At 47.4% G+C, this 59,945-nt stretch overlaps 2 protein-coding genes across 5 annotated transcripts; both read left to right on the top strand.

Moving 5' to 3' along the window:
* Positions 1–14,918: 14,918 nt before the first annotated feature.
* On the top strand, positions 14,919–21,232 carry SIRPB2 (signal regulatory protein beta 2). Of its 2 annotated transcripts, XM_037044282.1 has the most exons (5): positions 14,919–15,120; positions 17,271–17,636; positions 18,685–19,026; positions 19,591–19,656; positions 20,874–21,232. In XM_037044282.1, the coding sequence occupies exons 1-5, from the start codon at positions 15,051–15,053 to the stop codon at positions 21,011–21,013; spliced, it is 984 nt and encodes a 327-aa protein (XP_036900177.1). In that variant the 5' UTR covers positions 14,919–15,050; the 3' UTR covers positions 21,014–21,232. The 2 variants fall into 2 exon arrangements, with proteins under 2 accessions (XP_036900177.1, XP_036900176.1); XM_037044281.1 differs by lacking the exons at positions 19,591–19,656; positions 20,874–21,232 and adding an exon at positions 19,484–19,546 and having other exon boundaries at positions 14,956–15,120.
* A 13,657-nt stretch (positions 21,233–34,889) lies between these two features.
* On the top strand, positions 34,890–59,733 carry NSFL1C (NSFL1 cofactor). Of its 3 annotated transcripts, XM_037044278.1 has the most exons (10): positions 34,890–35,044; positions 37,286–37,383; positions 45,274–45,348; positions 47,018–47,023; positions 47,617–47,782; positions 48,399–48,491; positions 49,495–49,604; positions 49,972–50,109; positions 56,069–56,233; positions 58,000–59,733. In XM_037044278.1, the coding sequence occupies exons 1-10, from the start codon at positions 34,940–34,942 to the stop codon at positions 58,160–58,162; spliced, it is 1,119 nt and encodes a 372-aa protein (XP_036900173.1). In that variant the 5' UTR covers positions 34,890–34,939; the 3' UTR covers positions 58,163–59,733. The 3 variants fall into 3 exon arrangements, with proteins under 3 accessions (XP_036900173.1, XP_036900175.1, XP_036900174.1); XM_037044280.1 differs by lacking the exon at positions 47,018–47,023; XM_037044279.1 differs by lacking the exon at positions 47,018–47,023 and having other exon boundaries at positions 45,274–45,349; positions 47,612–47,782.
* Positions 59,734–59,945: the final 212 nt, after the last annotated feature.

Here is a 59,945-nt window from a genome sequence, read left to right as displayed (position 1 = left end):
CATGCCCACCATTTCTAATATTAATTAAGATTGTGTTGAAATATTCTAAAAAGTCAAAGCTCTTGGAAAAGAGAAGGCAATTAAATGCATATCAACAAACAGAAGTCACTAATCTTCATATAAACAAATAAAAACAGTCAGAAGATAGAATGGTAAAGATGAGCACATATAAAAGAGTAAATTAAAATTAAATTAAATACTTAGGGCAACTTCTACCAAATAGTGATAAGGACTGGATTTACTATTTCATTAAAAATCTGGGCAAACTACATGAAACAATGGTTGACAAGACATTGGACATCAGGCAGGAAGGAGAGTGAGCTCTGAAAGATGAGAAGAAAAAGAGGTGAGACTCAAGGTCGCCTCTACCTTACTCTCCAGAAAGCTTCCCAGCTACCATGCAGGAAGAGATAGTTCAGATAGAGTCTAGAGATCACACTGAGTTGATAACAAGGAGCTTGAAGTCCAATAAGGGCGAGTGGCTAGAGTTTCCAGAGTCAAGCATCGGAGGGAGAAGGTTCACAGAGAGAGGATTCCAAAAATCTAGAGAATTCCCCTGAGTACTGAAAGTGTGTGTACATGAGGACATATATGTACGTGAGGACATGCATGTACATGACTGTATGTACCTGAACTCAGGGGGAAGAAATCCCTGGAGCTCACAAGGCCAAGAATAGTGCTTGTTCCCACCAACCTGAACGAAAACCTCATAGCTCATGAGCATCTGACAGAGTACACAGGGAAAAGAATGAGCCCTGGACCAGTGATGCTGTGGTGCCTCAGGATGCTGAAATGCAACATATGAAAACATCCTCCTGTACCATGAAGGCCCATGGTACAGGAGATGAGGTTTCTCCCTCCAAGTTAAGGGTATAGTCTTGGTGCCTAAGTCTGGGGTAGAGCTGAGCCTGCCTGGAGGTTGAGTGATACAAGGAGGAAGCCAGGTTCATCCTGATATCTTGCTGTCACCCAGGGCCCAATGCATCCAACTCCGTCTTGGGGATCCTCCTTCTCCTGCTTGCCTGGAAGCTGATTCCCCTGACTGCACTTGCACTTCCCATCATCTATGTTCTCAGGAGACACCTCTCTTCCGGGTATTCAGGACCCCCAGACAGGGGCTGCACTCCCAGCACTGACGGTGGCAGGGCACTGTGAAGAGAAGTACCTGGTGCTCCCTTTTCACCTCTACCTTAAAGGCATGCGGAGACCAGAGGGTCCTGGAGAGTGGCAGCCTAACCCTCCAAGCCCTTCTGTCCTTTGAAGCTCCAGTCTGAGGAGGCACAAAGATGCAGACTGCCCTGCTCTGGGCAGGGGGGCATTTAAGGAAAAAAGAGTCAGTGAGGACAGAACACTCTTGAGGTCGGCTCTGAGGAGCGGTCTGAAAATAACCAGGGCTTCATCCCAGCTCCCTGCCTTCTCTGCAGGTCACAGGCACTGCAAGTTCTCCCCAGGGACATAGGACCCTCAGCCCCCTCTTTAGTGATTCAGGAGAACTGATCCATGAGGGGCACTTGCCGTGATGCCTGTAGCTGCTACCCCAGCTTCTCCTGCCTCGCCAGCCTTCTGCGACACGTTCAGGGCTGGTTGTCCCCTCCTGTTTCCTGGAGCCCCCAGAGGAGGTAAACTCCTGGATGAAAAGTTTAGGAGTGAAAAGGTGGGTTCTCATGCCCTCCCCAGGAAGGAAGCTTCTGTGGACCTCTGACCCGGAACCAGAAACACAGCGGATACAGGACAGACTCCCACCCGGAAGAAACTCCTGCAACTCTGAAAGGACCCTTCCCGGCTCCTGGGGAACTCCATTGTGGATGCCCAACTCTGCCACAAAACCTTTACAGCCCCATCATTACCATGAAATTGAAGAAAACCCCTCAAGAGGCAACCTCATTAGTAATCAGCCAAAGCCAAACAAAACCACACTGAGATGCCATTTTGTGCCTACTCAAATAGCAAAACTGAAAAAAAACAATGGCTCTTTCTCACACTATTGGTGAGCATATAAACTGGCACAACTCCTGTGGAAAATTGTAAGTTGAACATTCACGTACCCAATAACCCAGCATTTCCACTCTTAGGTTTTTTCCACTCTTAGGTTTCTATGTTCTATGCAAGTACATAGAAACTTGCACACGTACACCAGGAGATAGGTACAAACCTACATGATAGCAGTTTAAAATTAATAAAGCCCAAGCACAATCTAAATGTGCATCTACAGGATGATGGGCAAATAATTCAGTCTAGTCATAGAATGGAATGCTACACAGCAGCAAAAAACTTAATTAACTATAGCTATAGACAATAACATGAATAAATGATAAATCAGAGCAAAAAATTTAGGGGGAGTGAACCCTCAAAGATTTCATACAGCATTATATTCTTTTTATAAAGGTGTAAACAACTAACAGATGATTTTTAGGAATATATGTAAACATGATAAAACCATGTTTAAGAAAAATAGAAGAATGAGCCCTGGCTGGTGTGGCTCAGTGGATTGAGCGCGGGCCTGCAAACCAGAGGATTGCGGTTCGATTCCCGGTCAGGGTGCATGCCTGGGTTGCGGGCTGGTCCCCGGCAGGGGATTCACAGGAGGTGGACATACATTGATATTTCTCTCCTTCCCTTCCTCTCTAAAGATAAATAAATAAAATATTAAAAAATAATAATTAAAAAAAGAAAAATAGAAGAATGAACCCAAGATTCAAAATAGTAGTTCCCATGGTGAGGGAAGGCAGAGGTATGAGAAGAATAGGTATCTAAGGTAGATGGACATAATATCAGGATTCTAGCTTCTGCACTGGGTGGTGGTTTCATGAATGATTATATAATTGTGTACAAAAAATAAAATAATAACATAAGATTGATAGACACGTGAGTGGGCAGGTAAGTAAATGAATGAATGATTGGAAGGGAAAAAGGAGGAAGAGAGAATGAGTGGAAGGATGGATGTGGATGGATGGATGGATGAATCCATAGATGAATAAGTAGATTAACAAAAAAGGTCATGTATGAATCAATGATATGGCTGTCATGAAACAAGATTTCTGGTAGGTGCCATTCTATCTACTTAAGATCCAAAGGAAAAATTTTTTTTTAAAAATACTGCCTTCAAAGCCCCAAGTCCTCTTCCTATTAGACACCCAATAATTTCACATAAGAAGGAAAACATAATTGGTGGTGCCACCAGGGCTCTGACACTTCATGTGTAGCGCAGCATCTCATTTCATCCTCATACCAGTCTCAGGAGGTAGGCACCATTCCCCCGTTGTGTAGGTGAGAGGCCTAAAGGAACCTGTTCAGTGCTACTTAAACAACAAGAGGTAGAACGAGAATCTCGGATTCAAAGCCAACTCCGCTCAGTGTTTTCCAAGGAGTCACACTGCCCACGATTCTAGAGACAGATGGTGAGATCTTGACCTGTCCTCATTCTGTTGCTTTCTTATCTCATAGGCTTGCTGTTCTACACTAAAGCCCACACGATGCCTCCGAGTGGGGAGGAGAAGGGAGGTACATACATACTTTCCAGGTTTGAAAGCTGGGCCTAGAGTATATCTAGGGATAGTCCTGAACCCCAAAATGGCCCTGATGGGGATCTAGGGAAGGTAGTATAGTCCAAGTTCCAGAGAAAGTCTCTCTTATAAAAGGATAAATATGTCCAGGGGAAATAGGCCTCCTACTCTATTTCTTTCACTGTGGCCTTGAATCTGTTTGAGAATGTCACAGAGATGAAGTGGCTGAACCCAACTTCCATCACCCCTCAGACATGAATCTCCTCTTCAACATTTTCTACTCACAGTAGAGCAGTTTCATCTTCAACAGCGCATCCCCAGCCTCCACTATTGAGAGCCGGGGTGGGGGGATGCCTTGGCCAATTCCCCCTCACCTCCCACTGGCAGAAGAGCCAGGACTAGGAGGAAGCAAGCCAAATGCCTATAGGAGCAAAATTTAGAGACACTCTCCATCAGGGTTCAGCAAAGACAGCATCTGCACTGATATGACCTCCTGTCATCTCACATTTCGTGTTCTACATGCCTGAAGTCTCCAAATCGACTGAACCCCATCTCCCCCCATTCATCTTCATGGTTGCTCAGACCCTCATTAGCACTTACCCAAATCACTCCAACAGCCTCCTCACAAGTCTCGCTCTGGAGCCTCCAATCCATCCACTACACAGACATCAGAATGGTCTTTTAAAAACATTTGGCCAAAGACTTTACATAGTCCCTCATTCCCTAAATCATACTTCAAGAAGGTGATAGGAAATGTCCCAGGTGTCCCATAGCTTGAAACCAGAGGAAAAATGGAGCAGCAGAAGGAATCACAGCTTGGACACGGACATTTCTCATTCCTTTGAGTAAATAGCTCATGTTCCAATGAAGCCCAGTCCAGAGCTTCCACACAAGTAACTGCTCATCCCAAAGAAATTTATGCCTTCATCTATTCCACAAATATTACTGAGCTCATCCCATGTGACAGGAGGTACTGTGTTAGACACACTGAAACACTCATGAACAATGACACAGATGGTCTCTACCCTTGTGGAGTTTACAGTGGGATGAATACAGATTTAAAAAGCAAGGAGAGAGGGACGGAGGGAAGGAATGAGGGAGGGGGAGAGGAGGAAGGGAGAAATGAGAATATAATGAGTGATCTAAAGAAAATAAAATAGTACATAAAATAATGCAGATTTCAACTACAGAGATATCCCCAGGAATCAAGCATTAGTAACTACTATCTATAACAAATAGTAAAGAAAACCTTTTAGAAAAGGGAATATCTGAGCTGGTATCTGAAATTTGTAAGGGCCTGGAAAATACACTCTTGTTATAGGAGCACCCAGTGCCGAGACCTAAGGTATGAAGGGATTTGGAATGTTCAAGGCACAGGGCCAGTGACGCTGGAATTTGAGAGTAATGGGGCATGAAATGATGCCGAGGAGACGGGCAGGAGCCAAACGGCACAGGGCGATTGACCGTGGTAAGGAGTCTGCATTTTATTCTAAGAAGAATGGAAAGACATTATAGCGTTTTAACCCACAGAGTAAATTGCAAGGTCTGATTTACATTCGTATAAATCACCATGAATCCTGTAGGATAACTAAAAATTAGAGGAAAGCAAGTAATCAGAAAATGCTGATGTGAGGTAACTGTAGCCAACTAGGGGGTAATGAAGCTGGCTTGAGCTACAGCGGAGCCAATGGAAATGGAGAGGAACTGACTGAGAGAATGAGGAGTGCTTCAAGATAGGAACGATGGGACCTGTTTGGGGAGTAGATGTGAAAGGTCATGGACAGAGATAAAGTAGGACTGGCTTCCTGGGTAGCTTAAGTGATGAATGAGAAGGGGAAGAAAGGTGGGGAATAGGTCTGGTGATGGGAACTACGGGTACAGTGTTGAACGTGTTATATACGTGTTTGTTCCTCATCCGAGCGCAGATGTTGAGTAGGCAGATGAACGGATATGTCTGGAGTTCAGGAGAGAGATCAGAGCTGGAGAAATCTTGTATTTTTAGAGTCACTGGGTCTGTAAAGCTGGTTGCCAGGGCAGCTAATCAGCAGGGCTGAAATAGTCATATTTTCCCTTTTTATCCTTCTTGCCTCCCAAAAGCCCTTGGATACAATGCAGTCTCCAGGCTCTGGTACAAGTAGGGTGCTTACACAGATAGACATGGATCGGGAGGGAAAGCAGAGAGACCGAATGTTTCAATTTATCATGATGGCACGATCGCATAGATATTTTTCTTTTGCACTTTCATATGACATCTGCAGAGTTTGGGATTGCACCCCCCTTGTACCCTGTCACCCTGGGCTAACCTGAGGATGGTCAGTAGTCTCTCTGGACACTGGGGAAAGGACAGCAAAGGGAGTGACATGTAAGGAAAACACTGACGAGTGGGCAGTGAAACCTCTGAGAGATGCTGAGACGTTAGCATCCTGGTCAGTCTGAGCTGGAAAAGCTCTCGAGACCACCTGGTCCGACCCCTGCTGCCCGGCCCCAGTTTACAGATGGGAAGGCTGTGCCTTGGAGAAATTAGGAGACATAATCAAGATAATACAATGCAACTCTCAAGCCGCTGTTCCAGGTGGGCAAAAAGCATTACATTTTAAAGTATTTCCATGATTGAACGTAATTTCTATTGTTAGCATTCTTTCCACGGACTTAACCTTGATCAATTCAAAATCTCTTTAGTCACCCTCTCCATCCCCAGTGATGTCTAAGGTGCCTTTGTGACATTGGTCCATGAAGCCAGCTACTAAAATGTCCTTTATCCTGTGCTGCCCTTAGCTATAGACCCACACAGGTGCCTCTAGAATTAACTTCTACTCCCAGGGCTTCCCTACATTCCCTCGCTTCAGCTCTCCCTGCAATCCTCTTCAGCACATTAGAAAATCTGGCTACTCTGGGGCCCCAGGACACTCTGCAAGGTGGTCTCAGGTCTTGTCCACTTAAGCAGGGGCATGTATCCAGCTCTGATCTTCTGTTGCCAGGCAAGACAGGGCAGAAACTTCCCAAGCCACATCACCAGGTAGGAAGGCACAAGTCCTGCACCTCCAATCCCTCCAAATCAGACCTGACCTTTGGAGACCAGGTCATAGGACCCTTCTCGGGGCTGCACAACATCGGTTCCCTCGCATTCCCCTTCTATCTCCCACCAATCAGACAACTTTCTTTAGTCACAGAAGGTAACCCGATGTGCATGTGGTGAGGGGGGCAATGCAGAGGGAGGGACTCCAGGACTCCCCCCACCATGGGAGACTGTGTTTTTCCAAACATTTGCATCTTTCATCTGAATCTCAGATTTTACAAATCAAAGGTGCATTTATTCTCTATTTCTATAGTGGCTTCTCCCTTGAGACCAATGCATAACATTTATCCACTGCCTAATTCGGTCACAATAGAAAACACAACACGGAGGGGAATGCATGCATAAAAACTGGACTGCAGGGCTCTGCCGTGAAACCAGCAGGCATGTTTTATAACTATGTATCAGAAGTCTGTGCATTCTAAAACCCAATGCCATCTCACCTCTATGAATGTATTCAAAACCACTGAATTGTACAATGCACATGAGTGAATTTTATGCCAGGTTAATTATGTCGATAAATCTATTTTAAAAAGAGGAAGAAGTTACAACAATGTAGGGATACTGTATAAAGTCATTTAGGTGCTTTTTCTTTAATAACACCAATTTGAATTTGGAGGGCACTAATGTATCCGACCACCAATCTCTATGTGCCTCATTTCTACAAATTTTCAACACTCCCCCGTTATAGTATATGAGAAGAGAGAAAATAATGAGTTACATTATAAGTATACATTATAATGTTCATTATATACATTATAATATATGAGAAGAGAGAAAATAATGACTGTCATTTGGAACCCTCATTTCTTCCCAGATTCCCTAATGGAATTGATCTTGGGGCAAAGTGGGGAAGCAAAAAAGTCATGTGTAAGGCAAGTTCAGATAGTGGGCTACATTATCTGGTTCTCAGAAACTTAAGCTCTGAATGTCCTGCCGAAATTTTCTATGATGCTTTAGTAACAATTAATATTAGACTTATCCACACAGAAGATTCCTTACCAAGTGCACTGCCTGCGCAGAGGAAGTCCGCTAGTGGAACTTTTTCCCCAAGAAACGTCCAGTCGACTTCCCTTCACATCTGATTGGTCAGAATTTTTCAACAGGTGCCCCAGCCTCAACCAATTACTCGCACAATCACAGCCAGCAGGTGGGGCTGTCGTAACTTACATGGACCAATGAACACCCATCTCCTGGGCTGGGGAAGTGAATTGGTGCCACTGACACTCATTGCTGGACAGAATCGAGGAGCGTGAGTGGGATACCACAGTGGAGAACACACAAACAAGTGTACATACACACGCATTTCGAACAAGGGCACCTTCCACAAAGTGGGTGATGAATTCAGCAAGCTGTGGACGACTGCAGCCTGCTGGGATGCCATACCCCGGAGACATCCGGAACTGGGAGGCGGATTCCAGTACATGCCAGGGAAGATACATCTGTGAAAACTAGAGCCATCACACAGTCCAAGGGTGGGTGGAGAGCCACGCATCTCTATTAATCTCTGTTATCAATCTCTCCAGCCTTGGTGGGACCCACTGCTCAAACTGAATATAATCGGAGTTAGAAAAAAATTTCGGTGACCGACTTATTAATTACAAAGGGAAAAAGGAATAACTTTACATTGGAAACGCTTGACAGATACCACCTAAATCAGGCAATCAACGTGAACGTCACCAATAGTGAGACAAACCGAAACGGCAGCGCTTCCTGATTGGATGCTGAGAGAACAGCACAGCATCCCTCCGGATATTCCCGCCCAGGACGAAACACCCAGCTTTAATCCCCAGCAAGTGTCAGAAAAAATCCCAATGACAGCTATTCTACAAAATAACGGGTCTGTGCTTTTCAAAAGTATCAGGGTCGTAAAGCAAAGGAAAGAATTGTTCCATATTCAAAGAAACTAAAGGGATAGGACGACTAAATGAAACACGATCCTTTTCTATAAACAACATTGTGGGGACAACTGGCGAACCTTGTGAAGGTCTGAAGACAAGGTGGCAGTGATGTGTCAGTGTTACCTTCCTGATCTGGATGGCATTGTGGCAGGGCAGGAGAATGTCCTTATGTGTAGAAAACACAAATATTTGGAGATGATGAGACACCATGTCAACAATGTATTCACAAATGTTTCTCAAAAAAACATTTTGTCCTCTACTAGCACTTTTCTTTAAAATTTGAATTATTTCAAAAAATTAATGATGATATTCTAGTGTCAGAAAGAAATTTTTATTATATTTTTCCATCACGATTTGCCCACCTTATGCCCCCCCTTCCCCACCCTCACAATCACCACACGGTTGTCCACGCCCGTGAGTTCTTTCTTCTTTTTTTATGCTTGATCCCTCCACCCTCAACACCCCGCCCAGAGCTGTCAGCCTGCTGCCCATGAGCCTGTGTCTATTTTGCTTGTTGGTTCAGTTTGTTCGTTTGATTCCATATATCACTTAGCATAGGGTTCTCCAGGTCCATCCATGCTGCCACCAATGGTAAAACTTTCTCCTTTTTTTACAGCCAAGTAGTATCCTATTGTATAAACGTCCCACAGTTGTTTTATCCACTCATCTACTGATGGATACTTTGGTCTGCTTCCATATCTTGGCGACTGCAAATAACACTGCAAAAAACATAACGATGCTTATGTTCTTTCGAATTACTATTTCAGGATTCTTTGGATAAATTCTCAGAAGTGGAATTGCTGGGCCATAAGGCAGTCCCATTTTTAATTTTTTGAGGTATCTCCATACTGCTTTCCACAGTGGCTGCACCCATCTGCATGCCCACCAACAGTGCAGAAGTTTTTCCCTTTCTCCACATCCTCAACAGCAAGAAATTCTTATATGTTTCAAAAAGAGTAACCCACTACTGAGAGCTTACCGTATGCCAGACTCTGTTCTGAGGACTTGATTTGTATGAACTTGCTTATCTTCACATGGCTGGATGAGGTAGAGCCTATAATTATGCTCGCTTCACAAATGAAGGAACTGAGGCACAGAAAGGTTCAGTAACTTCCCTGAGGTCATCTGGTAAGTGGCTGGCTGAGATCTGGACCTAGGCAGTCTATTCCAGCTCCCTTGCTCTTAACTACATACTGTCCTTTGATGACCATGTCCAGCCTAGTGACCTTAGGTACCATTGAGAGCCCGAGGGCTTCTAAATGTGTTTCTCCTAACTTCTCTCCCTTAAATATTATACCTAACTACCTTCTCAGTAGCTCTACTTGAATTCCCAATAACATTTCAAAATCCAACTTGCCTTTTATCTCCCCAAAACCTGCACCACTCACAGACTTCCCCATTCCAGTTGATGGGGACTCCATTACTCCAGGTAATTCAGCTAAAAATCTAGGAGGCATCCTGACTCCTCCTCTCTCTCACCTCATATCCTTTCTATCAAGAAATCATGTTTACTCAGCCCTAAAACGTACCCAGAGTCTGACCACTTGTCTCTATCTCCACTGCCTAGATTCACCGACTCACCATCGTCGTTCCTGGATTGCAGCCATTAGCTCCTCACTGGTCTCCACGCATCTGCCCTCGCCTCTCTCATCCATTCCCAAAACAGCCAGCAGAGGACCCTCCTGAAACAAGAGTCAGATCCAGGCCCTCTCTGCTCCAAACCTTGCAATAGCTACTCACGTCACTGCTACTCACGTCACTGAGTGTATAACCCTAGTCCTCACCCTAAGTCCTTCCATGGCTCCTTTCTACCACTTCCCCTCATCCCCTTTTCTCACCTTATGTTTTTCCAGGGGACGTACCGTTTCCTAACACACTGCACGATTTTCTTTTTGCTTCATTATTTATTATGCATTGCCTGTCCTGCTCCCATCCCCCTGCAATGTAAGCACCAAAAGGGCAGTGAGTTTTGTCTGTTTACGTCACTGACGTAGCCTAAGCACCAAAACCAGTGTCTGGTACTTAGAGGGTCCTTAGTATGTGTTGAATGACCATATTATACAATGTCTGGTGTTGAAAAGATGGAGGAAAGAATAGAGGGAAGGATGAATGGATGGCAGGAGGCATAAGGGGAGGGAAAGAAGGGGGTATTTTAAGGTTCGTGGCTGCAGAAAAAATTCCCTGCTCCTGCCATGGAGGAGGGAAAACACCTTCTCCCATGATCTGCAGCTAAAAGTTTCTGGGAACCACGATGTTTAGAAAAAGCATTCCTTTGGGAAGGCAGCAGTGCACCCTGGACAGCAAGGAGGTGTTTCGAGGTAACTCTGGACGCAGATCCGGGGCTCATGGGTGTCTGACGTCTCTCTGGCTGCTGAAAGACACGATCTCTGATGTGGGACGCCGTCAGGTGCCATCACCAGGTCCCAGGGAGGGAGGAAAAAGCATCCCTTTGCTTTACCTCCTCTCAGGGGTAGGGCTGATACCCTTTTTGCCTCCCTTCCGGCCCCAGGCACTCTCCCGCCCCTGCTCCTGCCTTCTTCAGGTAGGTCTTCTGGTCACCAGAGCACGAGGCCAGGGCACCATGGTTCGCCATACCCAGCCCACCCACACTAATGCCCCCGTCACCTCGACTAGCAATGCCACTCACAAGCCCCCCTCCCTGTATAAGATGAGGGCAGAACAGGAGTACCGGAAGTCAGACCCCAGAGGCCCCTCCATTGCAGGCTGCAAAAAGAGGGAGACAAAGAGTGTCCACACACGATCTCTTCCGACTGCTGTCCAGCTGAAGTTCACCCAACCCTCTGCAACAGACACCTTTTGTGTTCCTGTTCTTAAAACCAGTTTGCCAGATGTACTTGACCGGGTAGGGTTCAAGGAGAAAGCTGCTTCCTTCTTCACACTGCCTTTCAGATGAGCTCTACCACCTCATCCCTCCAAATGGGTGATAATGTACCTATCATTCGGGTAGTCAAAATTGCAATCTCTCCATCAGTAGCTTCCTCTCTTCCAGCTGGGACCAGGCTCACATCGAAAAGCCTGCATGAGGCTGAATGATGGGTGGGCTTCTTGGCCATTTCCCACCTTGTTCTTCCATTCATTCTTCCTCTCTCCGCTGTCTCTGGCTACCCCAAGATCAAGAAAGAAGAAAGAGGTGAGGAGATCCCCATCTATTTTCCTTCCCTTCTTCCCCCTTCAGTAACACAGCGCTGATTGGTGGATGGGGAGTTCAAATACCATTCTCTCAAGCATGACTTTTGTGCATTCCTCAGTGCTGTCCCCAGGGAACTCCAGGCTGCAGTTCCAAGCAGCCCACCAGCCCTCACCCCACACTTGTCTGGGTGACACAGTGAAAATTCCAGGGAATACAGGCAAGCTTGCTGAGGGCACTCTTAAACGCTCCGGTCAGCCTGAGGTGGGTTAAACTCCTCTTCCCTCCCCCAAGCATGTCCACTATCCATGTTCTAAAGAAATCCCACTCTACTGTCTTAAAGGATTGGTACCCAGCTCCCTTTGTGTACTTCCAGGCTATCAGCCACCGGGCTATCAGCACAAAAGTGTCTTTGGCCATCCCTTCTGCACATCTGTTTAGACAAATGATCCAGCTCCTCAGCTTGCGGAGATACCCACACCCTTGTTCTCACTTTGGAGCCTCAGCGAGATCGAAGCCTCCTTTAGAATCCTGTTTCAAAGCCTTGCATGGAGTATTGATGAAGTGCCAGACATGTTGTTATTTCATTTAATCCTCAAAAGCAGTGGATCGATATTATTATTCTATTTTAGAGAAGGGGAAATAAGCCCCAGAGAGTCATAACTTGCCCACATTCATGCCACCTCCTAAGACCAAGGCCAGAAGCGTTCTTTTGCCCCACTCAGCAGCCTTCCCATCACACTGTCCATAACACCTCTCCCTCCCCACGCTCCTTTCCCTCCCCCCACCCCCCCTCCTTCCCCTCCCCCCCTCCCACCACACAGAGTTTAGGTTCTGCCTAGACATTCTGAGGCTCTAACTCCCAAGTTCACTGCTACCTCTTGGAGCATCAAGAATCTGAAAGACTCACAGGAACCAACCACTAGCGGTCACAGCTGCTTGTGATTTTGGGTCATTTACAGAAGAGAGTGTGGGGGCCATTGCAAAACCTCACATTCGCCACCTCCTGATGCCCACATATTGGCCCTGCTTCATTTCTAGAAAAGCAACCAGGCCTCCCCTTCTCCTTCCCCTTCTCCTTCCCCTTCTCCTTCCCCTTCCCCTTCCAAAGCACAAGCACGCCTCCTCAGTAGAGCCGAATCCAGAACGGTACTGAAAGTCCTGGGAAACGTGGATCCAGACTGAGAGCCCTCCGATAAAGAGAAGGGCAGACAGAGGAGTGGAGATCAATGCCGAGTGCAAAAACCCCATTGTTGCTGTGCTTTTCGATGGTGTTTATCTGACTGCTGATGAGATCGAATGCTTTCCCTCGGCTTGTTTACTGTGTTTTCCGTAATCCAGTTTCACTTCCCTCCGAGGCAGCTCCGCCCCTTAACAAAGCTGGTGCCTGAGATTCTTGCCTTGAGGAGGGGGCTTGGGAGGTCCCAGTGAGAACAAAGAAGACCATCTGTTCCGGAGAAGGCTAGGGTTAAGAAAGTCCTGACAGATGGGCAAAAGGGGAACGCCTCCCCTTGTGACTTGGTGGAAGGCAACAAGAAAAGGGGAGTGGCTTGGCAGGAGGTGATACTCTAGGATCCTGCCACCCCCCTGACCCTGGGGCACAAACTCTGGGGTGAATTGAGGATCCGTGTGTTTACAGATTTTAGAGCGGAAGGGACCGTGGCCTGGCTTCCTAGGGTATCCGGGAGGCCACAGGCCTCCCAAAGGGGCCATGACCCACCTGGCTTCTGAGCGGCAGGCCAGAACTAGTGGAGGAAATGAACATCTCCAGAAACCGTGTGGCCTGACCCCACACGGGTTGACCCCGAGGAAGGTAATGTCTGGGAGCCTTATAAAGGACCTTGAAACTGGTGAATTCTGAGCCCTGTGGATGCCCAGGGTAGATAAGTGACCAAAATGTTCACAGTTCTTTACCCCCTCCCTGCACCCCCGCCCATTGCCACATGCTTGTGCAGCTCCTCCTATTGAGGGGTGAAGTCTATTTTCCAACCCTTAAATCTGGTCTGGCCTTACGACATGCTTTGGCCAAAGAATGTGGCAGAAGTGACATTGTACATTGTGACAACTTCTGCTCTCTCTCAGAACTGCTCCTCTCGTGGGAACAAGCCCAGAGTAGCCCCTGAAGAATGCGAGACCACACGGAGGAGACCTAAGGTGGCTCAGGTGACAGTCAGTCCACTGCAGTAGCAGAGCTACCTAGACAGCCTGCTGCTGAGGTCAAGTGCATGAGCAATCAGCAGATGTGAACAGGCCCATGGAGTGGATCCTGGGTGAAACAATCAACCCACGGAATCATGAACTAAATAAATGGTTATTGTTTTTAAGCCACCACATTTTGGGGTGCCGGTTACACAGCAACAGCTGATCAATGTCATGCCTGACCTGATAAAACAAATTAAATTCATTTTTAGTGAACCATGAAAAGAAAAGAAATAGCTGCAATGAGCAGGTGATTCAGAAGTTCCCCTGGGAGGATGACATCAATGTCTGAGGGTCTCATGAAACTTGGTAGGCCTGTCTTCGGTCTAAAGTGGCTCCTATATGTGGGTCTCCTCCACAGGAGGACAGCGAAGGGAGCCGCGGGATTTAGCAGTGGTGCCAATGCAAGGGGTCCCGAAGTGCCAGACAGGATGGGCCACGCCTCAGCAGGCCCGGTGCAAAGTTTGCAGCGACCAGAACTTCCTCATGACAGTACTCAGACCCAAGGCTGAGTTTCCTCTGCGCCCAGGACCATCTGGAGTAGGAGGCAGGGAGGGGATCGCTGAAAGCATGAGTTGCTGTTTTTTTCCTGGGGAAGACGGAGTTCACCCCAAGGAGAACGATGACAGCATCTGGGTGCAGTGCTTACTCCACCCATGCAGGCAACCATGTTTTTATTCTGTTTTACAGCGCAGGAAACTGAAGGACAAAGTGCTCAGATGATTGGAATGACCAGGTGAAGCCAAGATTTGGACCCAGTGTGGCTAAAGAGGCCACCAGAATCTGGAAGAGTCTGGGCTTGCTTTAATGGACTCGGAAACAAAAAGGCTCAAAGACATCACATGGGTTTGACAGGTCACGCAGCCAGGAAGAGGCAATCCCCACCTTTGACCCAAAGCCTGACTGATTTGAGCATACGCTATGATAGCTGTACTGACCTCCCTCCCAAGTGCTAAGGACAGTCTGTGGCAATGGATCCTTGAAGTTCAACCAGTGATTACAGGAACCACTGCCCAGACACAAAAGCCGGAAGCCCCTCCACCCGGCTCTTTCCTCTTGCATCAGCAGCCTTATCTTGCTGTAGTCAACACACTTCCCCAAGCAGCCTTCACCAGGAGAAGTAGACACAGCCTTGCCCACAGGACCCACTTCAGACTCCAATACGCATCAGAGAGCAAGGAGGCAACCAGTCCCAGGGACCGGAGGAGGCACCGAGTGCCCGCATCATGCCCACCCCTCTCCACAGGGCCCACTTGCCTCTCTCCCAGCTGCTGGTGTTGCAACTTGTCCTCTCGGGTGAGTGGGATCTGGGACAGGACAGAATATACCTCTGGCTGCCCCCAGAGAGGGGTGCCTGGTGGGGCTCGAACCTGCCAAGACAGTAGGAGGGGGGTGTTGAGAACTTCCCTGACCCCAGCAAAGCATGTACCCCATGTCTCAAGAAGCAGAACTTCCTAGGCAGCTCAGATCCAGTTAAGCTCCCAGGCTTTGGGCTCACGCCAGATGGTTTCTGTCTTGGACACTTGTGTGTCCGTGACCAATGCCACAGCTTGTCTGCAAAACAAGACCACTTATGAGAGCTTTCTCTAGAGGCACCGGGAGTATTAAACATGAAAATTGTGAGGAACAGCTTGGGGCTGTTGATGTAATCTGCAGGGCCCACTGCAAAATGAAAATGCAAGTCCTTTCTTCAAAAAGTGTTAAGAATTTTAAAGCAACAGCAAACCATTAACTCAAGCCTGGAGCCCTGCTAAGCACGGTGCCCCCTGTGACTATCCACATTGAATGTCCATGAGCCAGCCCCGGCCCACCCCAAGACAAAGAGAGGCTCGGGTTTCCTCTCTGTAAAACAAGGCTACTCATAGGACCCCCCTCATGACTTTGTTAGGAGGTTTCAAAGAGATAATACCTATAATGACAGTTGACCCTTGAACAAAGCAAGGGTTAGAAGTTCTGGCTCCCCATGCAATTAAAAACCACATTCTCCAAAAACTTAAGTAATCATAGTTTCCTAATGACCAGAAACCTTAGAAACTCAATTAACACAAATGTTGTGTTATATGTATGATAAACTGTATATTTACAGTAAAGTAAACTAAAGAGAAGAAAATGTTATTAAGAAAACTGTAAGGAAAATACATTTGTGGTGCTCTATGTATTTATTGAAAAAAAATCTACCTATAGGTGGACCCATGCTGTTCAAACCTATGTTGTTTCGGGGGGAAACTTGTGCCTGGCACAATGTAAAGATTTAATACTGTTGGCTGTTATCACACAGACCAGCGTGTTTAGCTCCAGAGTCCTGGGTAACTCAGGCTCTGAGCCCAGAACACTGTGGTCCACTAGACAGGAGGCTTGGCTCTCAGCAGGCTCATTCCATCTCCTGCTTGGTAGGGCCCCTTGCCCCCAGGCCCTATTGGGATCTAGATTCTGTTCATCACACCTTGGGTCCTTCAGGATGGTCACCCCAGGAGGTACCCTGGTGGAACCCAGGTGTGAGGCCAGGCCTGGATGCTCCCTGGTTCTCTGGCTCTGACTTGAGTCACTACTTCACTTTTCTGGGCTGGGTTCCTCGAATAAGGAGAGCTAATGTGTTTCGTATTTATTTAGCTTGTGCTGAGCCCTCCACTTTCAACCCAGTATTGAAAGAGGGATATTGAAATCTCAGGCTACCACTGTGGATTTGTCTAGTTCTCCCTGCAGTTCTATTGGGGTTTGCTTTAGATACTTTGAGGGTTGGTGCTGAGGTGCATAAACGTGTGGGACTTACACGTCTTCTTGATTCACTTACTCCTTCCTCATGGTTGTGAAGGGACAGTCTTCATAATGCTCGAGGTCTATTTTTATCTGATCTTAATGAGCTACTCCAGCTTTCTTTTGATTTGTGCTAGCCTGCTTTATGTTTTTCCATCATTGTTCTTTTAACCTATTTGAGCCTTTCACATTTCAAGTGCATTTCTTCTAAGCAACAGATAGTTGGGTCTTACTTTTTTATTCAATTTGATAGTCTCTAACTTTTACGTAGGCTATTTAGACCATTTACATTTAAATGTCTATTTATATGTAAATGGACATATATGGTGATCCATAAACAGTGGTCCTGGGAAAGTTACCTAACCTTCGTGTGCACTCAGTGTCTTTTGTTCTAAAAGGGGATAATGCTGCCCACCTCTCAGGAGTGGGGGGAGGAATAAATGCAACAACACACGCATTGCCTGACACATCGTGAGCACTCAAGGGCCGCCTGCCATGTCTAATTTCTCCATTGAAGGGCTCTGTTCTCTCCAGGCAGCTGCCTCATCTCTTTCCCCTCCATCTCCAGCAACACCCCCGGAGTGTTCTGAGCAGCTGTTCTCGGCCAGCTAGTGACTAATTTCTGCTAAGCCTGCCTCTTAGGTCTCCAAGTCCTTCCTGCACAGCTCAAGGCCTTTCTTCCTCTATTGTAGGAACCTCTGAGCAGAGCAACGAAAATGAGTGGCGGGTGCTGCAACCCGAGGGTCCCATGCTGGTGGCAGAAGGTGAGACACTCCTACTGAGGTGCACCGTGACCGGCTCCTGCACTGACGCCGTGGTAAAATGGGTCAAGGTGAGCACTCAGACCCAGCAGGAAATTTACAACTTCAAACGTGGCTTCTTCCCTGGGGTGACACCCATGATCCAACAGACTTTGGAACCACTTCATTGTGACTATTCCATCTATATCCATAATGTCACCAGGAAGCAGGCAGGAACCTACCACTGCGTGAGGTCTGATGGCTCACGTGAGCACTCGGAAATGCAGCTGGATGAGGGCACGTCGGTGCTGGTGAAGGGTGAGTATTAGACTCTGCTCTGATCTGTTTCCCGACTTCCGTCACTTTTATCCACAATCACTCTGTACACACAAAACTCTCAGCGGCACGTAACAATGACTGTATCTCACACATTTACAGCTGGGGTGGTTCCACTCCACATGTCTCATTCCAGGGCCCAGATTGGCCAAAGCACATTTTTCTCACAGAGATGTCAGAAGAACAAGAAGGCAAATCCCAACACCCCTAACACATTTCGAGCTTCTACTGGCATAATGTCTGCCAAGAGCCCATTGGTTAGTGCAAGTCACATGACTCAGCTCGAATTCAATGGACCAGAAAGTGTACCCTGCCATCATGAGGCCATGACAGCAGAGGGCAGTGGAGAACTGAGGCTGATCCTTTAATTTACCTCACCCCCTAAAGAGTCAATCATGTTATCTATAAGTTCATCAGTGATGACCTGGACACCCAAATCTTCAGTGTGCCATTCAATAGAAGTGTGGTCTTAAATCAGTCACTTCAGTTCTATGTACTTCAAGTGCTTAACTTGAAAAATAGGCAGTGCAATTCCTGCTTCAAGAGTCCTTCAGGGGGATGAAACAGAACAGATGTTTGTGAAACCCTCCGTGAACTGCTGACACGGAGAGTATCCGTGCGTGGGGTGTGGTTGCGGGTATTTCATTTTAACCCGATGCAAGCGTTTTAGGAAGACTTCTCTGACTCCTTTCAAACTGTGGCTGCCGGTTTCTCTTGGTCTTGCAGTCCTGTAGGTTTCCCAACTCGGGGGGATTCTCTGGACCATCTCCACCACCAGACAGACCTTCTTCAGGGCAGGACATTTGTGTGTCTTTCTGAGCTTCTTTTCCCCCAGTGCTAGCGTCAGCACAAATCCAGTACTGAGAACTTCTCTACTGAGTGAACGAACTACTGAGTAATGAAGGAACATAGGAGGCACCAGATGAGTGAAGAAGTCAGGGAAGGGGAAGGGAGAGATGACAGGAGGGAGGAAATGAGTGGACAATGGAAGAAGAGAGAGAATAAAACAAGGACTTCTCTTTGGCTTCAGGAGCTGGAGACGAACAACCAAGCCTCTGGATCATCCAGCCCCAGGAGTCGGTGTTGGCGACCACTGGAGACACGGTCTTCCTGAACTGCACAGTGGTTGGAAGTGGCCCTTCCGGCCCCATCAGGTGGTTTCGGGGGACTGGTTTGAGCCGGGAAGCCATTTACAACTTCCAGGGCATCTCCCAGCCCAACGTGACTGCAGTCCAGGCCTCCGACAGTGATTTCAGCATTCTTCTGCAAGGTGTCTCCATGGACTATGCAGGCACCTACTATTGTGTGAAGTTTCAAAGGAAATTCAACAGGCAATACCTGTCCGGACAGGGAACCAGGCTGAGAGTGAACGGTGAGACATGTGGCCTAGGAGGTGTTAAGGGGAAGCGGGAGGTTATCCACAAGAAACTTTTCACCACGTCCCAAACAATCCAGCTCTTTTCAGCTGTCGTGCCTCTACACAAGCCGTGCTCTCTGCCTGGAATGTTTTCTTATTTTCTATTTGAACTCCTACTCATCCTTCAAAGCCCAGCATAAATAGCCCCTACTCTGAAACCTCCTTTTTACCAGAAAGAGTTCATTTCTCCCCATTCTGGGTCCCAGAGATCCTCCTATAGTTAGTGATTCAGGAAACATCCAGCACACGCCTGCTGACTGCTCCACACGACACACAGTGCTATGGGTACTGCAATAAAACAGACATTGTTTCTGCCCCAGACATGCTCAAGCATGAAGGTCTAACTAGTCCTTCATGGTTAGGTTTGACTTCATGTAACATGATGGTTACAAGAATTCAAATCCCATCCCAGGTAGAAACTGGCAGACTCATCTGGGTGACCCAGCTCCCAGTACAGGGCTCAGAAAATAGTGGGGCAGAAAGAAAAATGGAATTCAAGAGCACCTGTCTCCCTCGCAGCAAAGCCCACTTCTCCCCAAGAGACAGAAGTCATCGATCAACCTGCAGCAAGGAGACTTCTGCCAGGTGAGTATTCCTGCCTCCAATAAAGTTAGCCAGTCCCCCACAGGCAAGGGGCGGAGGGTGGGGGGAGACGGCTCAGCCATGGGCAGGGAGTGGTCCCTTCCAGGGCCCATCTGCCACCCAATAAGTTCCTAGGGCTTCATCTCAACTACAGAACCACGAACCCAGAGAATGTTGTTAAAGCTCAATTGGAGAAACAGACAGTGCTGTTCAGTGCTCGGTCTTGCTTGGGAGGTAGTGGGCCCCCCATGATTCCTTGTAAGATCACACTGTAAATCTGTGCGTAACAATGCTGAAACGCGTGGCCCTGTAGCTTCCCGGATGAGCCCCTTTCTATCTGTGAGACTGTAGGAAGGTGGCCTCACTCCTTCACTATCTGGTGTCCTGCTCTGTGAACTGTGGGGAGGGGAGGGCTAGAGATAACGGATCAGAGAGCCTACGGGGCAGGGTTACCCGTGTATCCAATGAGTCACACGTGCTGAGTGCCCAGAACTGTGCCTGTCACCATCCCTGTTAGCACTCGGAAGTTCTTGGCAACTGGAGGGAACTGGAAAGAGAGGTGGCCGGGCTGTCCTCCCTGACGCTCAGCCCCGTTCCTGCCGTTCCCAGGAGCCCATCCCTTCTTTGACGCAAGTGGCCCAGAGCAAATCACTTCCCCACTCTTGGCCTGTATCCAAATTGCACTGCTATCCCACCTTACAAGATTAGTTTGAGGATTATATTATGCAACTAGGAAGTGCTTAGCTGGGGGCCAGGGGCAGAGGAGCTGAGCGGCCAACGCCTGAAAGCAGTTTTCCGACCTAGCAGGCCCCTGGATGATGCCGTATCTGTCATTTCGTTACAATGTTGATGAAACGCCGTAGGAACTTCGCTCTTGTTTGTGTCAATTAGGCTATGGTAAAACCGGTTTCATTACACGTATTAGATGTTTTGCTTCAAGTCAAAGAACCTATTGGTGACGTTAAGTGAGGACTTCCTGTGTTGTCAAAGGTCAGGGATGCTATGGATATGATTAAAGGTACAGGTAGGACATTGAGCAAAGCCTTCCTGGGCCTGGAACAAAGGGAGGGAGGACTTGCATCTCCTCTTGTGGGATAGAAGGAACGTGGCCCCAGAGGTTAGAGGTCAGCTGAGCCCACCACACCCCCAGGGAGCACTGAGGTGTGGGCTGTTGAGGGCTCACCTGGGCCCCTTCCTGAACTCTCCTTTGTGTCCCCCAGGCCTCCTGTCTTTGCTCACAGTTGTGGTCCTGGGACTGAAGGCCGTGACCTTGGCTGCACTCCTGCTGGCCCTGGCTGCCTGCTGGAAAAGAAGCCCTGGGCAAGAAAACTTCAAAACCCCACGCCCGGCAAAGCTGTGATCATCTTAGTGTGGGAGCATGGGAAATGGGTGAGGGGTCAGCTCCAGAGTGGTCCTCTGAATCAGAGAGGGGCCAGGGCTCCCCATTTCTCTGCCTCTAATCCCGGCCTTCAGATGTCCCCCAGGACTCAGGACAAACTCCAGAAGCCCCACACCTGGTTTCAGTTCACCTGGTGAAATACCCTGCTAGACGCAGGGCTGCCCTCTGATGTGCCCTTCCGTTTCTCCTCAGCCTGTCCAGGACCTCCTTGTCCTTCAAGGCCTTGTCTAGGTCTCCCCTCAAGGCCCTTGCTCCTGCTGCAGTCCCTTCTGAAGGGCCCTCCCCTTCCTTCCCAACTCCACATTTTCACAGCCTTCAAGATCTGACTCAGACTTCCCAGAAGGTATCCCTGAGCGTGTCTGAGCTCACCCAGCCACACTGCCTGTGCCCTCCATTGACATCCATCTCTCACCTTCCCTGCCTTTTGTAATTCCCCACAGTGTCTGGCTTGGGTGCTTGTAATAGCTAGAATACAGGTTTGCCAATTTAACAAAATTCATAAATAACAGTGGTTGAAACCAAAACAAAGTTGGTTTCTTCAGGAATGTCCAAGCATAAACAGACGAGGCAAAACAGCTTCTCCCTGGTATCAAGACCAAGAATTCTTTGATTGTGTCCCTACCAGGTCCACATCCCAGGCGGCAAGACCAGGGAAAAGGCAATGAAGGGGAGCATAGCACGCTCTTTTAAGGACACAGCTAGGAATTTGCCCACATTGCCTCTAATTGGCTGGTATGTGTCACATGGTCATACTTTGCTACAAGGAAGGCTGGGAAATGTAGTCTTTATTCTGGCAGTAATGTCCCTAGATGAAAATGTTTACTAGAGAAACAAAGGTGACTATCAGCAGATACTGGAACCGGTAATTTCCACCTCAGTACCTCACTGGCATAGACGCAGCCTCCCCCTTGCTCTGTGCGACACCTGAATTCAATTCGAAGTTGAAACAGTACTTTTGTGTCACCTTGCAACAGGGCGGTGTGATGAGTGCAGTCATTCTCAAGAAGAGGGGATTTTGTCACCCAGGGGCACTTGGCAATGTCTAGAGACATTGTGGTTGTCATGAATTGGGGGTGCCGTCACCATCCAGCGGTTAGAGCTGAGGGATGCTGCTGGGTATATTAGTACGATGCCCAGGGCGGCCCCCACAGCAGAGCTGTCCGGGCCGAAGTCCTGAAGCCCCCACCCCGCCCTGTGTGCCCTTAGTGACTAATCAGTCACTTCACCCTTTGAAACTCCGCGGATTACACATAGACTGCTCTGCGCTGTATAAGAACCGACTTAATTCAGCATTTGCTGGGAACTTACTGCGCATCGTGTTCACTGTGCCGCTCAGGACATGGGAGCCCCCTTCCCTTTTCTCTTTCCACGTGAACATTTACTGGCACCTACTATGTGGGGAAGTGGGTTAATCTAGAAGTTTTTCATCATAACAACAGAAAAGCGGGTTGAGCAAGCCTAAGACAATGAGGACACTAATGTAGTCTGAGAATCATCGAATTACCAGGCACCAGAAAGCACAGACATGGTAGGCTAAATAATATCACACACACACACCCCAAAGACATCTATGTCCTAATTCCTGTCTGCGAATGTTACCTTATACGGGAAAAAAAGGACTTTGCACCTTTTCATGGCACTTTATACACATACATATATCAGTCCCAACCTTGCTGTTTGGGCTCAACATTGGAGATGTGATTAAGGAGCTTGAGATGCACCTGGCTGGTTGTGGTCAGTGGATTGAGTACCAACCTGCAAACCAAAAGGTCGCAGGTTCGATTCCCAGTCAGGGCACATGCCTGGGTTGCAGGCCAAGTGCCCAGTTGCCGGGTGTGTGAGAGGTAACCACACATTGTAGTTTCTCTCCCTCTCTTTCTCCCTCCCTTTCCCTCTCTCTAAAGGTAAATAAATAAAGTCTTTTAAAAAATAATTTTAGAAAAGGATCTTGAGACGCAGCAGTTATCCTGGATTACCCAGGTAGCCCTTAAATGCAATCACAGTGTCCTGATGAGGCAGAGTCACAGGGAGACCTGACACAGAAGAAAAGAAGGAAGCAATGTGACCTCAGAGGCAGAGACAGCAGCCACAAGTTAGAGGTCTCCGGCAGCCCACGGAAACTGGGAGAAGTAAGGAACAGATCCCCCAGCGCCTCCGGAGGGACCACGGCCCACCGACACCTAGATTCCAGCCCCGCGGTACTGATTTCAGATTTGGGGTCTCCAGACCTATGACTGAATAAATGTCTGTTGTTTTAAACCACTAGGTTTATGAATGTTTATTACAGCAGCCACGGGAAACTGACAGTGGGAAGCTTGGAGGTGGGCCCCCCAGAAAAGGCGGAGATGGTTCTCTGCTTAGCTTTGAAAACCTCCTGACCTCGCGGCGCCCTGCATGACTGGGTCTCCACCACTCGCCCCATCTCTTCTTCCCGCACCGGACTCCACTCCGGCAGCTGCCCGGGCCTTGGCCACACCCTGTCTCCTAACTCATCCAAATCTCTGCTTAACGGCTCCCCCTAGAGGCCTCGCCGGACCACTACATCCACCATGGCGCCTCCACCCGCTAGCTCATTTCCCTCGTGCAGATTAAGTGTTCTTCACAGCACTTACTGCCACCTGAAATAAGTGTGTGCGTGTGTTTCTTGAAGACCATTAGTTGTCCTCACTAGATGTGAGCTCGCCAAGGGCAGGAACCTAGCTTCTCACCATTGTAGCTCCTTTCGTTCAATCGTGAGAGGTGGTCGAAGGCTGACAGTGTGACCGTCCCCTCACTAATCAGTGTGCTGAGAATAAAATGGAAAAGTCAGCTCTCTCAGAGCTCCCGTCCTAGCGGGAGAAGACAAAGAGCAAATAAATGTAGATAAGCAGTATTCATGTGCATAGAGAAGTAAGATGTCACATGGATAAATAAGTAAAATGTCACATGGTAGTGGGGACAAGGGAATAATAAGGCAGAGTAGGGGGCGAGCGATGGCATAGAAGGTGCCAGAGTTAGCCAGAGGCAAGGCTGTTTTATTTAGGATGGTCAGAAGAGGCCTCAATAATAAAGTGACATTTGTCTGAGACCCAAAGGGCGTGAGGGAGAGAATCTTGCAGATATGGGGTGGAAGAGATTACTAAGCACAAGGAGCAGCAAGTGCAAAGGCCCTGAGGCCAGGGCATGCCTCTCAGAGCACAGGAACTGCAAGCACCAAGCAGAATATCCGGCACTTGTGAGCCCCTGGAAACGTCTGAGGGGGTACACAGGGTAGAGGTGAAGTTCATCCTCTTGGGAATCTGACTGCACAGGCTCAAATACCAACTCTACTCATCGCTGGGGATGAGTTTGTTTCTCCGAGTGTATCTTGGTTTTCTTATGCACAAACTATTAATAACACTAGCGCGGCCCTTCTGAAGCAGTTCTGAGGCTAATGGCCCCGGTGCGTGTAAAGCACCAACTGTGCCTGGCGCGTGGGAAGCACTAAGTAACTGCTGCTAGGTGTTGACTGAACAAACTGCAGTTGCCATCCCCCAGGTGACAGGGAGTGTGACAGCCCATATTGCCTGCCCCTCATCTTGTGACTGCAGCCACCAAGAGAGCCCTGACTCTTGCCAGATTTAGTTTTGAAATATTGGGGAAAACACTCATGTGACTTATAGAGACATGTCAGAGAAGGGGTGTTCCCAAAAGACACGAAGAGGGTGCTGGCAAATAAAACAAATGTGCATGATTCAGCACCCTTGGGGGGCACTTGGGGAAAGCTGTTGACAGACTGAAAGAGGAGGGAATGAACTGAAGTCAAGGCTCCTCAGCCCTGCCACTCCCTGCTTGAGGCCTGGAGCCCTGCACAGGCATGACAGCTGGCCAAGATGGGGTGGCGGGGTGGGGCACGGGGGCATGGGGTGTGCACGGCTGCCGCGGCTCCCACCAGGGGCTAACGGGCTTGGGCCTTTGGATCCAAACTGTGGGAGATCAGTGTCTGCGCTCCAGACCTCCACGGCTGGAGTGTGTTTCTCTCCCTCTTCTTCTGCCTTCTCCCTTCCTGCTGCTCTTTCTCTCCTTCCTTCCCCTCTATGGTTCTCGCCCCTCTCTTTCCCCTCAAGGATCCCCACTTCCTCCTGCAGATAAGGTGTAGAGCTGGAGGAAGCTGAGGGACAGGCACCACTCCACAGAGGCCCCTGTATCCTGACTCCCAGGAGGTGAGGGCTCTGAAAGGTCAGTGTTGGGGTAAAGTGGGAGGGGGGTGCCAGGGCTTCCCAACTTTACTCCACTGCCACCCACAAGACACAACACCTGGGTTCACACTCAGAGTGCAGCTGAGTGGCCCTGGGCTAGGCTGAGGGTGGAGGAGGGCCAGGCCTGGTCAAGCGTGGAGTGTCTATAAACTCTATCTTAGTGGTGCTTTATACACATACGAGCATCAGTCCCAGCCTTGCTCTTTGGGTGCGACATCTGAGATTTATCCAGGTGGTTACCTGAAGCTCTAATCCATTCATCTTCGCAGCTGTATCGTATTCCTCTGAGCCAATACATCATACCTGGGATTCTCTTGGTGACTGGAGACCTAAGGTGTTCCAGCGTTGCACTCCCTCACACACACAGAGACAATTTCACTGTCTCTTGGGGCCTGCATGCCAGCAATTACCTAGGGTGTATGCCCACAAGCAGAGTTGGAAGGTTATATAGGTGTTATGCTTCTCCAGCTTCACTAGTTTGCCAAATTGTGTCTCACTGCCTTTCGAGCCCACATGCACTTCTGCCAGACGTAACAGGACAATTCCTGTGCCTCACGTCCACGCCAATACTTCACGTGATCAGACCTGCAAACGTTTTGAACGTTGAATGGGACTGCAGGGCCTGCTCTTGAGGTCCCACTGCTGAGTAGTGCAGCTAAGCATCCTTTCCTTCACAGACTGGCAGTGTTGTCTTAGGATTGGTCGTAGTAGCAGTTGGTTTGGAGAAGTTGTGAAATGGGAGAGATAGTCCCAACTGGGCTGAGGCAGTGGTGGCAGCGAGGGGTGGAAGGTGCTTCTGTGTATGGAAGCCTCCGGAAGATCTGACTACCAACGGAGAATCAATAGGTTGCTCCACCTAACAGCTCTCCCTAGACAGCTAAGCTATAGAGGGTCTGGTGTTTGGGAGATGGGGGTGGGGGGGGGCACTGAGGGGAGAAGCACCAGCCCCACCCACAGTGACATCACCAGGAGTTCCAGCGAGGAGACCGCAGGAGTGCCATGGGAAGGTGCGGTGAGGAGCCATGGAGGGCAGGACTAGAGGGTGGGACTAGGTAAGGCTAGGGTGGGAACTAAGGTGGGGATGAGATTGGAGGCGGGTTGGGAATGAGACTGGGGGTGTGAAAGGGTCAGGGCAGCGTCCGGACCCACCAGACTGCTCAGGACCCGGTCAGGCCAGTTTTCCGAAGGGCTAGACTGCCCATGACTCAGTTATCCTGACTCACTTCATAGCCCGAGGCTTAATCCAAACTCTCCCACCCCACACAGTGGACATCTGACACCAGCCTCAATGGTCAGACCAACACTCCTGTACCTGGGAACAGCCCCAGCCTTTACCTAACCCATTGTCCAGGCTCACATCCTGAAACCCTGACGTAGAAGGCCGTTCTGCGTGGCGTGGGCCCTGCTCCCACTGGGAGATGCACAGGACCCATGCCCACGGATAGGTTCTCTCGTGGGGGATCAGGCCTGCTATGTAGCTGGGCCGCTTGAGTCTTGCTTTTTTGCTAAAAACTGCCTCACCCAGATTTGTGGCAAACATTTACTGCAAAGTAACTTTCTAAAAACCATGCTAAACCTTCCAGGGACCAGTGTAGCTGGTCCAACTGTAGTAGCCTGCCCTGGAGGGGGGCTAGCTGCTGAATCAATAGAATGAATGTAATGGCTAATAGCCTGCCCAGGACGGGGCTCGCAGCTGAGTCAACAAGATCAGGCAGAACAAGTAACTAAGTAACTGAGGAGTAAGAACAGAGAAATTTGTATTAACTCCTCTCAGCAGTTCTGCTTTCTGGCTTCTGTAAGCTGCTTCCTGCTTTTGCGCCAGAAGTAATGGTCTGAGTGACAGACTGCCCCCTCACCCTATATAAGCAATTGTTCCCCACTGATCGGGGCCCAGAATTTGGAGACTGCCTCCTCTGGGTCCACATGCGTAAATAAAGTTCCACTTTGTACACCTGAAAGCAGCTGAGTTGTTTTCTGTAACACAACCACTTTTGCCCTTTTCATTTGCAAATATCCCTGTTCTGTGATGTGATTAGCGGCATTGGCTCCTTCGTTCTCCACAAAAGGTAACCACCTAAAGCGAACCTGTACATAGTAAATGAGGACCATCATGCAATGTGCCAAGAAACCCAATAAAGGCCTGTCATGACCCAGGTCGTGGCTTTTGCTCCCCTTAAGAGAAAAGCCGTGCCCGCCCTTTTCCTCCACAGGACTCGGAGGTCCATGTGCATGTCTCATTTCATCCATAATGACTCAGACCCTGCGGGCCAGTGTCCACATCACCCTGAGGCTACATGCAGAAGAGGAAGAGACTAACTCCTCCTTTATTGCCCCCACCCCACCCCCCGCAACCCTGAGTTTTTTCTTTTAAAAACTCCGTTCTTGCTTCCCTTCCTGGCTGCGCTCTGTCCAGACTCAGCCAGCCTATAAGTGCAGCATCAGATAAAGGCACTTGGATCAAATCATCCGGCTCCTCCCATCTCTATCTCTCACTCATTTATACGAGGGTGGAAGTGGGCCTCGGAGGGTAGGGGTATGTCCTAGTGAACCACTTTTGCCCTTTTCATTTGCAAATATCCCTGTTCTGTGATGTGATTAGCAGCATTGGCTCCTTCGTTCTCCACAAAAGGTAACCACCTAAAGCGAACCTGTACATAGTAAATGAGGACCATCATGCAATGTGCCAAGAAACCCAATAAAGGCCTGTCATGACCCAGGTCGTGGCTTTTGCTCCCCTTAAGAGAAAAGCCGTGCCCGCCCTTTTCCTCCACAGGACTCGGAGGTCCATGTGAATGTCTCATTTCATCCATAATGACTCAGACCCTGCAGGCCAGTGTCCGCATCACCCTGAGGCTACAGTGCAGAAGAGGAAGAGACTAACACCTCCCTTATTCCCCCCACCCCACCCCCCGAAACCCTGAGTTTTTTCTTTTAAAAACTCCGTTCTTGCTTCCCTTCATGGCTGCGCTCTGTCCAGACTCAGCCAGCCTATAAGTGCAGCATCAAATAAAGGCACTTGGATCAAATCATCCGGCTCCTCCCATCTCTATCTCTCACTCATTTATACGAGGGTGGAAGTGGGCCTCGGAGGGTAGGGGTATGTCCTAGTGAGGATGGGTTTAGGGGTAAACGTGGGGCTGGGTGGGTCAGGAGGGGGTGGAAGTGGGTCTTTAAGGTAGAGGCGAAGCTAGAGGGGACAGTGATATTGAGATTTGGGGATGGGGATGGAGGCAGGAATAAGGGACTGAAGCTGGGCCTGCAGCACCCCTCCCCACCCACTTGTGTTAAGCACATTTAGATAAGTGTTATGGAAGTGTAGTTTCCAACTGACACCCTCACATCCCCTTCCAATCAAATTGCCACCCTAAATGCCTGCAGTCAGATCCCGTGGAACTGCCTCCAGAAACTAGAGGAGAGTGACCAGCACAGTCCGATGGACCGAGGAGAGACAGGGTGTCGTAGTGACTCGGAACACAGTGCCTGGGTTCACACTCATTTAGAAGCCTAAGGTTTTGTTATCTATAAAATGGAGATGATAATGGAACCCACTTCATAGAGTTAGTGTATTTAAAGTTCTTTTAAGAATATCCAAGGCACCCTGGCTGCTGTGGCTTGGTGGACTGAGTGCCAGCCAGCCTGTGAACCAAAGGGTCACTGGTTTAATTTTCAGTCTAGGGCACGTGCCTGGGTTGCAGGTATGGGACATGTGAGAGGCAAGCACACATTCATGCTTCTCTCCCTCTCTTTCTCCCTCCCTTTCCCTCTCTAATATATATATATATATTTAATTTTTTAAAAGACTACCCAAGGTATAGTAAGTTCTCAGTAAACATTAGCTGTCAGATGGGGTTCCAGGGGAAAGATGCCCAGCGGCCTCTAGAAGNATTTTCAGTCCAGGGCATGTGCCTGGGTTGCAGGTATGGGACATGTGAGAGGCAAGCACACATTCATGCTTCTCTCCCTCTCTTTCTCCCTCCCTTTCCCTCTCTAATATATATATATATATTTAATTTTTTAAAAGACTACCCAAGGTATAGTAAGTTCTCAGTAAACATTAGCTGTCAGATGGGGTTCCAGGGGAAAGATGCCCAGCGGCCTCTAGAAGAGGCCAAAGAAAAGGCTTTCTCTAGTAGCAGAAAGTCCAAGAGGGAGTAATATCTGGGTTCAGTGACTTGACCCCTAGCTGAAGAGCTGGATCTTGGGGAACCAGTCACCCACGGATCTTTAAGCTGGGGCAAGTTGCCGTCCGTTTCCAGGGTGGAAAGCCTTGTTCGAGGCCGAGCATGAGCACGGTTCAGGGAAGTTGGGGGACACTTTCGGCTGGCACAGCAATGAACAGGGCAGGGACTGGGACCGGGACTGGGGCTGGGTGCCCTTGCAACAGAAAGGAGAGTCTTGAACCACCAAGGTCATCCTCCCTCACATCCTGCCAGTGTCACAGGTGGGCACAGGTAACCAGGTTCTTGGTGATCACGGACAAAGAATTGAACCGAACACACAGAGTTTATAGCACAGAGAGAGCAGATTTATTAACCAATAGTACACTCCTCAGAACATGGGAGCAGGCCAACTCCGAGCAGAAACTGACCTCATGGGCTGAAGAGATTCTATTCTTACAGGGTACATCCTTCCTGGCTGGGTTTGGCAGGGTTTTACGGCGCATATGGTCTCCCGTGATTTTCCCTGATTGGCTACCAGAGAAGGGGTTGCACAATGTTACCAAATGGTTCCCCGCCTTCTTCTGGGGTCCCCCTGCGCTAGATTTGCCTTGCCCACCACCAGGGAATTATACCTCTCAATGTCAGAGACTGATAAAATGAAAAGGAATTTTTTATTCAAAAGTCATACAGACTTAAGAGTAATGACTTAATGTCTTCATTTAAATTCCAAAGTCCCTTAAAACACGCACAAACGCACACAGTCCTTCCTCCCCCGCTTTGCCCGGTCCAGGGTACCGTATCTCAGGAAAAGAAATAGAAGTCTGGACCCCATTACAAATTCTTCTTTGCGGGGAGCTCCTGGCTGCACCCTCTTAAACCAGGACCTAGTACAACTTATAAAAACTTGAACCTACATCCTAATTCATTTGACATATAAACGGGAAGTATTTGTTGCCCGGCTTTAATATACACCAGATTTCTCCGAAACGCAACTACTGTGCCAACTGAGGGAAGAGTGAACTTTGTGTTGTTATAACTTTATTAAGAGGCCTTTTTAGCCCTGGCTGGTGTAGCTCAGTGGATTGAGCGCAGACCTGCGAACCAGAAGATCGCGGTTCGATTCCCAGTCAGGGCACATGCCTAGGTTGCAGGCCAGTTCCCTGCAGACCAACTCCCAGCAGGGGATGCACAAAAGGCAACCGTACATTGATGTTTCTCTCCCTCTCTCCTTCCCTTTCCCTCGAAAGATAAATAAATAAAATATTTAAAAAAAAATGTGATGTCCTCACTCGCACAACTCTGAGCTGGGGGATGGGACACTTGGAGCAGGGCTATTGAGAGTTGTTTTGCATAGCAACAGTTTCATAAATAACCTCAGGCACAGCCATTTAACATATCTATAAGTTTTAACTGGTTTCATGGATATGTTAAATAGCTGTGGCTGTGTTTTGAGCCCAGGAGGTGGGAGTGACTTCAGCCCAAGATGTAGCAGGGAGGCAACTCCCCCTGGTTACAGAGCCTGTGTAAGAGCTTGGAGATGATTGGCTCCACACCATGGTGCCACGCCTGCCCAGACTTACTATGGCAGCCCAGAAAAGCTGGAGAAATCTGGGAATGGTGGCAGGTGTAGCTGATTGTGGGAGAATGGACTGCAGAGGAAGATTGGTGCTGGGGTTTAAACACAGGTGCCACAGCCATGACAAGAACAACCACGTGGTTTGGGGTCACCTTTGGCCATGCAGTTTAGGAAGCCAGAAAGCAAGATGTAGCATCCATGCAGAGCTCTCTCTTAGCAGTTGGAAGAATGCAGGAGAGACGCTACGGGAAGGAAGGGGATGAAAGGACTCTTGCTGGTGGGAATGAGAAGGTGCCATGTGGTTTTGGAATAAGAACTGGAGATCCCAGCAACAGAGCTGATGATCCCGGGGACTGAGGGAGGCCTGCCAGCCGAGCACAGATTACTGGGAAGAGCAGAGGGTTACCTGAGCCACGGACTTCTATTTCTCTTCCTGAGTTATGGTACCCCGGACCAGGCAAAGGGGGGAAGGAAGGACTGTGTGTGTTTGTGCATGTTTTAAGGGACTTTGCGATTTAAATGAAGACATTAAGTCATTACTCTTAAGTGGGTATGACTTTTGAATAAATCCTTTTCTTTTCAACGATCTCTGACATGGAGAGCTGTACAGAGGGAACCCAGGAGAAGGCGGGGAACCATTTGGTAACATTGTGCAACCCTTTCTCTGGAGACCAATCAGGGAAAACCATGGGAGGCCACATGCGCAGTCAAAGCTCACCAAAACTAGCCAGGAAGGATGCTCCCTATAAGAATAGAATTCCTCCAGCCCCTGAGGTCAGTCTCTGCTTGGAGTTGGCCTGATCCCAGGTTCTCTGCTATAAACTCTGGGTGTTTGGTTCAATTCTTTGTCCCGATCACCAAGAACCTGGTTACTTGTGCCCACCTGTGACATAACTGCTTCACTTTGTCTTGCATTATACTTACACCTGAGGCCTGAAATACAGCTTATTTTTAACAGGGAATGAATACTTACATAAAGCTACCCATATGAACCTTAGTAAATTTTAAAGCCAGCTTGTTACTCTAACCTGATTTTTCTCTCAAAGCTAGAGTTTACATGTTAACACTTTCTTTTCTAAGTATACTTTACTAACGTCAACAGGTTCAACTCCTATGCAAACCTAAGAAACAAGGCGACCTTGGAATCTGGCTAAGCTGACAAAGACTAGGTGGCCAACTCAAGGACACTGACCATAAAGATCCACATTGGGACCTGCAGGGATACCGCCTACATGTCCACAACCCCTCCCCCCCCCCCCGATCTCTTTGTTCTGCTTTCCCTCTCTGCTCTCATAAAAACCTCTGCCTTCACTAAAATGTTAAATTATAACCATGATTAGGATCTCCCAGCTAGTAATCAAAGTTATGCATTCTGTAACAAATCAAAGTATATAATCAACCCTGTGCTTTAGTTCTGGTTGCAGCTGTAAACCACAGGTGTCTGGGAAAGGGAGGAATGCTCATGCAAATTGAGAGAGAACATCCAGGAACGAGAGCAGTGACCCTGTGCGGGAGCTGCCCGAGTCCCCTTCCAGCCCTCTCCCCTTGCTCCTGCTGGCCTCTCTCAAGAGAAACTGCTCATCTGCACTCCCCCTAGGAATTCCTCCCTCCTGAGTTCCCGTCAACTCCCTATACCAATCACTGGCTTGAACAGAGATGTTAGGGTGGGCAGGGATAGGAGGAAGCTCCAGCTGGACTTTGCCAACACAGACATCCTCGCAGTGACCTGAGTCCGAGGAAGAGACCACCAATGCTGTACTGCTGCTTTGTTCAGAGGGCACCAATCCCCAGCTCCCATGGGGAGCCAACAAAAATAACCCCCCACAACATTCCCTGCTTGGGTGCGACTTCCCCGGCCTCATCCTGCAGACCGGGGAACCTCGCCTGGGTGCACAAACCCCAAGAAAGCTCTTTATTGCCCACTTTATGGCTGATTGGCATTTCTTTCTCGGCGGAGCCTAAGAAAACCTCTCAATGTTAAGATGGTTTTTGAGGGCAGGAGTCCCCCCCACCATCTTCTTGAGATGCGAGCACTTGAATAAATTACTTTTCTTCTCACCAATATGTATGTGTCTCACAAGTTTGGCTTTCATTGTGCCATGCAGCCAAACTTGGATTTGGTTTAAATTGTACTCCAAATTTCTTTCCTTTTATATCTCCAGTCTGGGAATGACGTTGATTTTTTTCCCCAATAAATGTAGGTTAATTTTATTATCTCTGAATTCCATTTAAAGTAGCAACCGGGTGATAAAAAATATTTACTATGAAAAAAAAAGGTCTGGGTCTGAGAATGCTGAGAACACTGGGCTGGCCCACCTCCCAGCACCCACCACCCACCTTGCTTGAATGTAGGCCCTCAAGTCCAGAGAGAGCATGAGGCCTTCTCACGTCACCCAACTAGTCAGAGGAGAGCCCAGCCCACAACCACAGTGAACACAGAGAGTAGTAGCTTTGCAGCCACCTCACTTTGGGACAGCATGTTTGCAGATCTGAGGGCCCAGGCCATTTGTCCTTGACATCAAGCCACCTGTTTTATGGAAAATTAAAAGTTTTATGTATTGATGTGCCACTCATGCAAATGCATGTCTGGCCCACTGAGGAACATCAAGAAGGGCAGTTTGCCTGGAACAGAAGAAGCTAGTGAGAAGCCTAAGCAATGAGGAGGAGGGGCCTGATGCGTGGGTCTGGCAGGCCTATGAGATTCACACGGCCTAAGATGGGAAGCTATGGAAGGGCTGGGAGAGAGGAGTGACCTGTTGTTCGAGGTCTATTTTTGTTGCCTAGAATGTGAACGACAAGAGGGCAGGGACAGCCCTGACCAGTGTGGCTTAGTTGGAAAGGTTATGGGTTCGATTCCCAGTCAGGACACATACCAGTGTTGCAGGTCAGTGCCTGGTCTGGGCATATATAAGAGGCAACCTCTTGGTGTCTCTCTCCCCTTCCCTTTCCTTCTCTCTAAAAATAAATATATAAAATCATTTAAAAAAATAAATAGAAAAGAGAGCAGGAACTTTGCTCACCCTGGAGAGCAGGAACCGGGCCCTTGATAACATTCAGTAAATATTTGAACATGTGAATGCGAAACTGGAAAAGACACCAGTGTTCAGGCTGCCTGTCACTACCAAACCCAATAAGCAATGACAGGGATTGAATCTTTGTGGGCACTTTATTCAGATGGCCAGCGATCTGACAAATGGCAGGTTCCTACCCTAACAGACCATCTTGTCTTTTCTTTCTAGGCCAAGGTTTTTATAGCACAGAATAAACTAGAGGCGGTGAGAGGGGTTTTGAAATTCAGGGAGGGTCAGATAGAAGAAACTGCAACATTCCTGTCCTGGGTGATTAGCTGTTCCCAGGGGTTGTTTGCCCCTCCCTGAAGCACAATGGCCCGGAAGCCTCCACTTGTCCCCAGGAGGTAATTTGTAACACTGCCGCAGGAAGTCGGCTGTTTTCCCAGGAGCCAGGATGGGCCTTATCTGCAGCTTCTGAAACAAAAGCTTTAACATATACATTACTTGCTAGGCTTACAACTATTTACCTTAAACCAAAATTTTCCAACTCTTCAGTCCCCTATCAAATGGGTGAATGAATAAATCAATTAAAAGACGGAATAAGACCATGAATAAATGTGACCCTGACTCTTTCACGATCCTCCATTCCACACTTGTGTGTTTAAGACCCGGGGGCCCCGCCTCTCATCCTCCCTGCCTCTCCCACCCCAACCGTTGGGCTGCAGATCCGTGCTGCGACCGCCAGAGGGCGCAGGGCGGCAGATTTGTGCCACACGGAGGATTTTGTGTGAGACACCACCTGGGGCGGGGCCTGAGGCAAGGCGGTGCTCCGCTAGGTTGGCCCACCCGCTGGCGGAACGCAGCGGCCTGGCTGGGGCTGTGCAGCGACAACCGGAGCGGTTTAGGCAGCGCACAGGGCAAAGATGGCGGCCGAGAGGCAGGAGGCGCTGAGGGAGTTCGTGGCCGTGACGGGAACCGAAGAAGACCGGGCTCGCTTCTTCCTCGAGTCGGCCGGCTGGGACCTGCAGGTAATGCCGCGAGGCGGGCTGCGTCGGGCAGGCTGGGGCTGCAGGGCGCGGGCGCCTGGCGCGTCAAACCTGTGGCGGCCGAAGCGCACAGTCATCCCGCCGGGCCGCAGCCCGACGCAGGCCTCAGGCACTTGTGCTCGCTTTCCACCTGCTGCCAGCTCTGCTCGGTCGTGGGGAAACGCGGGGCAGCCCCGGCCCCGACCTACTCTGCCTGGCTTCAGTTTCCACTCCTCCTCGCCGGTTCGCTGGGCCCACGAGACTTTGGGCACTGCAACAAGCCGCGTGGAGTGGGGGAGCTGGGGGCGTGGCGGCCTCGCAGAGCCTCGGACGGAGGCCGGGCCGGAATGACCGGCCCTGGAGTGGAGCGGCGCCGGGGACAAGGTGGTCGTTTATCTCCCTTTCTGTAGGCCGACCGCGGGCGGCGGGAGGAGCCGGGCCAAGGGTTTGCCTCACGGCCCCTCCCACCTAATTGCTGGGAAAACTACTCCTGGGGTGGTGACGCACGTTTCGAGCTTGTTTATCTTTCTTAGTTACCTTATGTGTAAAATGGGGGTCTCATGGAGATGATCGTCTAGTTCACTGGCACGTATTAAATATTCAGAAATACTTATTAAGACCTTAAGATGAGCCAGACGAGGCAGGAGGGTTTTGTAAACTGTTGCAACGCCAATCACACGACATTTATTCAGTAATTGTAGAAAAGATTGCGTAGATGTTCCTGGCCAGCGTACATCTTAGAGGATGATTAATGTTTTTGAGCACCTACCACGAGCCAGATGCTGCTCTGACTGCATTACGTGTATCTTAAGTCATTTTGCAGCTGAGATCTGGGGTTAAATTACTTCTTCAGGCTTCCCTACCTACCAGGGGAGGAGATAACATTAGAACTCTGCGAATGTCTGATTCCAAAGTCCAGGCTCTTACCCACCGTATGCCTGATACTTTACATATGGTGATCCATTTAATGCTGGCAACACTGAGGCAAAGAGGAGCCTCATGGTATAGATGAGGACCTGGAAGCTCAGAGGGTAAGTGATCCGTCCAGGGCCACACAGCCAGTGAGTAGTGAGGTTGGGATTTCAACTGGGTCTGCCCAGGTCATCATTTAAGTTGCCTCCCTAAAGAGATAAATCATCACACCTCTGCAGTCACACAGTGTGAATGAAGCCTTTGTCCAGGGCAGAAATAGAAAATGCAGCTTCTGCCTGAAAGTGTTACAATTGGTAGGTCATCAGTCCCAGTCTCCTCGTGCTGTTGGTGGGGAAACTGGCTCGTGTGTGACATGACTTGCCTGACAGGGCCAGGACTTGAGTGTAGGCACCTCTCAGTGCCAGCCTAGTGCATGTCCTGCGCCAGTACTCTTTCTCCCGGTAGGCCTGTTAGGTCCTGCAAAAGCTCACTATTTCCAGTAGGCTGATTATGCCCCATAACAGCGCGATGCCTGCTATTAGGCTGATGACCTTGAGGACAGGAGCCATGTCTCTTTCATCTCTAGACCTCAGTGCTCTTATTTCTTTGTGCAATGTAAGTGATTAGTAAATGCTTATCCGTTGAGTCCATAAGAGAAACATACAATCACAAAGCCAAAAGGCTGGCATATGCCTTGTGTATAGAGCTAAGACATGGCTGTGTGTAAACACTGATGAATTCTCTTATCCTTTGTATAGGTTTGGTGTCCCCATTGCACAGGTTAGGAAACCGGAACTCAGAAAGTAGAAGTAGCAATCTGGGCTGGCCTCACAATTCATGACTCCTGGCTATCAGATAAGGGTTGAGAGTAAGGGCCTGAGCACACTGCCTAGGGTGGAACCTGACTCTGCCCCTCACCAACTTCGTGACCTTGGGCAGTTTTTCTTAATGTCTTAGTACTTCTGTATCAACTATAAAATGAGAATGTAATAGTACTAACTACATAGGGTTCTTTGAGGCTGAAATGAGTTCACACATGTACATTTATACTCAGCGTGGCCCATAAATAAATGCTCAATAACTGCACACTGCTTTTACTAGATCGCAGTTTTTAGTAAAATGAGAATGAGGAATGACTTCATCCCAGCCTTCCTCCTTGCTTTCCCCCCCCCATAGTAGGTGGACTTTGTTTCACGCAACATGAAGACTAACGGTGTAATTTTCTGTGGCCTCCAGATACAGACCTACTTGGAAGTGTGGGCCATATCACAGGAGGTATGTGTTAGATGAAGGCCTGCTTAAGGATCCCAAGTTTCTACCTCTCTGTTTCAGATCGCTCTAGCAAGCTTTTATGAGGATGGAGGGGACGACGACATTGTGACCATTTCGCAGGCAACCCCCAGTTCAGTGTCCAGAGGCACAGCCCCCAGGTAAGAGCCAATTTCAGTTGTTGCTACATGGATGTGTTTCCATATAAGTTGATGGAGGGTTCAGGCCTTGGAATAGGGGCCAGTGGGCCTGAGTGAGAAAGCTAGACTTACTGGTGGGTATAGCTCCTTGTCAAGTAAGAAAATGCCGACAGCGTTCTCAGAAGCCAGGTTTGTACTAGCACCTAGAGCAATTGTGTGTGGAGCCAGCCTCCCACCAGTCCCACCTGTTTAACTTGACTGTTGCTTTCCCATAGAGATCTGCACTGAGGTGGGGACTCTTACGTGAGTAGTTTATGGTCTAATCCTGGGGGAAACCACACAGCCTACTTTTAAGGTGTTCGAGGGTCTTTTATTTATGAAATGTGAGGAGTGACCTCTTCTCCATCTCTATAGGTTTTCTTTGGAAACTAAAGGATTTCCAGGGGTGATATAGAGTAGATTAGACTATAGAAAGTTATTGTCGGTTCTTTGTTTTGTTTTGTTTTAACATTTTAGGATGCCCATTACCTTATAAAGAAGTCTTAGGGAAAATAAACCAGTGTAACCCATGCTTTTCCAAATTGATTATGGAGACCTTATCTTGTTAGTCAAACTGGTATTAACCTTTATAATCCTATTTACCTCTCTGTCCCAGCTACCTTGGCTCCAAGGTTCTTTGATTTGCTGGGTAAAATAATGCTGGTCTTGCAGGACAAGCAAGACTTCTTCCTACAAGTGTCTGAGCTACAACTTCTGTCTGCGTTAGCTTGCTTTGCTTCTGTTCTCTGGCATATCTGTTTACCAGAAAATTTTACTTAGGTTTGAATTCAACCCTGGAATATAAATAACAGTGTTTCTTGGCCAGTGCAGTTGTGAATTGTGTTTCTGAGACTTAAATTACATTTCCTCCATATAAAGGAACATTAACCCAAGATCTCATGCTTCTTTACCTTCTTTCCCTAACTCCCATTCCCAGAGGAAAGAGGTTACTGGCCGATCACCTTTTAATTGCTCATGGGTGCTGGTCTGTGAGGTGCCCTCAACCCTGCAGAATCGTGACTGATCTGAGAGGTGCAAACAAACTTTTAAACATTGTTACATGTATCAGGTGCATAGATTCAGGGTCGTGACTAGCTGCAATAAGTTAAGCTGTCAGTATAGTTACAACCCGTGTTTTGTCAGGGTGTGTAATATTTGATAGTAAATTGGTCTGACAAATACCACAAACCCCCGAGTCAGTGTTGGTGTAGTTCTTTTTGTTTTCGTTTTCCCACGAACTTCGGAGTCAGTGTTGTGTTCTGTTTTTGTTTTTGTTTTTTTCATTTACCATTGAAAATGGCTGGAAAATGTTTCGATTCGATAATTGAAGAGATGTTGAAGAACTTCAGCAAATGCTACTAGAATCCAATGATCAGAACGATAGAATCGAATGTGAAAATGAAAGTGATTTAGAAGAATGAAGGTTATGTGGAAGTTCGTTCAGAAGATTCGGATATTGAGCAAGATGTTTCTAATGAAGAAAGTGAAGATGAATTAGGCATGAGTAAAGAGTATTTTTTTGGAAAGGATGAAAAATCAAAATGAAGGGAAAATCCAATAAGAAGACAAATTAGAAAACAGCCACAGAATATATTGGGTCAACTTCTATTAATTTGGCCAAATGCAAAAAATGCCAAGACGGAACTTGGAACTGCTTTATCACAAATGATATTTTAGATCAAATCTTATTATATACCAATAAGTACATCAATTCTATCTCAAACCTGTTTTGACGAGAAAGAGATGCTAAATGAATAGACAGAACTGAATTGAACACATTTTTAGGCATCTCATATATAGCTGGTGTGCGTCAGTGATCAGGTAAATCAGCAGGATTTACAGACGGTAGTGGGGTTGATCTTACAGAGTCTCTTACAGAGATTCAGGTTTATTCATAATAGTATCAGGTTTAATGACAAACTTACCTGCTTAGAACGCCTGAAAGTGGACAGATTAGCAGCTGTCAGGCATTTTCTCAGCATTTGTAGAAAATTATGAAGTATGTCATTCAATGGGACAGAACATAACAATAGGAAAAATGTTACCTGGATTAGAGGCCAATGTGGGTTTAGACATTAGATTCCATCCAAGCCCAATAAACACAGTATAAAATGTTTTGCTATGGTCAGTTCAAAAGTATTTTACACAGGAAATCCTGAAATATATGCCAGTAAGCAACTAGAAGGTCCTTACTTGACCAGTAATAAACCAGCAGGCATAATCAGGAGACTTGTAGAACCCATTTGCATATCCGGATGTAATATAGCAGAAAACTGGTTCACTGATATAAATTTCATCTCCAACTTGAAAAGGAAGCAACTTTCATATGTAGGTACTGATTGTAAGGATAAACCCCAGCTATCCCCTGAATTTGTGTCTTCTGAAAAACAGGCCTTAGAAATCCAACTTCCTTGCTTTTGGTGCAGATTGCACACTTGTATCTCATACCCAAAAGGAAAAAAATGCAATTTTAGTATCAACTATGCATTTCCATGATGCCATAATTTAGATTCGCAAAATGTCAAGGAATATTACAACCAAAGTCAGGAGTTGACACTGGACCAAAGGATAGGTACATGTAATGTGGCCAGGAACACCAAGAGGTGGCGTATGGTTATATTCTATACAATTCTGAATATTTCCGCAATAAATCCTCCGACTGGTCATATGCTGAACAGCAATGTGAAAATAAGGAGCAGAATATTTATTAGAAATCTTGTAACGCTATTAGTGTCAGAACAAATAAAAAGGTATTCAGAACTCTACAGGTGTACGTAAGCCTTTATACCTGAAACTTCATCAGTTTCAACTACAAATTGAAGGAAATTCTTACAAAGACAGAGACATCTCCCCTGACAAGCAGAAAAAGGGAAAAATGTATTAGGTGCTGTAAATCCAGAATGAGTCCCTTATCACAGTAGTGTTGCAAGTGCTGTGCAAAATACTTGCCTTGAGCACAGCAATATCGTTTGCAGTGACTGTTACAAATGTTTGCAGAGCCAACTATTGAAGAGTCTGATTAATTTACCTTGACAGTTTTTGGTTGTGTTTTTTAGCAATACCCATGTTTCTGTTATTTGAAAAGAAAGATTTTTAATCTTTATGTTTTAATATTTTTTGTTCAATAATTTTCAGATTGTAAGTGAAAATAAATTTTAAAACATGTATTATATAAGTATAATAAATGCAAACTTGCAGTGTTCTTAAAATTTTTTTCATATTTCAGCACATATTAGTAATGAATATATCTCTCAGATACACACCTACACTGTAATTTTTTTGCTCAAACATCCACAAGGTTCATGGAGCATCAGGATGTTACTTCCTGTAATATGGTTATTAGGATAAGGGCTCTTCTTGCAGCTTCTGGTTTCTGGGGTGTGTCTCTCATAGCCACCCCAGGTTACTGTTGGAGTGTTGGCATGTCAGGAATACAGAGCAGGAGAAGTCAAAACTTGGCCTATGATGTCACTCACATATTCACAATTCTCTAGTAGTCCCAAAGTCCTATCAAGGGAGTCATATCAAGACTATGGCCCAGGAGCCTGACCACCTAGGTTCAAATCCCAGCTCTGTCACTGTGGAGATTTGTGGCCTTGGGCAGGTGACTTAACATCTCAGTCTCTTGGTTTTTTTCATTTGTCAAATGTTAGTAGCACCTACCAAATAGGAGGTTGAATGACTTAATACTTAGAGAGCATTTTGAACACAGTAAATATTAGTTGCTATTAGCTGTCGTTTCATTAGCATTAGTATCCCTTCTCACCTTCCCCATTCTCTGTGTTCCCTATCTCATTTCACAAGTACACATATTTAAAAATAGACATAAAAATCAAAGAATCAAGGAAATGGGAGAGTTTACTGTTAAGACCAAAGGGAGTGAGAGACTGAACACGTGCAGACCTAAAGGCCTTCCTTTATAATTTTGGGTAAGCCTCAGACTCGGCACTGAGGGAGAGGAAGGGCACAGTTTGCTGCGTTGGTTTCCTTGTGCAGAAGGAGAACGCTGACTAAATTCCCAGAAGCCAAGCTTGTACCAGCGCCTCAGAGGGATTCTGCACAGGGCCTGCGTCTTCCTCACCCCCAATCCTGTGTGACCTGACTGTTGCAGGACCCTTAGCCTACCTCTGGTCCTCCCCCCGTCCCGCTCTCATCTTCTCAGGTACCTTTCTTGTCATCACTGCTGCCGTGGACATCAATTAGTAAACTACCCCTTTGCCTCTAGAACAAAGGTACTTGGTGTAGAGGCCCTGGTCCCTCTGGAGAGTCTGTGGAATGAATGTGAGACGGTTCATGAGTTACCTGGGTGTCTGGGCAAAAATTTGTTGTCTCTTTTCTGGAAAGGAAATCCTTAGCATTTAAGATTCTCAGAGGTCTGCGAGACATAAACAAGATGAAGCATTGCCATAAACGCAGTAGGGACTGCTGTTGTTTAGTGAGCACTCCCCAAGTTCCAGGTACCGGTTAAGTCCTTTCGTGTGTATTTCTTTAGTCCACACTACAACCCGACAAGGTGAGTATTCTTGTCATCCCCGCTTTACAGATGAAGACACCGAAGCTGGGCATCTCCCTGAGGTCTCACAGCCAATAACACCAGGGTGTCAATGCAGTTGTTTCTGCTTCCAGCAGTCAGCCAGTACTTGTGCGCATCCGGGGTCCTCCAGAGTTTGCCGTGAACCTGCCATCCTGATCTTACCCACTTTTTTCATTTCTTAAATCTTTATTTTAACTAGATTGATTAGTTTGGTGTCTCATTTGTGCCTTATTTTTGGATTTTTGAGCCTCTTGCCTGACTCGGCCTGTCCAGACCGCAGTGCTTCTTTCTGTCCACCTTCATGTCCACCTGCCTCGTTGAGCATGTCACCCCACCCACAAGCAGCACACCGTGACCTTGTGCCTCCTCACTCTCGTCACAACTGTACTTAAGTCACCTCTGCAGTTCATGTCCTCCTTGGATACTTGGGGACATTTCTACTGTGTTGTCCTGAACTCTTCTCCTGCCGTTTAACCTAATTTTTCCTCCCTCAGTAAATCATAAGTTCCTGGAAGCAGGAAGCCAGTGTTTCGGGAACACTCACACCTGTAGCTCTGCCACATATTTCTGGCCCACGCTCTCTACTTAGGTCAGTTCCAGTGGAAGTAGGTGCTCACCCTTCACAGGTCAGGATGCTGAGTCTTAGGTTGAGTAACTCACAGTTGCTGTTTCGCCAGGTTCAAGCCCAGGTCTGTCTGAATCCACAGCTACTGCCTTCCTGTTCAGCACCTCCCACTCCTGTACCTACTGGGATCAACCAGAGGGTTGCAGGCAGCTCCTGTTTTTCCTTTCAGCCAACGAAACCATGCCTTTTGAATTGTCTGACTGTAAAACTCTACTGTCCAATGTGGTAGCCACTAGCTTCATGGGTCTGTTTAAATTAATTAAAATTAAATATTTACACTTAACCACCTTTCAGAGGCTTGGTGGCCCCATGTAAGTAACGGTTCCCATATTGGCAATTCACACCATGGAAAATGTGATGTGATAAAGAACTTTTGTGCCTCTTCAGGGTGCCAAGGTAGCCTGGGAGATAGAGTTTTCATGCTGAAAAATTTTTCAGACATTTTGCCAATTTGTGGAGTACATAGACAAAATATTCTGAAATCAACAATGTTCACAAGACATCCTTACCACCAAGGTAACTCAGAGCAGTAGTTCTCGAACTTGAGCATGCCTCAGAACTACTTGGAGGGAACCTTAAAAGCAGATTGCTAAACATTCCCCCGGAGTGCCTGTTGAAGAGGTAGTCCAAGGCGGGGCCTGAGGATTTGCATTTCTCACAGTTTCACAAGTAACACGGACGCGCCAGTCCCAGGACCAACACTTTTACCACCAATGCTTGAGAGTAGTACTTGGAACGTGCTACAGCACACATCAGTACCCCTCCTGTTCGCAGAAAGTCTAAGAGGTTGGTGCTGTGATTGTCTCCATTTTCACATGAGAAAGCGAAAACTTCATAAGCATGTCCCAGGGTGGGTGGCTAAGTTGGAATCAACCCAGGAATGTAGACACCTGAGTCTGTGTCAGGTGGTATGCAGAGTCTAGGTCTAAGAACTTTAGGGGAACGAATCAAACCCATAGCCAGGGCAAGTGGTTTGCTCAAGTGTGCGCATGTGTATTTGAAGGTGTTTAACAACAGAGAGACCGGATTTTTGTTTTTTCGAACCATGTCATAGAGCATCGAGGAGCGTCCAGGAGGTTACTCTCAGCTAACTCAAGCAGAGGATGTATTTGCCTCATCAGTTGGTCTTTGTCCTCCCAGGTCAAGTTGATGGAACCTCAAAGCCTGTTCCGTCCCCTACTTGTCTCCTTGAAATTAATCTTTAAGATTGAACTGGGGCTTTCTTCCTAGTAGACAACTCTTCCTTCTCCGTGTGGCCTCACAAAATCTGTTACCCTCCTGTCTCCATATCACAGGAAAGCTACTGTTTTCCTAAGAAAATACAGGAAATGTTTTTATAAAATGTGTCTTGTGATCCTTGAAAACTAGGATTATTCCTTGAAGACAAATCTAAACTGGAAAAAGGGGTCAGTGTGAGACAATGTCAGAGGTGTTAACTCTTCTCACACTGATTATTAGCGTGCCCTCTCTACCACACACCAGACCACGGCCTTTTTTCTAAACAGTGATAAATACTTCTGGACTAAAGCACAGTAGAAGCAGGCAGAGGCCTCCTTGCCTTCATATTCATTTCCTTTCTACGTCTCGACCACCTGTCCTTCAGTGTGTTTTTCTTGGTGATCTCTAGATTCCTGGGCCACTTTCCTGTGGTGCCCTTTCCTACCAGCCCCACCCCCCTTTTCCAGTCACCTGTACACAGAGTGGCAGTCTACCAGTTCTTCAGCCCTCAGCCCAAATCTTGCATTCTTCTGGGAACCTTCCTTGGTGCTCCCCCTTCCCCACCCAGAGTGTGGCTCTCTGCTCCTGCATCCCATGTGCTTGCGTCTGCCCTGGCCCTGTTGCACAGTGTTTGGTGATGGTTTCCTGGCCGCCGTGCTGTGAGGCCTCTCAGTGGTGAGAACTGTGTATGTTCACCTTTATACACCTACCATCTAGGTGAGTGCCTAGCACAGGCATTCCCTCAGTATTTACAAATTAAATGATGAAAATAGCTATTCATGCGTTAGTTTTTAAAAATACTGGGTTGGCCAAAAAGTTCGTTTGGTTTTTCCGAGAGATGCCTCTAGCACAGCTTAGTTGTCTTTAACTTCATTCAAAACAATTTTGTTAGTGTATTGTGACAGTTGTCACCAGCCTGCATTTAAAAAAAACCAAAAAACAGCAAAATTGGTGAATTTCTGTATAGCCATTTTAATACTGAAGATAGAAGAAAATGCAAAAATGGTTTGCAAAGTATCATCCTGGAAACCCTCCCTGGGTGGTGCTCCACAGTCAGGTAGACCAGCTGAAGTGATAGCGATCAAATCGAGACATTAGTTGAGAACAATCGATATTATGCTGCCCAAGAGATAGCCAACATACTCAAAATATCCAGATCCATGAAGTTATTGGTGGAAATGAAAAATGTGTCTTTTATTTTACAGAAACAACTAAAGGGACTTTTTGGCCAACCCAGTAGTTATAGACCTGCATCTGGTTCCCCTCTCCCCGCCCTTTTCTAACTTATTCTCAGTCCTGTGTGACCTTGAAGAAATATGCCACCGTATTTTACATAAAAACTTGAGAGTAAGAGTTTAACTTTCTTCCATGAAGATCCTCGTTCTGCCCCACCAAAATAATGTAGCCCCGGTGTCCTCGACTCGGTGACAGCTGTGGGTGGGGATTACCTTTCTGAACTCCCCTGAGACCATTTTGCTCTTTTCTGTGTCTCCAGCGATAACAGGGTAACATCCTTCAAAGACCTGATCCATGACCAGGACGAGGACGAGGACGAGGAAGAGGGCCAGAGGTGAGTCTTTTATGGGGCAGCGCGGTCCACACAGAAGTCCTTGGCAGTGTGTAAATCATGGAAAGGACAGCTGTGTTCAGTCATCAGTGCCATTGCTGCTGTGGGCTGGTCACCTGCAGAGCAGAGCAGCCTCCCGCCTCCCAGAGAGCGCATAGCAGTGGGCCCTGTCCCCCGGTACTGTGTGTCGGGGTAGTCTGGGTTTGTTTTTAACTATCAAAAAATACGTATTTATTGAAGAATATTATGGGAAGGGAAGCAAATCAGTAAGAAAGAAAAACCATAATGCCATAGTAACTATCATTTTTGATATTTCTTTCTAGCATTATTTTTAATTAGAGAAGTAATGTATCACATAATAAACAGAGTAGAAGGCTTTTAAGTATACATTGCCTTACTATACACACACACACACACAGTTTGCTTTTAACTTTTAGGGATGTTATAATGAAGTTAGTGTTCACTGTAGAAAATACAGAATAGTATAATGAAAAAATATAACATTCATCTACCATTTGGTAACTGCATTAATATTGGCATATTTCCACTCAGTGTTGGTTCTCTGTATAAATAAATATTTGTTTTATATTTTACATAGTGAAGGTCAGATAATTTTATTTTTTGCTTTTGTTTGTTTACTACTACATCTTAAATGCTTTCTCGTGCCACCAAAATTCTTTATAAGTGTTTCCAATGACTGTAATAATAATCCATCATACGGGATGTCCAGTGTTGAAAATGTTTCCTTTTTTGCCACTGTAAATGTCAGTGATGTGAACATCTCCGTCTGTTCATCTTTTGAATGTTCATCTCTGAAAGTAGTCATTTCAGATTACTTTCTTGGAATAGTTTCTAGAAATGAAAATAGCAGGTCAAGGGCATGAATATTTTCAAGGTACTTGATCACAGGTTCTTAGTTTGTAGGTTAAGGTCTGGAGATCCCAAGCCTTGGAACTATAATAAAGACCTTGTAGTCCATTGAGCAGAACTTCATCTCCCTGGAATGAGCAAGAATGAATTGGCTGCAGCCTCATTTCATGGGTTTTGCTTTCCGGTGGACTCTGCCTCAGTCTGTCAGACATTCCATTGTTTCTTGAGGAGAGTAAATGTCACTTGGTGACTGGCAGTGTCATCAAGTATTTGAGGACCCAGCTCCTAAATGACCTCCTCTTCTTCCTCTTATCCTGTTACATCTTCCAGGCATCAACCTTGGCCCCTCGCTCGGCATTTCAGACCTAACTGACACAGGTGACGGTGGTCTTGTCTTGCGTTCTCTAGGGACTGTCAGGAAAGAAAAGGCTGAGATTGATTTCGATAGATTCTTAATTCCCCACCCAGAGACATGCTGCTGACTTAGCTGTGAATACAAGTAATAAGGACGCAGCTAGTCAGGCTGTGTGACTCATGGTTTTCAGACACAGGTGAATCTCAAGTCATGCTTGGCCCACTGCAAAGCCCAATGTAGGTGTCTCGAGGCTCGTTTTTGAGCATCCCCGACCTTTTCCAGTGCCCTCTCCTCAGTGCCCCAGTGTATGTCAACAAGCATAGCAAGGTGAGGTAAGGCTTGGGTGAGCTCCTGGTGCTGTAGCATACCACCTTACATGTGCGCATTACTCTGTGCTTGTTCTTTTGCATACATCTGCTGATTTGAACCTCACGGTCCTGACTTAAGGAGCAGGTAGGTAGGGCATGTGGTTCTTGCCTCCCATTTCAGAGACGAAGAAAGTAAGATGCAGGGCAATGTGCTGGCTTGCCCAGGGTCACTCAGCAGCAGAGCCAACACTGGAGTCTTGCTGCCTGTACTAACCATGCCACTGTTAACCATTAACCCAGAGCTGCTAGTGGTAGCTGCTTCTGACTGTGACCGTAGTTGCTATGTCCTAGAGAGGTGCTGGCCCCCAGATGGAGAATTGCCAGCCGGGACTCTCTGGAGCTGACGTGCTGTCGTGCATGCCTGGAATGCCCATCCCTGATTTCTTCACCTGATAAACTCGTCCTCAAGACTCAGCTCAGAAGACACCCTTCTTAGGAAGCCTTGACCGTCCTCCCCAGCTCAGTGTTCCCAGAGTACCCCTTAAACTGGCCTCTGTTGCTGTTCACACTGCCTTGTGCCTGCCTGCCTCCCTCCTTACACATGTCCCCAACTAGACATAACTTCCTTAAAGATGGGCACAGTACCCTCCACCTCAGTGTGCCCAGTACCTAGCCCAAAGCCTGTCATGTTTGTGTTTTCCAAGTGTGCTTGGTGTTAGGTGTGTATTTTCTATACAGGTTTTATGCCGGAGGCTCCGAGAGAAGTGGACAACAGATCGTTGGACCTCCCAGGAAGAAAAGTCCCAACGAGCTTGTGGATGATCTGTTTAAAGGTGCCAAGGAACATGGAGCCGTAGCTGTGGAGCGAATGACCAGGAGCCCGGGAGAGACCAGTAAACCGAGAGTGAGCATAGGGGGTCATTGTCTCTGGCCACAGGACTCTGGTTCCAGAGCGGGGGAAGGGGGCCCTCCTCACCCCAGTGGTGACTGAATTTTTGTTTTAGTTTTCATTTGCTCACTTCCTCTTACACACAGAAAAGCAGTGCAGTATCTCCCACCCTTTACATGAAATCAAGGTTTGGGGCAGTGTTTTCAAACCTTTGGTCTGGATTGGGTTCTGCACATGTTTTATGTGGCCTATCCAACTTGACTTGGTGTTTTGCTTTATTTTGTTTTAATTGAATTAATAGCCACCTGTTTTACATGAAATCTGGATTTCTGTTTCTTTGAGAAAATCAAAAATTCTTCATTGTTATCCTCTACACAGATTTCTGCACGGCCATGGTGAACTAGAGCTAGGAGCAGCTGTTTCCGTTGGCTAAGCAGCACCCCCCTCTTCCACTTTCCCCCCTGACCCCAACCACTTCATGGCCAGGCATGTAGCTGGTCCTGCAGCTCTGCCTTTGATACCCCCAAAAAGTGTCTCTAGTGGTTAACACGTTTTCAGTGTATGATTGTATGTGAGTAACCCCACCACCATCGACCCGTTCCTCAAGGATTTAAGAATTTGTCTTTTATAGCCATTTGCAGGGGGTGGCTACCGCCTTGGGGCAGCACCAGAGGAAGAGTCTGCCTATGTGGCAGGAGAAAGGAGGCGGCATTCTGGTCAAGATGTGAGTGTACATCTACCTGCCTTCGTGGGGAAGCTCGTGAACTGTTCTGCCATTTTCAGAAGGGATTGGTCACATGTATGCATGAACTGGCAGCATCTGAAAGGGATGAGATAATGCCCTTGCTGTGGTCCATGAACACAGAGAGGCTTACCTGAGAATCAAAGGTAGCTCTCATCTGGTTAGGCAGAGGAGATGGGCGAATAAAGGAGTTTACCAGCACTGGACAGTGTGTCCATGGTTCTGCGGTGGGATCAGCACAGCTAAAGAATTCAGTCTTCAGACCACCTGAGGCCTGAAACGCAAGTTTTAAAAAATATTTCTTATCTGGTTCTCCTGTCCCTATGCATAAGGGTCCCCCCTCTAATAAGAGTAATCATGCCCAGTGAACAACTTCAAGGTTGTTCTAATGTTTTTATGTCGTATTAATGCCATAAGCTTTTTCATGTAGCCTTGTGACTAGTAGTTTTCATCATATATTTGTTTTTAATCATTGTGGGTTTTATTCTAAAATAAAGTTAAGGAAGAAAAAAATAGAAAATCTATCCATCTGAGGGAGCAGCTGCTAATATATGTTATTAGTTTTTAGCTTTCTAGACCCTTTTCTGTGAATATGGCAGTTACTTTAAATGACTGCAAAATAATCTGTGGGTGGTTTAGCTTAGCTACATGCCACACACACTGGAGACCAACGGGTGGAGAAGCCATGGCTTTCACTGAGTCGCCTGCTCAGAGACACTGAGCCAGCAGGTGGCAGAGTGGAGGGACAGACCCAGGTCTGCTCTCATCAAAGCCCATTCTCTCAACCTGCGCCATATTGCCTTCTTATTTTAGATTGATGCTTACTTGGCTGATTGGTTGGTCGATTTCCTCGCACATGCATTTTTATTCGTCTGTTCAATAATGACACAGTAAAATAGTGAAAACGTGCTGACTTGCGGGTTCACAGGGCTGTGCTTGCCAGCTTCCGGACAGTGTGTAGACTGCTTCCCTCCTGTTGTCACAGGTCCACGTGGTGCTGAAGCTCTGGAAGGGCGGCTTCAGCCTGGACGGTGGTGAGCTCAGAAGCTACCAAGACCCGTCTAATGCCCAGTTTCTGGAATCCATTCGCAGAGGGTGAGCAGAAAAACTCTCCCTCGGGTTCCATGTCAGCGAGTGGGAAAGAAGAGGCTGATCCAAATGTTGGCTCTTTAAGAAGTAAGCATTTGTAAGCAGATTTAGCACAGCTGAAGTACAGATTCACAGATCTGTGCCAAAAACCTTGTGTCTGTTTTTCCCCTTTGGGCCTCACGCAGAGCCAAGTGACCAAATAAATACAGGTCTCTGCCGGGCCTTTGAGCAAACAGGAGAGTTGGGGAGGCAGACAGGTAATCACTAGAGCAGCCAGCTTTCTGAGGAGGCCCGGTGGTTTTCACAGTTGGAACCAAAAAGTTTATTCCCGTCCTGCTCTGTGTGGGTCCCAGCATTGCCTTTTCCCCCGCAGGGAGGTGCCAGCAGAGCTGCGGAGGTTAGCTCACGGTGGGCAGGTGAATTTGGACATGGAGGACCATCGAGATGAGGACTTTGTGAAGCCCAAAGGAGTCTTCAGAGCCTTCACTGGCGAGGGTCAGAAGCTGGGCAGGTAAGGAGCAGCACAGGTGAGAGCGGAACTGCCTGTGAGGCTCAGCACACCCTGTGTATCACTCACTTTGTTTAAGTCTTTACAAAGTGCTTCACATTCTGTTTTTATGGGAGGGGGATTATGGAGAACGTAGGATTTGACAGTCTTGGCTTTCTAGCTACATGGCCTTGGACTGTGTAGTCTCAGTTTGCTCAGCTATAAAATGGGACTTAATGAGAGTCCTTCCCTCTTTGGTTATCGTTACAAGGGAGAACATACAGCACTGCCCCACAGTGAGGAGTCAGCGTAAGCAGCAAAGGTAACACATTGCTGCTTTGACTCAGTAATTTAGGGTGTTCACAGCATGGGGTAACCTCGATGGCTTAAGGCTGAGACAGACACCCATGTTCAGGTCACCCAGACTCTCCCTGCCAGAAAGCTCTGCAGCAGCATTGGTCAGGATCCAAAGAAGCTCAAGGACGTTGTTGCCAGTGCAGGCTGCTGGTCTACCGTTATGGTAGCTCTTACTTCTGTGGCTCTTCCTGACATTCACTGTGTCATTTCCTGTGATTTTTTCTGCCTTTTTTCTCTGCCATGACCTCCATCTTACATTCAAACCCCTAATAGTATCTGATTAATTGTCACTGTTACCTCTGATACACAGAATTCTATCTAGACCCTTGACCTACCCATAGGCAGGCTGTTTTCTCTCAGGGGCCCACTCACTTTTGGGCCATGGTCATGGGGTCTCTTGACCAGTACTGTTCAGAGGGACTGAATGTGCATGAGAGACACTCAGAGCACAGTATAGTCCCTATTTTACAAAGGGAAAGCTGAGACTCTTGGACTTCAAGGTTTACCCTTGGGTACATGACTGGTAGGTGGTGGAGCCAGGACTGGAACCCAGGCCTTCTGATTGGCGTTCCTTCCCGTACTCCTGCATAACGAGATGCCCTCTCTGACCTAGGTCTGGCAGCTCTTGAATTAGCCTCTGTCCTTGCTCACCTCACCCTCATCTGCAGGGGTCAGGGTGTGGTCTCTCAGTAGCTGTGCTCTCTGAGCTGCTGGCTCCCCCCTCTTAGAATCCCCCACCTTTCTGTTGGCCATTCATCCCTCAGCAGGAGCGAGGGTCACATCTCAGGATATTAGAGACCATCGGATTGTAATTTACCAGAACCAACATAGTTAAGTCCACCCTGTTCTCATCATTTCACTTACCACATTGGGGTCCCTGGGTTAGTCCAGGACAGCCATTCTCAGGGTGATCCACCTATACCTTCCATGTTGGCTATAGTAAGCTTTGGGGAGCACCAGATAATTTTTTTCGTGTATTATTAAAATGAAATGTGTTTATCTTTTTAAAAAAATAGAAAATTCAGGTAAAGAATAAAAACTGTTCCTAAATCTAACTCCCAGTTATATCCAGTTAGTATCTGGGAAGTATCCTTCTAGTTTCATATGTATGGTGTATGTGCAGACATGTTGTTTATCACCTGCTATTTTGCCTAATCCATAAAGTCTGGCTCTTACTCCATATCAGTAGGTATATTTCTCTAATACTATTTCTAATGCTGATACGTTTCTATCTGTACATGTGTTACAGTCAAAGCAGTCCCCACTGGTAAACGTTTAGGCAGCTGCCACTGGTATGAACAACACTGCAGTGAATATCTTCAGTGAAATCTTTGCAGGCTCCTTAATCTTGGGCTAGAAGTGCAATTGCTAGCTCCAAAGGTCTTCACATTTTGAAGATGTCAAATTGACCTCCAAAAAGATTGTATCAATTTTTTACCTACCAGCAGTTATAAGGAAAGTCTCAGAACTGAGAACACTTCGCAGTTTGCATTGGTTTGGTTTTGTAATACTTAAAGGAAATGCTTTTACTGTGGGAAGGTCCAACTATATTATGTGTGCAAGACTCCACATCTATTTTAGCCGGGTAGGAATACATACTTTATTAGTGTGGAGAGTGAACCCACAAGTTGAGACAGCTCGATAATCAGGGGTGATGTTCGTCAGCTAAATAAATGTTCATAGCCAGTTCCAACTGCATTTTATTACAGTTTTGGCTTTTTAAAAAAGTTTTATACAGCCAAGCAAGATATTATTTTAACTTTTTAATCTAAACCAGATGGACAGTTTTCTTTTGTTGTTGTTGTTTTAGTTCTTCCCATAAATTTTACTATCTTTTTTTGGGGGGGTAGAGGGTTTAGGTTTTATTTATTTTTAGAGAGCAGAGAAGGAAAGGAGAAAGAGGGAGGGAAACATCAATGTGCAAGAGAAACATCCATTGGTTGCCTCTCGCACACCCCTAACTGGGGACTTGGTGCACAACCCAGGCGTGTCTTAACAGGAAATGGAAGCAGCAAACTTTTTGTTTGTAGGCCGGCGCTCACTCAGTTCCTGAGCCACGCCTGCCTGGGCCTTAGTACATCTTCCACTGTCATCTTGTCAACTGAAATGATTGAGAGGCAACCGCTGCAGAAAAATTTCTCAGGTTTGCCTCAAACCAGTAGTCAGTCCTGGGTTTTTTTCCTCCAGTTATCTGAAAAATATTTGAAGTAAACGAATAAATTGTTCTCAGTTGAAAAAATTCTTTGCGTTCCATTACATTTTGTTGTTGGTTTAGCTGTTGCAGTAATTTGCATGGGAAATAATTCGAAGGTTAGGAAAAGAGTACATGTACTTGAGTAGCGAACACCAGGAGTGCACTTGGCTGGGAGGCAGGCATTACTGTGCAGGCTGAGCTTTTCCTGCTTGCTGTGCTTTCTGAGGTGGTCACTTTTAAAAAGGGGGTGACGGAGCCTCAGGACTTAAAGTAGTGGAAACAGCACCTTAGTGTCTACTTTATTCCCACTATAAAGGAAGTGAGCAGTCAGGTGGTTCAGGCTCTTGGTCTGAATGAGACCCGATTTCCCTGTGACTCATGTGATATTTCAGGGAGACAGTAAAGAAACTCCTCTTTCTATAGATTTCTGATATGATCTGGCCATTCCTGCCCCTGAGTGAAGTGCCCTCACTGCTACAGATGGCCCAGCCATGCTGGAGAGGAATGGTTCAGGAGGTAGCAGTTGTCAGGCACCAAGCAGACTGGGTTCCCTTGAGCAGATGCACGTGGCTGTCCTAGACAGTGATGAGAGTGGTCTGGAACTAATGCTCTTTAAGTGTCTTGCTCCAAATAAGAATCACAAGGTCTGGTATTGACATTTCTCCACTCCCTACCCTCCTTTGCGGCAGCATAGTCTGGGAGCGCCTCTCAGATGACCTTCTTTTATAGCCCGAGAATAAACAGTAGCATCTCTGAGTGATTTGGGTCCAGAGTTTAGGCCAGTATAAGTGGAACAGGACCTTGAATAGTAATCAGGTATATGAGTGTTTTACTACAATTAGCTAAGCACAGTACTAAGCGTTTCATATGTGTTACACCCTTTAATCCCATTTTGATCCCCCTTTCTATAAATAAGGATGCTAAGGCTTATTTTATTCATTCCTATTGAATTTATTGGGGTCACACTGGTCAGCAAAACTATACAGGTTTCAGGTGCACAATTCTATAGGCCATCATATGTAGTCTGTATTTTGTGTTTACCACCCCAAGTCAAGTCTCCGTCCATCACTATTTATCCCCCCATATACTTCTCCAGCTCCCCTAACCCCACCCCCCTTGGCAGTCACCACACTGTTGTCTATGTCCATGAGTTTTTCTCTTTTCCTTTTCACTCATCCCCCCACACCCTGCAACACCCCACAGCTGTCTGCTCTCTATCTGTGAGTCAAGTCATGCCCAAGGCCACACTGCTGGCCAGTGCAGAGCTGAGTTCCTGCCCATCTCTGCGCTTACCCTCCATACTGCATTTTATCCTGGGGTGCTCTTGCACAGCCACAAAGACTTCTTTTTGTGCTCTACTATATTCTGGGTATGGTGTGTTGTTTTTAGCTATTACTGTAGGAGATTTTATTTAACTCCATTTTATTGATGAGGAAACTTCATCTTTGGGAAATGTTCCTGAAATCAAGTCCAGGTCTCCCTGACTCCCAGACCTGGCAGGAGAGTGTGGCAGATGGTAAGAGCACAGGACCTAGAGGTAGACAGCTCAGATTGTATCCTGGCTTCACCTGAAACCAGCACTGGGATCTTGGGCAAGTTGCTTAAACCCACTGTGCCTTGGTTTCCTCATCTGTAAAGTGGAAATGATGGATCCCTATTGTGAGGATTAAGTGAACTAATACATGTAAAGTACTCAGCACAGGGTCCAGATTGGTAATGGGTGCTTCATGAATGTATGCTGTGTTCATTGCAGCTCCCTAAACCACCTTATTTTCAGAGAGTGTAAGAGAAATAGAAGCAGCCAGCCAAGTTCATGTGTCAGGCTTTCCTTGACTTTCAAATGATGAGCATCTACTCTATGCAAGAGGCTGTGCTGGACTGAAAGCCAGAAACATCAGTTGCCTCCTTGCACGGAGGACTTCCTGAGTGTCCTGTGTTGGGCCTTGGGCATGCGTTGTCTTATCTGATCTTCACAGCAGCAGAATAGGTCCTTGTGCTACACGTGGAGAAACTGGAGCCCTGTTGAGTGACTGGTTCAAGGCCATACCCCTTGTCCAGTTTAGTGATAGAGCTGGGACTGGATGGCGGGTTTTGTGCTGTTTCTCCAGCATCACACTGACCCTCTTGAGTAACAGTGGCTGCTATTTAGTGGACTGAAATTCTCTGCACGAGGCCAACAATTATAACGTGGAGAAAGGACGTGGTGGTAGAGTAAGTTTACCTTAACTGCACAATCTCTCGAGACCTTTAGTGTGCCAGTGGCCTGTGATGCTCTTGGTGTAATGTCTGGCATTTCCAGAACCTTCCTGGAAATATCTCAAGGGACTAGGACCCCAGGGAACACACTTGGGAAAGCACTTTCGGTTGAATTTGCTAAGTGTAAGGATCAGAGGGAAGGAAGAGGTGTAGGAACCAGTCTGGTGAGAGGCTCTCCTCTCGTGGCCTGTCTTCTCCAGAGGCCTAGGCCAGGGCATCCGCCAAGAGAAGGGCTGAGAGTGAGACACACTCGGCGGTTTACAGGAGACAGACAAAGGCTCTGAGTGCTTGCGGAGAGTCGGGAGTTCTGGGTACATTTTGTGTTTGTCAGCCACCCTGAGTGCTTTGTTTGATTTTCCCCTTTAATCCCCTCAAAAACTGAGCAAGGCAGGTAGCCTCAACCCTTATTAAAGATTCCTATTACTACTGTTATTGAAACTAAGGGAGTGTAAGTAACTGCTCAGTAGCACATAGCTAGCTGTTGGGTGAGTTCTGGCCCCATCTGCTTGGAAGATCTGAGCTCTAAACACTGCAGCCAACACCATGACTTGTCTGTATTGTATGACTAATTCTTGTGGTTCCAGGCACCTAGTTGGCCTTCAGGAAATCTTGCCCCCTCCCTTGTAGTTGACACATGAGTATGAAATACACAATGTGAATGAGGTTGCAGTAGAGAATGCAGGCCTGAAAATTCCATCACAGGGAAAGAGTGGACTCATCTCTTATACCCATCCCATCAGCTGTTGCTGGCCTGTGCCAGGCTGCCTCCACTGCAGACTCCTCTCTCCCCATTCTGCCCTCAGCCTCTCTCATTGAGGCTAAAACTTCTGGTCTGTTGGGCTGTCCAGCTTCAAGTCCCGGTCTCCCACCCTCAGCTGTCATGGATACTGCTTTCCTCCCTTCTTTAAGCCCTTGTTCAGGTGAGGATACCAAGAAAGAGGAGGTTGAATAATTTTCCCAGGGTCACTAGAAGTGAGGGGGAGCTAGCAGTAACCCAGAGTTGGAGGTGAATTCTGCTGAGCCTGCAAGTTTCATGAGGGCAGGCATTCTGTCTTGTCACTCTTTCAGCAACACCAGATCAGTGCCAGGTGTAGCAAATGCTTAGCTGAGACAGGACCTCCCTCCTGCTAGGCGCTTTGTTTCTGTTCTGGTCCTGACATGATCTTCTCTCCTCAGCACGGCACCCCAAGTGTTGCATACCAGTTCTCCAGCCCAACAAGCAGAAAACGAAGCCAAAGCCAGCTCTTCCATCTCCATTGATGAGTCACAGCCTACCACAAACATCCAAATACGGCTTGCCGACGGTGGGAGGCTGGTACAGAAATTTAATCACAGCCACAGGTACGTCTGGCCCAGCTGATTCTAGGAGGGTCCCAGAGGCTCCCACAAATGAGGGCGGGGGTGCTGTTCTTCCTTCCAATACCAGCAGGTGCTCTGTGTTTTCCACAAAGGAAGCAGTGGGATAGGAATGTGTGCAAGTCTGAAGCCTTTGGTCCCTACTTCCATTAAATGTTGCTAGTGACTGCTCACGTCCTTCCTGTGGGTCTCGTTCCTCATCTGTAAAATTAGAGGATTGGATTCCTTAGGGATTTTTCATCCACCAAACTCTTTCTTCAAAGGAAATCTCATGCTGAAGTCCAAGTGTAGAACAGATAGAATTTGAACAGCTGTGGTTGATAGAGGGAAGAGGAGACATAGCACCAGCATCCCACTCACAGCTTTCTCCACCCCCTTCCTGCAAGGGGCCTCCAAAACCCACCAGGCTATTAAGGTCTCTTCTAGATCTGGTATTAGAGAATTCTAGATCTACTATGTCAGATCAGGTGGCCTGGATCAAAGCAAACTGTGCCTCCTCCATTTTAAAGATGGAGAAACTGAGGCACAGAGTGATGAAATGATTAGCAGGGCAGGGTGGTTACCATAAAGAGATTTGGCAGTTCCTTTGTCTAGAACAGCAGTGTGTGGATTTCATCACTCATGGGCCAGGTAAGCCAGAACGCACACGTGGGGCTCGGTGAATGGCTTGACTATCCTTGAGCACTGGCGAGATTCACATGTCAGATAAGCTGTGAAGCAAGCCCGGGGAGCACATGGGGCTTTGTTCAGACATTTCTTGTTCAGTAGGAACCACTTACTGCACTTCAGTGCTTGTAGTTAAAGGGATTAATCCATCTCACTGCTCTGAGTTCTTTGGCTCAGTTTCACGTTACTCAGTAACTCCAGCCTTTCAGCGTAAATGCTGCTCACTCCTCAGGGTGGACAGCCTATCCCAAATGCTTACCAGCTGGTGGGTGAGAGAACTCTGTTTGCTGACAGTCTCAGACTCTCATCGTGGGTGTCTGAGTCCTTGGGTGTGGTAGTTGTGGATTGCATACATTTTAAGGGCTGGGGGCAGAAAGAAACGCCCATTTAAGTGCTCTAGGGGAGAAGGCTCTCTGTTTCAGGTGACTGCATTCTCATGAGCACCAGGTTCAGGATGCACGCAGTGTCTAGGGATCCCTAGTACCTAGGGGTTGCTGACCTTCAGTAATTCTTCTCACTCATAGTTTTAGTGATTCACAAAAGAGACATATTTGCTACCCTCATGGAATTCGTGGTCTACAGGAGGAGACAGACACTAATCATGTCCTAGAATTGTTTGATTACAGACTTGTATCAGTACCATGGAAGAGCTGGGTGAGGGGACGGAGACAGGAGCTTGCAGGGAAGGCTGCCCTGAGGATGTGGCATTGAAGCTGAGGCCTGAGGCTGAATTAGTATGACAGGAAAAAGATCAGACAGGAGCCTCTGGAGAGAGGGACTCAGATGTAGCAGGGAGCATGGTGTGATGGAGAACCAGGGGAAGGATAATGGTATAAAATGAGGCCTTAGGACCATGGTGAGGAGGTTGGTGTTTATCCTAAAGGAAACAGGAGCAGCCCTGAAGGGTTATAAGCAGGAGAGTGGCCTGATCCGGTGTGCTTCCAAAGGAGAGCTTCAGCCACTCTGGAGGTCAGGGCCAGGGGAAGGGACTAGGGAGTGAGGTGTAGCCTTCTGCAGGGTGGGGTTGGTGGGCTGCAGAGAAGAGCACTGCTCACCCACCTCCCCTCTCACCCCTGCTCCACCAGGATCAGCGACATCCGACTCTTCATCGTGGATGCCCGGCCAGCCATGGCTGCCACCAGCTTTGTCCTCATGACTACCTTCCCGAACAAAGAGCTGGCTGATGAGAACCAGACCCTTAAGGAAGCCAACCTGCTCAACGCCGTCATTGTGCAGCGGTTAACATAACCACCCAGCCCTGCCGGGCGGCCTCGCCTTCCTCCCGTTTCCCACGGCCGGCTGCCCTGTGGGGACCGCCCCTCCAGCCCATTCTTGAACACCCAGCAGTCCAGTGCCACGTCTCCTCCGTAGCTCTGGGTTCTTAGATCTCAGTTGGACATTTGTTTTCTCCTTAGTTGCATTTCCTGGGTTTTTGTGACGATCAATGGACTTTAAAGAAAAAAATAAAAACAACCAAAAAAATGGAAGGAATATCACCAGCATGTTATACGGAACCTCTCCTCTCCCACTGAATTAGGCTTCGATTGCTTTAAAATCGTTTACCTCCAGGGTGTGCATAAAAATTGCTTGTGGCACACAGTATCTGTCCACTCTGTGTGTCCACCTGCCACCCCCATGATGACCAGTGGAGGAATTCCCTCTTACAAGGAAGGAAGTGGGGGACTCGGAAAGAGGCTTTGCAGCCACTTACTCCCATAGGAACAGACTCTACCCAGGTGAGAACAGGCAGCAGTAAGAGTCCCATGAAGTGTGTGGTCAGAGCTAGATGCGCACAACCCCTTCAGACGAAAATAAATACTTCCCAGGGCTCCTGTCACTCAAAGCTGGGAAATTCGATTTTCTAGGCCTGAGCCACTGGAGACTCAGTGATACCTGTCAGCCACAGCCCTTTTCTCCCTCATCACCTAGTGATTCCAGCTGCTCCATCATTGCTTTACTCACGTGCAGAAATGTGTACCTAGGGAGTAGATGGGGTAGCTTTTTCATAGGGCAACAGCTCGTGCCAACCTGAATGAGTTGAGAGTTATGGTATCTTGGTGAGAATCAAGATACCACTGAGCTATTTGATAATGTGCAGGACAAATGCTGAGAGGGGCTGGTTCCTATGCTACCTGCACTTTTTACTGTGTTAGTGTTTGCAGGAGGCCCGGACTGAGTGGATTTTGACGGTAAGAGTAAGGTCTGTGCCTGGCTTTGGTGTGCAGGCTCTGCCTCGCAGTTGTTCTCTGCCCTGCTGAGTTCAGACTTAGAGCAGTTTGGGCAGTCTGGTATAGACCCCCCGCCAATAAATAAGTGTGCTTTTCTTCTGTGCCAGTTTGGGAGAGGAGCATCACTGGGGTCTTGGAAAGCCTTTCCACCCCCCTGTTAAGTGAACCACAGACTTAGAATCAACACTGACTCAAATCTCCTGGTTTTGAATCATAACGTGCCTCAGTCCTCTTCCCAAGCAGCCCTCGCCAATCACTCCACTTTACATCCTGCAACAAGCCAAGAAGCAACACTACTTATACCCAGAGTTGGGGAACTCCTTGGATTTCAACCAAGACCCATCCTGAGAAAGGGACCCAGCTTGGTGCTTCTCATCCCAAACCGGCAGAGGCCTGCCAGGGCTGCAGCATCTGCCACAAGCGTGTCCTCCAGCAGGTGGCAGCAACTGTGGGAAACAATGCAGGTCTGGAAAAGCTGTAAATTATTGTCACCTTGACCATTAAAAACCAGAATAAGGACAATGGAGTTTGATACTTTCTAATGGATTGGCTTTGAAGAAGTTGTATAATAACAGCAGCCATTGTAAGTACTTAAGTGCCTCACAATGGTTTCATTTCCCAGTGCAGACCCTAAACAGCAGTTAGGTGGTAAGGTGTGCCTGCTTCCAGAGTTCATGCTCTTCACTGCCCTGCCCCGTGTACATGAACTTCGGCCCCAGCCTTGCACGTATGCACTCAGCCCCTCCACCCCGCTTCAGGGTCGCTCCTTGAGTTATTAGTATACACCAGAAGAGATCACTAAA

Source organism: Sturnira hondurensis, unplaced genomic scaffold (assembly GCF_014824575.4).
Source record: "Sturnira hondurensis isolate 20B ecotype Veracruz unplaced genomic scaffold, ASM1482457v3 Scaffold0004136, whole genome shotgun sequence".
Taxonomy (NCBI): Eukaryota; Metazoa; Chordata; class Mammalia; order Chiroptera; family Phyllostomidae; genus Sturnira; species Sturnira hondurensis.
The sequence above is the reverse complement of the archived record's forward strand: the minus strand, read 5'-3'. Positions and strand labels throughout refer to the sequence as shown.

Coding starts and splice junctions, on each gene's coding strand:
- SIRPB2 (XM_037044282.1), top strand. CDS start 15,051: ATGCCCACCCCTCTCCACAGGGCCCACTTGCCTCTCTCCCAGCTGCTG. Junction 15,121..17,270: donor GTTGCAACTTGTCCTCTCGG/GTGAGTGGGATC, acceptor CCTCTATTGTAG/GAACCTCTGAGCAGAGCAAC. Junction 17,637..18,684: donor CACGTCGGTGCTGGTGAAGG/GTGAGTATTAGA, acceptor CTTTGGCTTCAG/GAGCTGGAGACGAACAACCA.
- NSFL1C (XM_037044278.1), top strand. CDS start 34,940: ATGGCGGCCGAGAGGCAGGAGGCGCTGAGGGAGTTCGTGGCCGTGACG. Junction 37,384..45,273: donor TCCAGAGGCACAGCCCCCAG/GTAAGAGCCAAT, acceptor CTGTGTCTCCAG/CGATAACAGGGTAACATCCT. Junction 47,783..48,398: donor GAGAGACCAGTAAACCGAGA/GTGAGCATAGGG, acceptor TGTCTTTTATAG/CCATTTGCAGGGGGTGGCTA.